The sequence below is a fragment of the Cibotium barometz genome, chromosome 59 (genome assembly GCF_041138505.1).
Source record: "Cibotium barometz isolate CiBa-2024 chromosome 59, ASM4113850v1, whole genome shotgun sequence".
NCBI classification, from domain to species: domain Eukaryota; kingdom Viridiplantae; phylum Streptophyta; class Polypodiopsida; order Cyatheales; family Cibotiaceae; genus Cibotium; species Cibotium barometz.
The window spans coordinates 3,460,689-3,532,777 of NC_141104.1; the positions used below are offsets into that span (position 1 = coordinate 3,460,689).

The following is a 72,089-nucleotide window of genomic DNA, read 5'->3' on the forward strand; positions in this document are numbered from 1 at the left end:
AAACTAGGGAAACCTCTTGGAAATTGCACTACGACATTCCCAAGTAGCTGCCTCCTCATCCCTGTTTGTCCATTTAACAAGTACCTCCTGGTACACTTTATGTCGGGTTTGTCTGTCACGATACTTTAGAATCTTTTCAGGTTCATGTGGTATCTTTGGTGGCTCCATCATGTCCACCAAAATCTCTGGAGAAACTGCGTTCTCTAACCCGTGAACTGATTTCTTCAGTTTACTGACATGGAAGACAGGATGGACTTGAGAACTCTCCGGTAACTCAAGTTTATATGCTACGTCCCCAATCTTCTTAAGGATTTTAAAAGGACCACAATATCTCGGAGAAAGTTTATCACTTTCCCGTTTTCATGGTTTCTGACTGTGCAGGAACCTTAAGGAATACAAAGTCACCTTCTGCAAGGGTAATCTTTCTACGTCCTTTATTCGCATAAGTTTTAGCGCGATCTTGAGCGCTACAAATGCTCTCACGTGCGGCTCTGAGCATATCATTCATATCTTCGAGGAAATCCTTGACAGATTGAATCTTCTCCTTTTCTAGGCCTACAGCCATCCGAGATCTCGACTGGAATCCATACATTAACTTGAATGGTGTAAATCCAGTCGCTAAGTGTTTGGAGCTATTATAGGCAAACTCCAATAAGGGCAAGTACTCTTCCCAAATTAGATTGCTTCTTACTAACATAAGAACGCAACATATCCTCTAGAATTTGGTTCTCTTTCAGTTTGACCATCAGACTCCGAATGATCTGTCGTACTCATACTCAGAGTAGTATCCAACTTTTTGAAGACTTCCCTCCAAAAATAACTGTTGAACTTTCTATCTCTATCCGATACTATATCTACTACGGGCAGGCCATATAGCTTCTAGAGATGTTCAATAAAGAGTTTTGCCAACTCTGGTGTTTTAACAATTTTCTTCATGGTGATAAACTTTGCCATTTTAGTTAACCTGTCCACCACTACCACCCACATTGAGTCATTCCCTCGACTCGTCTCTTGGGTAAACCGGTAATGAAATCCATGGAAATGCTTTCCCATTTCCCCTGAGGAATCTCCAACGGATGGAGTAGTCCTCCAACCTTAAGACATTCGTGTTTATTGACCTAGCACTTATTACATTTCAGCACATAAGTCTGGACGTCCTTAAACAAACTAGGCCAATAAAACTGTCTTTTTACTAGTGCATAGGTCTTCTGAATCCCGGGATGACCCGCACTTGGACTATCATGACTTTCTTTAAGAATTTGGGCCCGAAATTCACCAATAGTTGGTACACATACTCTACCCTTGTAGAGTAAGTAGTCATCACGGATTAATTGGCATATTTCTCCCCCTGACAAAGTTTATCACTCTCCTTTGAAGTCGTGGTAGTCAAAGGTGATGAAGGGCCTACGTCAGAGCTCTCCGGCTCCAAACTATACCCAGAAGACGGCTAGTCTCTTCGGACTAACTCTCGCTTTCCTTCCCGTTGCACCTTCGGCTAGTCTCTTTGGACTAGCAATCCGTGCCAACTAGGGAGGTGGTTGCGTTTGTAAAGAAGTGCGTACGCGTACATTGCGCCAGACCTCTGTAAAAGATGGATCGTGCTCACATAAACCACGTAGTGACTCCAAGAAATCATTCTTGAAGACTGTGAAACTAAGTTTATTAATTTGTGGCATGCGACTAAGTGCATTTGCCACCACGTTATACTTACCTTTCTGGTAACGTATCTGAAGGTCAAACTCCTGTAGAATCTCCGCCCACCGAGGTTTTCTACCCTTCAGTTCATTTTGACTTGAAAGCCATTTCAGACTTTTATGGTCCGTTCGGACCTCAAAAGAAGCACCATATAAATAGTGTTTGCACTTTTTCAATGCATTAACTATCGCTAGTAACTCTTGCTCGTAAGCTGAGTAGTTATGTTACGCTGTCGTGCCATGGCACGTCTATGATGTGAAACCGTGCATGTGAGTTCATCAAATACACATCCAGATGCATGGGGTTAAGTGCCATGACGAGTCATTATATGATGCCTGAGTATATATGTTCATATTGTAGATAAGGTTCAATAAGATGAGCTGAGGCTGAGCCAGGTTTTGAAGCCTTTGACAGTGTGGTGTGAATTGTGGAGGATTTTTTTTTATGCTTATGGAGAATTTCGGAGCTAGCAGATATCTTGTGCCTTGATAGGACTGGATTTTGCTTGTGATATTAGCACTGAGACAGAGAACTTAATGGTACATAATGGTCGGGTTCTTGATCGTATGCTTTAGATGGCAAAATCATATGCACAATAAGGATGCTAAATGGAGCTTCTTTTGATGAGGCGTGAGAAAAACCTTTAGAAAGGTTATGGTGAAAAGGTGAAAAGGAGTTTGATTATATATATATATATATATATGGTCAACGCTCCAAAATAGAGGGAAAAGGTCACACTCCAAAACAAAGGAAAAGGGAAATAGTAGGCGCGCTGAGGAAAATTAAAATGGGTAATACGCGATTTCAGCTGAAAAAGAGTGGGAAGCGCGAGTTCTCCGCGGGAAAAAGGCGAGAAAACCAGAGGCGACGACGGCGAGTGCAGAGTGGAAGGGAAATTTCTGCAGAGAGAGGAACAGTGTCGAAATCTACCAGTGCTTTTAATTCGAGGAATACACACGCTGTTTGTGTCTTGTAGGTGTTAGAATTGGAGGGAATCTTGAGCTCTATTAAGGGAGATACTCTTTGTTTTTTTTCCTTGATGACCTTCATCGAACAGTCGATGGCGAACAGCTCTGATTAGTGAAACAAATGAAGAGTTCCACGCATGTAATTCAACAGCTAAGTGTTTTTTTTGATTCTCTTTAAAATTACTCTCATTCTATACGAATTGAGAGAATCGTTTAACCCATACATCAAAAGAAATTTGGAAATGAATAGAAGGACTTTGGGGAAAAAGTTAAAGAAATTGGAGCTTGGAGATTTGTGAAAAATGCATTGAAGTTGAGGGTAATTGATCTTACTTTCCACTCAAATGGATTTTGGAAATTACGAGTATGTTAAAGCTATGCCAAATGCTATATTTTGCTTGTGAGATGTTAGAATATTAAGGCAGGTTTTCAGGTGATAAAGTGCATCTCGAAATAATGGTTTTGATGGCATTGGATGTTAAGGATGTAACTAGTCACATGTATATTGGAAAAATTGGAAGGACTTGTTATGCCCACATGTGAATGGTTCAAAGGATTTCATGCAATTCTGTGCAAACATCAGGATGAATTCAAGGATGTATTGAGGCAAATATGACACATGCAATTGTCATTGGAAGTAGTGATGTTCAATACTCCTTGGGATATTTTATGCGTGAGTTTCCTTGCTAGATTTGACATTCACTCTCACAGCTAGAAGTCTCGTACTTTCCTGGCTGTACCGCACACTTCACGACAACTTTGGTGAACCCGACGTGAAACTGCTGGGGTGAGAGTGTGGTGAAATATACAGAGAAGCTATGGCTGAGAATTCTGAGGGTCAGGGGGTTCATTTTGACCCCGGAGTTATGCAGATGTTCCAAATGTTTACCATGTACATGCAACAGCAACAAGCTGCTGAGAGGGGACAGATTTCCACGACCAAGGCATTACAATCAATTGTGAAAAAGGTGGATCAATTTGATGGGAAGGACATTACAAAGTACCTGCGCAATTATATAAAGGAGATGGAGCTAAACAGGGTGACTGAGGAGGATATGGTTCGAAGTTTCGAGCTGGTATGCGTTCCTGAAATAAGAGAGCGCATAAAAGGATTGCAGACAGCACAGGGTGGCAGGAATTGGGAAGAGTTCAAGCTTGCTTTAAAGGATGAATATTTCATGGAGGATTCTGAGCGAGTGACCAAACGAACTTTCTTGGAATGGGTCACAAAATCTAAAATGGGAATTTCTGCCACAGGATTGCTAAGAGAATTTGAGAAGCGTTATGCCCAGTTGTCAAGGATAGAGCGTGCAACTTTGGATAGAGAAAAAACAGAGCTCTTCTTGCAAGCAGCTGGGAAAGATCTCCAGGAGAAATTGGAAATCCTCCTTGAGGATAAGAATACAGAGCAGGGATTAAAGAGTGATTGGAATGATGTTGAGGATGCAGTCACTATGTTAGCAAAGCGGCAGCGGAGGAGGGATAAAATGGTGATGGGCTCTGCAACCCCAATAACTGCTGTTACCCCTGAGAATCTATCCAAACCAGCTGCTACAATTCCTAAGATAGATGGGCCGATGGATGAGCTTATCAAGGGTATGCGTGACTTAAAATTGAAGATGTCCAGGATTGAAGAAAAAGGTCTACCATTGGGGCAGGCTTCTATGCAAAGGCCTCAAAGCAAAGAAGGGTTTACATATAGATGCATATGGTGTGATGACCCAGAGCATGCAAAGAAGGATTGTACCAGCTATAAAGAAGCTCTTAAAAATCAACTTGTGTTCTTCAAAGATGGGAAAATCCATCTTACAGAGACTGGTCTTTCATTGAGTACAAACTTTGGGAAAGGAGGGATGAAAAAGCTGGTAGAGGATATGGCTGCTAGTCATGCCATTTCTATGGTTGAGGCAGCAACCTATGGATTAAAGGTTGGTCAATTAAAGCAGGGATTTGAGAATGATGAGGATTATGAGAATGAGGATTTTTGGCCATCAACAATGGAATTAATTGCGTCAAAGAAAGTGTCAAAGCAAGCTTTGCATGAGGCAGGTGATTGTATACGTCTTGAGACTGGCTGGGAGGAGCCTGTGGATTCTTTATCCATTCATGCCTATATTGCCAAATGCCAAAATAATGAGGCACAGGTAGAGGAGAAGCGAAAAAGGGAAAATGAGGAAGGAGGGCCATCAAAAAGAGTTACACGTGGAAGTGAAAAGAAGGATCCTGGGCCATCACATATGCCTCCACAGCATAGCAGACCTCCACATGATGTTTCAATGGAAGAAGTGCCAGCAAAAATGAAGGAGAAGGGTAAAGGGAAAAGTCCACTCTACAAGCTTCAATCTGATATTGAAGTTGCAACAGATCTCAAAAAGGTGCTTGAAGAGAGAATTCTAAACAGCAGGGTGGAATTCACACTAGGGGAAGTCTTGGAGATTGCAAAGAAAGAATTTCATGATGAGATAATTGATATTATACGAAGAAAAAGGCAGTCCATAATTGAATCTATTCCATCACAAGGGGAGGCAAGCACTTCCAAGACTCATGGTGTACAGGTACAGAAAAAGGAAGAGAGAGAAAATGTGGTGGAATGTAATCACTCTGCTGATGGGGCACGACAAGTGCGCTTTGTGGAAGAGGATGATGAAAAAGAAGTTCTTACAAAGAGTCATTACTCCAGGAGTCATTGGGCAAGAGCAACCACTGAAACCCTTGTCAAGATAGGTGATTTGGAAGAGCCATATGTCGCTCTAATTGATCATGGGTCTGAAATAAATCTTATGGCTAAAAATCTCTACAACAAATGTAAGTGGCCAATGGATGTGGATCATGGGTGGATGATTAAAGCAGCTAATAACTCATCTGGAGAGCTTTATGCAGCATGTCCAAATGTAAGGGTAACTATAGGGGATGTGAAGGATGATCAGAATTTCTTTGTTCAGGAAATGTCATCGTATCCCCTTATCCTTGGGCAACCCTACATTACAGCTGTAAGGATGGAAACAAAGGTTTTGGATGATGGCTCAGCATATGCAAGAATAAGGAGTAAAGATGGCAAAAAGGCTGTTCAGTTTTTGACAGTTTGCATTAATCATGAAAGGAATCGTGAGTCTCTTCGGGCACAGTCACTCCCAAAGATAAACAGAGAGTTTATGAATTACAGGGAGATGAGGGATTTTGGCCAGGTGCCATTGTAAAGCGGGATTCCAATGGTACAAGGGGAAATGAGTTCTCGCAGGACTCAATCAATGTAAATAGTTTTTCAGCAAATTTTCAAGGATTCTCCAGCTATGGGTCATTGGTTTTTGTAAAAAGCAAGGATTTGAAGCGTGGCATGCAAAAACATATACAAAATGAACAAAAAAGTTTTGAGCAGTGTGGTCTTTTGGAGAAGAATGAGTTTATTTCAGGGGTGCTTGATGAGGTGTCATTTATAGATACTATGGATGTGCTTTTTGATATGGGAAGAGCATGCTTACAGGGTGGAAATGAAATGATAAAGGTGTCATCTGTGGAGATGTATGATATAATCCAGGAATTTGAGGGGGTGGAATGTAAAAACATGAATTGTGAGATGGATGCTCATGTTGATACAAAGTACAAAACGGTTGCAAAGAAGGTGAAACCAGTTGCCTTGCCCTTGCCACCAGGAAGCAAGGAGAAGATAGATGAAGCTTCTATGCAGCCAAATCTTAGAGATCCGAAGAAAATTGGGCATAAATTTACTCAAGAAACTCTGAAAGAGCTGAAGATTGGTGAGAAGGATTTTCTGTTGCCAGTTGAAAGGGAATGCTTTGAGGAGATGCTTGTAAAACATGGGAAAGCTTTTGCCTTTCAGCCGCATGAGATAGGCTGTGTTGATCCAAGTGTAACAGCACCAATGGTGATCTTTACTGTTCCACATGTGCCCTGGAACCTGCGGCCAATTCCAGTACCAAAGGCTCTCTTGCCAAAGTTGATGGAATTACTAAAGGAAAAGATCAGGATGGGAATCTTGGAGCCTTCATGTGCCCCATATTCCAACAGATGGTTTACTGTACCAAAGAAAAATGGGACATTGCGCTTTATTCAAGACATGCAACCTGTAAACAAAGTCACAATCAGGAATGTGGGAGCAGGTCCAATTGTGGATGAGTTTGCAGAAGCATTTGCAGGGAAAGCTATATACTCTATGGGTGATCTGTATTCGGGATATGATCAGTTCCAGCTGGATATACAAAGCAGGGACTTGACCACAATGAGAACTCCTTTGGGATTAGTAAGGATGTGTACCTTACCACAGGGAGCCACTAACTCAGTGGCACATATGATGAATGGAATGAATAAAGTCTTACGGGACTTCATACCACAAAAAACTATGCCATTTTTGGATGATGTGCCAATAAAGGGCTGTGATGAGAAAGACAAAGATGGGGATTTAGATTCAAAAGGGTGCCGCAAGTTTGTGGCAAATCATATAAAGGATTGTGACATGATTCTATCCAGGCTTGAAGAAGTGAATCTTACTTTATCTGGGCAGAAATCAGTGTTTGGGGTTGGTGAAGTGCTAATAGTGGGACATCTTTGTAGTACTAGTGGACGCCGTCCTTGTCCAGCCAAAATAGATGCAATACAAAGAATGAAAGAGACATGCATTAATGTTACAGAGCTGAGGAGATTTCTTGGAGCATGTGTCTTTTATGTTATTTGGATCCCACATTATGCACATGTAGCAGATCCTCTTTATCAACTTTTGAGGAAAAATCAAAAATTTCTGTGGAGTGCAGTACATATTAAAGCTATGCGGAAGCTGAAATATTTGCTCCAATCATCACCCATTTTGAGAAAGGCAGATTATGAGTGTGGCAGGCCTGTGATTGTTACAGTTGATACTAGTCCTACTGGGATAGGATGGGCAGTAGGGCAAGATGATGAGGATGATCATAGGTATGTAATTAGATTTGGAGCAAAGGTATTAAGCTTTCGGCAACGAAAGTATCCACAGATCAAGAGAGAATTATGGGGGATAGTCACTGCTCTAAAATGTGAAAAAGAATATCTTATTGGGGCATCTGTACTTGTGGAGACTGATTGCTTGCCACTTCTTGGGATGATAGCAAGTTGTACCACTCCAGATATTGCTATGCTTAGGTGGATTGCTTATATCAAGTCACTAAATCCTGAGTTTGAGCATATTGCGGGAAAAGATAATCCAGTTGCAGATATGCTATCAAGAGCCAGGTATGAAGATGAGAAAGAGATGATTAGTGACATTGATGATGTGGGTACAAAGTTCTATACTACAGCATATGCAAAGGGGGATCATATTTGCCTATCAAATGCACTTGAGTCTTTTATTGAGGAAATATATGAAGGAGATTGGTTGCTTATTGGTCAATATTTGAGTACTCTGACAAGGCAAGAAAATTGGTCTGACTTAGAATTTAAGAGGATCCGCAGAAAAGCATATGGTTACTTTCTAAAGGATGGGTATCTCTGGAAGCATCCTAAGCAGAGGAATGCTATGCCACAGAGAGTCATATGTGATAAAGAGACTCAAGGAAAGCTTGTGAAAGAATTCCATGAGAGTCTCTGGGCTGGGCATAGAAGTGTGTGGGCCACTTTTACCAAAATAAAGGAAAAATATTGGTGGAGAGGAATGTACAAGGATATTTCCCAATATGTGGAAACATGCATAGTATGCCAAATGTACTCGAATGTGCGGCATCGTGATGGCTTGCAACCAACCTACCCACCTGCCATGCACTACAAATGGGTAGTGGATCTAGTTACAATGCCTTTGGGAATTTGGCAGATGCGGTATATAGCACTTGCAAGAGAAGATTTGACAAATCAGGTAGAAGGGCGTGCTCTTAGAACAAAGAGTACGGAAACAGTATGCAAATTTCTCTTGGAAGATGTGATCTGCCGATATGGTTGTGTTGGAAAAATAACAGCTGATAGGGGTGAGCTAGATGTTGAAGAAGCAAGGGAATTCTTCTCTAGAATTGGTATCAAACTGTCTCTAACATGTGCTTACAATCCTGAGGGCAATGGGAAAAGTGAGCGAGGACATCCTCCAATCATTAAAGCTTTGGCTAAGGCATGCAGAGAAAGGATGAGAGAGTGGCCAAAGCTGCTACCATATGCCTTGTGGGCTGACCGTACAACTCATAGCTCAGTGACAGGATACATGCCTGCAGAATTAATGTATGGTCAGAAGCCAGTGATGCCAGTTGAAGAAGTAATTCTAACTTGGAATGTATTGCCCTGGGTGGAAGGATTGAGCAGAGATGACCTCCTTGCATTGCGAATAAGACAGTTAGAGAGGAGGCCTGAAGATGTAGAGCTTGCTAAAGCTCGCTTGAAAGATGCAAGGCTGAAAAATAAAGAAAGATTTGATAGTAGACACAGACTCCGGCCAAAACCTATTGAAGAAGGTGATTGGGTTCTAATGTATGATAGTAGCCTTGACAACCAATTCACTGTTCAAAGAAAATTTGCAAAAAGATGGTTTGGCCCTTACATTGTTAAGCATGTGCATGGAAATGCCACGTATACTCTGTGTGAGCTTGATGCAACAGAAATAAAGAATCTTGTGGCTGGCAAAAGAATCAAGATATTTAAAAGAAGGCATGATAGTAATCCTTTTGATTCACAAGAGGTTCAGGATGAGGGGCTTGACAGTGGTAGTATGGATATGGTTGAAGAGGAAGAGGATGATCTTCCTGACAATGCAGAAGATGAAAACGACATCCAGCTATATGTAGATCTTGATGATGATTTGGCACATACCAGAGGATGTGCAGGTTTAGAGGGGGTGGATGTCGTGCCATGGCACGTCTATGATGTGAAACCGTGCATGTGAGTTCATCAAATACACATCCAGATGCATGGGGTTAAGTGCCATGACGAGTCATTATATGATGCCTGAGTATATATGTTCATATTGTAGATAAGGTTCAATAAGATGAGCTGAGGCTGAGCCAGGTTTTGAAGCCTTTGACAGTGTGGTGTGAATTGTGGAGGATTTTTTTTTAATGCTTATGGAGAATTTCGGAGCTAGCAGATATCTTGTGCCTTGATAGGACTGGATTTTGCTTGTGATATTAGCACTGAGACAGAGAACTTAATGGTACATAATGGTCGGGTTCTTGATCGTATGCTTTAGATGGCAAAATCATATGCACAATAAGGATGCTAAATGGAGCTTCTTTTGATGAGGCGTGAGAAAAACCTTTAGAAAGGTTATGGTGAAAAGGTGAAAAGGAGTTTGATTATATATATATATATATATATATGGTCAACGCTCCAAAATAGAGGGAAAAGGTCACACTCCAAAACAAAGGAAAAGGGAAATAGTAGGCGCGCTGAGGAAAATTAAAATGGGTAATACGCGATTTCAGCTGAAAAAGAGTGGGAAGCGCGAGTTCTCCGCGGGAAAAAGGCGAGAAAACCAGAGGCGACGACGGCGAGTGCAGAGTGGAAGGGAAATTTTTGCAGAGAGAGGAACAGTGTCGAAATCTACCAGTGCTTTTAATTCGAGGAATACACACGCTGTTTGTGTCTTGTAGGTGTTAGAATTGGAGGGAATCTTGAGCTCTATTAAGGGAGATACTCTTTGTTTTTTTTCCTTGATGACCTTCATCGAACAGTCGATGGCGAACAGCTCTGATTAGTGAAACAAATGAAGAGTTCCACGCATGTAATTCAACAGCTAAGTGTTTTTTTTTATTCTCTTTAAAATTACTCTCATTCTATACGAATTGAGAGAATCGTTTAACCCATACATCAAAAGAAATTTGGAAATGAATAGAAGGACTTTGGGGAAAAAGTTAAAGAAATTGGAGCTTGGAGATTTGTGAAAAATGCATTGAAGTTGAGGGTAATTGATCTTACTTTCCACTCAAATGGATTTTGGAAATTACGAGTATGTTAAAGCTATGCCAAATGCTATATTTTGCTTGTGAGATGTTAGAATATTAAGGCAGGTTTTCAGGTGATAAAGTGCATCTCGAAATAATGGTTTTGATGGCATTGGATGTTAAGGATGTAACTAGTCACATGTATATTGGAAAAATTGGAAGGACTTGTTATGCCCACATGTGAATGGTTCAAAGGATTTCATGCAATTCTGTGCAAACATCAGGATGAATTCAAGGATGTATTGAGGCAAATATGACACATGCAATTGTCATTGGAAGTAGTGATGTTCAATACTCCTTGGGATATTTTATGCGTGAGTTTCCTTGCTAGATTTGACATTCACTCTCACAGCTAGAAGTCTCGTACTTTCCTGGCTGTACCGCACACTTCACGACAACGCACAATCTAACTTTTTACTCTCAAATGCAATTAGGCATCCCCTTTGCATAAGTACGGTCCCAATGGCCTCATTACTCTTGCTCGTAAGCTGAGTAGTTATGTTACGCACGATCTAACTCTTGCTCGTAAGCTGAGTAGTTATGTTACGCACGATCTAACTTTTTACTCTCAAATGCAATTAGGCATCCCCTTTGCATAAGTACGGCCCCAATGGCCTCATTACTAGCATCTGTTTCCAAGACAAACGGCTCATTTGGATCGACAATAGTCAAAATAGGTGCAGCTACCACGGTCACCTTGAGCTTATCAAAGCTCTTCTGTTAGGCTTCCCCCCAACTAATGTTTTTATTTTTTGACCGTAACTGGTCGATCAACGGGACTGCCATCTTCGCGTAGTCCACATACTATTGGTAGAACCCCGACATGCCAAGAAAAATCTGCAGTTCCTAGAGATTCTTCAGCGTTGGCCATTTAAGAATAGCCTCTACTTTTTCTGGCTCCATCCGCGTACCATCGGCAGATATAATATGGCCAAGGTAGTGAATTTTTGTTTCAAAAAATTCACATTTTCTCTTCTTTGCAAATAGTTTGTGCTCTCGCAACAACTCGAACACTAGACGCAAATGCTCTATGTGTTCTTTTTGTGTCTTACTGTACACAAGAATATCATCTAGGAAAACTACTACGAATTTTCCCAAATATGGACGTAAAATACTATCCACCATTAGCATCGTAAACGTCACTGGAGCATTGGTTAGTCCAAATGGCATAACCAAAAACTCAAAATGCTCGAAACGGGTCCTAAATGTTGTCTTCGCAACATCTTCTGCTTTAATTCTAATCTGATGATACCCTGATCTCAGGTCTACTTTTGTAAAGTATCTCGATCCATAGAGTTGATCAAACAACTCATCCATGCTTGTGTGGCATTGGATACTTGTTCTTAATTGTTATCTGATTAAGAGCCCTATAGTCTATGCACATCCGCATATATCCGTCTTTCTTCTTTACCAGAAGAATAGGCGATACCCACGGACTTGAACTAGGCCAAATAAAGCCTTTGTTCAAATATTTCATCAATTGTTTTTCCACCTCCTGTGCCTCGGAGTGGCTTAATCTATAAGCAAGTTTGATTATAGGTTTTGATCCTGGCATAACTTCGATGCCATGGTCTACTTCTCTAGATGGTGGTAAGCCATTTGGAAAATCATCAGGAAAAACATCCTGAAATTCCTCTAATAAATTCATTAAAGTATCTATGTACTTTTTCTTTAATGTGTCTTTCACCTTGGATTTTTTCTTGTTTGAATCACATGCATGACAAAGAGGGTTTTCAAACAGTGGGTCTCGTAGACTAAGGCTATTTTGTTTTCCTTGTTTGTCTACGTAAACATCACTTACAGTTTCATCTACAGAAACAGAATTTAAAAGAGGGTAACAAGCATATACCTTTGCTATCTGGCCACTGCGGACCGCTGTGCACAGCTCCATGGAGGAAATAAATGGTGTGGCGGGGACAATACAGTCACCTTGCAGGGTAATGACTCTACCTCCATGCTCAAAATGTAGTGTATTATGTAGGTAACTCTGAGCTAGACTAGGGCCCATGCAGCCACTCCCTGCCTAGATATACGTCTGCTCTGGCAGCTAAGTGCATGACCTAAAAGTCAAGCGGAGCCTCGTAGTCCTGCATAGATAATGGGACCCCAATACTATGGTATTCCATACCGTTTTGTCATACCCATTGACTAGGCCAACAGTATAGTCATGATCGCTCTAGGTCTCAGTTAACCCCAACTTCTTGACTAACAAGTAGTTCAAGAAGTTGTGGCTAGCTCCATCATCGATAAAAACTGTGACTCTACGGCCACCTATGGTGCCATACATGCGCACCATGTCATGCAGACCTACAGTAGGCTGCCACATTGCTGGTGTCACCGAACAAGCGTGATGCTCATCACAATGACACACTGTCACCTCTGTGAACTCTACGGAAGTGAGAGGGAGTCTTTGCACTGTATGCAACTGCTTAGAGGATTTACCATCTCTTTTGGGCTCGTTGCCACTCGTGCTGGCTTTAGGCTTTGGACACTCAGCCTTCGTGTGCCCTACCTCATTGCAATTAAAGCAGCGATTTTCCTTTTGCGCTTTAATATACTGCTCTTTCTTTTGGACTTCGTTGTCTCTTTTCTTCTTGGATGGTCGTGGTTTTTTAGACCAATGACCACCCTATCCTTCCTGGTCCATCCTATCCCCCTACTTTTATCACTGCGGAACCCTTTTCTTTTAAGGCCTGACCTCCTCTTCTCACTACCCTCAGCCCTTCTCGAACCACCACATGCACACTACGGTGCTTGATGTCATCAAATATCTACGCATAATTAATTGCCTCTGCTAAGTCTTTAGGCTGTAAGGGCTCTACGTACTCAAGGTAATCATCTTTGAGGCCTCTTTTAAAGCCTCGCAATGTTTGGAATGCATAGATCCCCTTTAGCTTGAGTACTATCTCCCTATAGTCTGAGATGTATTGAGTCAGGGATTTGTTCTCCATTGAGCACTTATCCCATAACTCCCAGCTTCTCTCCACCTCATTAACAGGCAAAAACTCTTTTCGAAACATCGTTTCAAACTCCATCCAAGTGGTAGGACGAGTTGTCAAACTCATCCACCACTTGTACGCTTTGCCGGTTCATGAGAGGCTAGCCTCTATAACGGGCTGCACCCGGCTAGGCTGTTGTCGCAGTGCATGCAAGTCTGACCACTTCGCAAGAAACATGTTGATCGAGTCCTTGTTTCTCTCCTTTTTCTCACCACCAAAACTAGGCAGCTTCAAGTCTTTCAATTAACGACAAAGCTTTCTACGGATGGGCGCATCGGCCTGTACTCCTGCAACCACTGGCGAGGCTATGCTCACCCGTGCTGCAGGAGCTCGTATATCATGAGGAGTCGGAGTACTAGCCGAGGTAGCTGTCAGTGCGTCTAACCATGTGGAGATGCTCTGTAGCATCGTGACTAAGTCAATATTAAAACTACTCACTATTTCCACTAAAAAAAAAAGCCTTCTTTCAACCATACATAAACATAAATCCATAAACATCTTCTTCTTCAATTTAAATTCAAAAAATTTACCAAAATCACCTCTATTTTTGTCTCTTTCACCTCTTTATCTACAAGTATTTGATTGCCTTCAAGAAGATTAAATTAACCCAAAGCTCTAATACCACTGTCATGGGACCCTTTTATACTTCTTGAAGAAATAATTAAAAACTCATAAAATACATCAAAAGTTAAAACAAAGACTTGAATTAAATTGAAATTAAATCACATACACCATCAAGACAAGATTGGGTGCAATCTCCCCCCTCCCCCCCTATGTCGTGTAGCTCCCCTTCCACAACATGAGTATTTAGAGAATTTTCATTCATAAAAATAGCCCAAGGAGCTAAGAATAGATGAGCATACAAACCAGGCTTACTTTTCCCACTTTTGGGGTATAGCTTTACATATTTTTAATCATATCAAAATCTCTATGGTTTGTACATATAAAAATATTTGCCCAAATTTGATTGCTATTGGGCCTTGTTACATAAAATAACTTTGTACACATTTGCACATATATTAACCTTGTGCTCACTTGCACATTCCATTAAGCTGAATCCTGCACAAATTAAATTAAATATATTTTTGTATGATTATTAATTCATAAAAAATATGAAAAAATATATACCTATAACACCATTTTTGGAGGGCCTCCCAACATTCCTCCATTTCAATATCCCTTTCAAGCCATTTAGCTCTATTAGAGTCTAGACTCCTATTAACCTATTCCGAAATCTTGGATTCAACTTGAACCCTTCTATCTGACAGATCTTCCTTGAGGCTGAGAGTTTCACCTAAGTTCTCCACCCATTTCCTGGCTCTATCAATCTCATCCTTTTCACCTACAATCTCTTATTTTTTTTGTTAGCTTAAACAGATACCCATCAGGTCTCCTTTTGTTGGTAAAGGTTTTCCATTTGTAACTAGCCTCCTTCTTCTTGGAACATTTCTCATCTTCACTTTTGAGCCCAGCTTGGCACTTAAAATACCAATTTGTCTCTTCAATAAGTTAGTTTCCCCACCTGCCTCTTCTTTTGAAGAGATTCCAAAAGATCACTCTATCTCTTTCTTTTCATGTCTACCTTCCTCAGCCCTTAGATTTCCAACCCCCCTAATTATGCACTGCATTTCATATTAGTAAACAATCTCTCATACCCATGCACGTAGCCTCTTCCTTTGAGTTTCTCTATGGCTTCCTCAGTTTGATTGATAAGGGGCATATGATAAGATAGAGTAGTGCTAGTCAATGGACATTTTAAAGGTATGAGGCACCAAAGTGGCTTGTTGGTTGAAGAAAACCCTATCAATCCTAGAAGAGGACCCAAAGTATTGTAGGATAAAATAAGTATGTCCCAGGTGTAAGTTCCAATCTCCCATCTCCCAACCATCCCTTAGACCTATATTACCTCTCAACCCTTCCCATTTCATCTTTTCATGGCCCATCAGCACAATGCTCTCCCCACACTTATCTCTTTTTTTCTCTACCATATTGAAGTCCCCCATGAGAATGCAATGCCCTTGGTAGTTTAAGTTAGCTATCCATTCCCACATCCCACTCCTTACCTTGTACTTGTGAGATCCATATAAGTTAATGATCAAAATCTTCTCTCCTTCCAACACAATCTCTACTACCAAAATCCTCCCATTAGGATGATTGGCTATGCTACTAGGGCATAAGCTATTTTTAACAATAGTCTCATGACACCACTAAACCCACCATTCCCCCCCATACAAAACAGTCCAATCCTTCAGCTTGTCTTTTCTCAAAACTTTAGACCCAAAAAGGTTATGTTCCTAAATGGCTAAAATACACATCCCAATCCTTAATCAGACTCCAAAAAATAGCACTCTTCTTTTTATCTTTAATTCCCTTACTATTCCACGAACACCCACTAATTTCAATAGAAGAGAGCAGTCTCAGGAACCATCTCCACCTCTTCTCCACTACTCCCTTGATCCCCTTCTTTTTGAATCCCTTCAAAGCTTCCTCAACCTGTCAATTAAAGCCCAATGATGTACTCTAACCATTTTAACCCATTAGGGGAAGATTATAGTGGAACATCCACTGTTCTTTTCTTATCTATTTACTTCACATGAAAATGACATCCATGGAATCATAGTGCTCCATATTTTCAATACTACATTACATATTTAAAAAATAGCTTTTAAAGAGAGTGTTATTTCAATTATACATCGAGAAAATTAATTATTAAATATGGATGTGTTAGTTTCCTTTATGTACATGCTAGTCATATCCTCTTGTAAATTCTATCTCTTGCAAACTAATGCTTCCACAATCCTCTCTTGCTTTCATTAGAGTTTATTTTAGCCATCCAAGCGCTATATTGTTAGGGAGTTGTGCAAGCTCAAGACAGTATAGAAGTTGTATGTGACTTCTTCTAAATTTTTTCTATGTGGTTGATGTCTCCACTTATGTTACCTCTCAAACTATTCATTCATCCTCTTTATTGTGCCAAAGTCTAGGTATGTTAGGATCAATTTGTCTGAGGAGCTCAGAGATGTACACCAATGATTCTTGTAGTAAAAAACCTTCTACAATGCTCCCTTTTGGCCTTACCATTTGTCGAAAAAAACCCTTCAAGGTTTCATGAATCTCTTTAAGAAAAACATCATGAGCTACTATGAGAAATGTTAGCAATTGCAACCTCCTCAATTACATGTAGGAGCAAGTACATTTGAATGGTGAGAATACTCATTGAAAAGTGCTTCTCAATCAAACACATCACTTCTAAGGAGTTCATTCTTGCATCTTCAATTGTTTGCGAGTTTATCTCCTTCAAGGATATCCATTGAACTAAGGCATTGATCTTGTAAATAACACTCCTAATGTCTTCACTTATGCAATCTTTAATTGCAATAAGAAGCACAATTTTCAATGTGACACGTGTATGCATGTAATTAATATATATATGATAAAGGAGAGAGAAAACGAGTTGTATATACCTAAAAACTTATGCCAGTCTCATGAGACTTTAGGCCACTTATTATTTCAAGTAAATGCGGACCTTAAGAAAATTCATGCATCTTGTTGATGTATGAAAGTATGCACTAATATTATTTACTCTTATATCGCTATCCATACAGCTCTTGTTACACCTGTAGCAACTATGACTATTGAACCACTCGTTGCACAAGTGCTTATGCCTGATGGTAGAACATTAGAAGAAGTGCAGGTAGTAGAGGCACTAATCTAGGCTACTAGAGCAAAGGAAGAAGATATTTTGAAAGTGTAAAACAACAACGATTAGTATCCCAAATAGCTCAGTATGCCCAAATGAGTCACAAGCTAGGACTGCACAAGTACTGCCTCGATGAAAGAGCTAGGCTTGCAAATGTTGAATCAACGTCCTCTCATAGATGATTGGGACAAAGACACTTGTGGATTCTTGCTACAGCCCAAGCTTATGGTTTTAGTTGGAAAGGGATTGTGTCTACCTTGATGAAAGAGCTAGGCTTCCACATCCAATCATATGTATTGTCATCGTCCTTCATTTATTCTAATCCAGTTACATCCATTCACATCTCATCTCATCCATTTACATCTACCCAGATCCACATCACATCACATCCCATCCATTCACATCACATCACATCCATTCACATCTATCCCGATTCACATCACATCACATCACATCCATTCACATCACATCACATCCATTCACATCACATCTATTCACTTCACATCTCATCCATTCACATCTATCCCGATTCACATCACATCGCATTCTTTCACATACACATCCACATCCATTCTTCACATACACATTCACTTCCGTTTTCATCACATACACATCCACATCCATTTACTTCCCATCTCACCCTTTCACATATCCTCTCTTCTCATTTTCATCTCATCATTCACATCCACATCCATTTACTTCACGTCTCATCCACATTCATTTTCATTACACCACATCTTATCACATCCAATTTACATCTTATCACATCCCATTTACATCTTATCACATCTCATTTACATCTCATCACATCCCATTTACATCTCATCACATCTCATTTACATCTTATCACATCCCATTTACATCTCATCACATCTCATCACATCTAATTTACATCTTATCGCATCTATTCACATCCTATCACATCCCATTTACATCTTATCACATCCATTCACATCCTATCGCATCCCATTCGCATCTTATTCTCATTTAGAGCTTTTTCTACTTTGATACCGATAACGGGACTTTTTCTAAATTTTACCAATTGCTTGGCTTAGATAAAAATTCTTTTTCTCGACAAGTATTTTCATATTCTTTCTCAATTCCTCAATTGAACTATATTCAATATTCCCCTTTTGAATAAAAGAATTCATGGGATTAACAAAAATCAATTCTACCCATATTCCCACTTTTGATGAATAGTCATAAATTGAATTATACTAAAAATTCCTCTTCTTTCCATTTTATTTCATGGATCTCAAATACCATGGGAATTCCTCTTTTTGCATTTAATTATTTGCATTCCAATGTCATGGGAATTCCTCTTTCATCATCAAATATTTCTCATAAAATAAATTCATCTAAATTAAAATACCCATTAATTCAATATGCTAGGAATTTCTCTTTTTCCATCTAAATGATTGAATTCCAATTGTCATAGGGATTCCTCTTTTACCATTTAAATATTTCTCATAGATAAAATAAATTTATCCAAAATTCATCTTTAAATTTAAATAAAATATCCAATAATTTCAATATGCTAGGAATTTCTCTTTTCCCATCTAAATGATTGAATTCCAAATGTCATAGGAATTTCTCTTTTACCATTTAAATATTTCTCATAGATTAAAAAAATTTATCTAAAATTTATCCTTGAATTTAAATAGAATATCCATTAATTCCAATATGCTAGGAATTTCACTTTTCCCATTTAAATGATTGAATTTCAAATGTCATAGGAATTTCTCTTTTATAATTTAAATATTTCTCATGCATAAAATAAATTTATCTAAAATTCATCTTTGAATTTAAATAAAATATCCATTAATTTCAATATGCTAGGCATTTTATTTTTCCCATTTAAATGATTGAATTCCATATGTCATAGGAATTCCTCTTTTATAATTTAAATATAATTATCATAATTTTCTCTTTTCTTAATTATTTAATTATACATAAACCTTAAATATTAGCTTTCTATTGAATGTGATGAAAATCATTCTTTTAGCCTAGGATATTCAATCCTGGAATATGGTAGGAAGTCTTCTTTTCACGTTATGCATAAAAATGAATTATGTATCAATTTCTTAAAAAATTTACCATAACTCCGCTCTGCTATTACTGGAAATTTTTAATATTTATGAAAATAATAAGACAGTAATGTAATTATGATAGTATAACTATCTTTTAACCTTAAATCTAATTTATGGATTCATCTCATAATATTACCATAATTTATAAGTATATAAGTATAAAAAACCATTTTCTTAACCTCTAGCTTCACAAGCCTAGAGTTTGATTTGTGAATTAAGAATTTCTCCATGAGGAGCATCATTTGAATAGAGAATTGGTCATAGGAATGACCATTCTCTGGGGGAGAGAGAGATAAACATAAAAGCATTCTAATTTAAGCATAAATTTAAACTTTTCTTAATTATTCATTACAACTCTTAAGAAAAGCTTGATTTGAAATATAACACTTAATTAAGAAACTTCTCAAGCTTGAGAGGGGTTGACAAGTGAGAAACATTGAGAATAGTAGAGAAAAACCATAAAATTACACTTTACCTCTTGTTTTTGCTTGATTCTCTATCATAGAAGAAGCTCCCAATCAATCAATTGGTTTGTGTGTTGAAAGGAAAGCTCCAATGATGGTTGAGGAGAGAGAGAGAGAGGATCCACTCTCTCCAAAAGTAGAGGATTTTAAAGGGATAATAAAAAATATCATTATTTTAGTATAATACTAGCATGGTATAGTTCACCTGGTTTTTTACAAAGGGCTAAGGGTCTATTTATAGGTGAGGGAGGCCTCTAACCAAGTCCAACTAGTTTCTAGAATTTTCCAAGTTCAGTTTGGCTGAATTTGGACAAGATTTGGACCAATTTGGCTCCCTTTTTGATTTGGTTTGATCCAGGAGAGAGGAGAGATAAAAATATCACAATTTTTTTGAGTTAAAAACTCCACCACATGTGTGAAATAGGTGCCTCCTTGAAGTCCCCCCTTCTCCTTACCAAGGTGTCAAAAATGTATCATTATACCAAAATATCTCATTTTTTTAGTAATATCTCCTAGTTTTTAACTAATAAACCTTGTACTAAGTCAACTCTTCATCTTATGTGGGCATTTACTCATTTTTGGGTTTTTTTTAATTCATTGTATTTATATCCTCCCCACACTTGGATTAATCCAATTGGTCCATAGGAACCTTAATTGGATCATAATCCAATTGGTCCATAGGAACCTTAATTGGATCATAATCCAAATTTTTTTGAAAATCTAGACCCGTAGGCTAAGGTCCTTTATACATATTTTCTATTAATTCCAAATGCACATTGGAAAGTTCTTTTTGAATTTCTATTTCAGAGGAAACCATTTTAGACACTAGGAGGATTTTTATATCCAAAAATATCTCAATTTTGGATTATCTCTCTCTAGATATTTTCTCTCTCCAGGCCAAAACAGGGTAAAACACGATCTTTCTTATATTTCAGAGAGGCGAATAATTATAAGATCAGAAGGGGAGGTTCTTACACCTGTACACCTCAAAAGCTAGAGGGATGAATCTTTCATCCTACCCCACTTAAAAAACGCGAGATGTCCTCATTTCGCAGCTGGAGGACAACTCTTTCCCTTAAGATCCAACTGATTTGGAGGTGCCTTATAGTCTGTCAACCCAATAGAATCTTGGGATAAAGATCACTTCATATAGAACTCATTATCAGATAACAATCCATTTAGAACATATCATTCATATCCTTAACACAACAATGGTCCATTAGACCAAAAATTCCATCTCAACATTCCTCCACGGGAATTTCAATTATATAGGTTCTCAATTTGTCATCCCGTAATTTGAGCCATTGGGTCAAAGGTCAAACAGCAGAAATCTGTCAGCACAATCCACTAATCTTGTAGTGATTTGCCGAAGTCATTATCGCTATTCCAATTATTAAGATCATTACTAGGATTCGTCCCATTCATCCTCATTGCGGTTTTGCTGCTCAGCTTATCGCTTTTCAACCAAAATTTAGGAATCATCATTTTTCAATCAGAATCCAAATCAACTCATCAGTTCTCAACCAAAATTTTTAAATCATATCAACCACATTCGAATTCATCATTTGGATAGCGTTTTTACTTATAATTTCAAGGTCTTAGATTTACTCATATATACTGCCAGTAAAGAGCTACACTTATACCCTCAGTATATACGGGTAGTCATCACGATCCTTGGAATTATAAGGTAAATACCATCATGTCTAGGTTGCAAGCAAGTCAGGGATTCCATACGATTGCGGTTTTTCCATCTGAAGACCCAATTACCAATTTATGAATTTCAGTCTGAATATCATTTTGTATGAATTTCATCACACAATTCCAACCTTTTATTGTTACTTCATAAATTTTTGACATTTTTGGCTTCTTAGTTGATCCATTTTTGGCTTCTCAGTGGAAGATTGTAATTCAGATGACAAATTTGTGGAATGATAGGGAAATGCCTGAGTACTTTTTCAGGAACCCTTTCTCCACACTATGGACATTGTGCAATGCCTGCATGCTCGTGCCAATAAAGAACACAATCATTTGGACAAGCGTGGTAGGAATTTTAGTCCATACCAATGGATTGTAATATGGATTTTACACACGTACGGTCCACGGGAATCTCGTTGCCTTCTAGCAATATTTGATCTCTCAAAATGACCTGTCATATTAGCAATGATGATTTAAAAAAGGTAAAAGAAAGAGATTAAAAATGGAAAGAGTGACAAGTACTTACGCAAAAAGTTTTGATACGCTAGTATTGGACCATCCAAATATTGATACAAGTTTAGCATTGTGAGGCATGTACGCAAAATAGATATACGTGCACCATGATACAGAGGCATTTAAGCTAGCCTATGCAATTCTTGCTCTTCTCTTGAGGCCTGCTCCATATGTCGATGATGGGAGACCGCCCATCTCCTTTGTTATTCCTTGCACGATATCCCCAGTGTCATGATGTAGGGCATCTATCACGTCATCCATGTCTTGCTTCAAATATGTCACAATTTCTTCTTCAACATGAGGCTCATTATTAGTACTTGCTTGTGTCCTTATCCATCTAGTACTCTGCTCGAGTTGAAGGTCTAAGTAATCAATTTGTTGCTCATTTTGAGGACACACACTCGCAACACCAAGTAATGCATTTAGATGCTCAACTAGAAATATACCATTTTTCTTTACGTGGTCGTTGAAAATTATTCCTCATCGAGAGATTTGGTACTTGCACCGATTGCAAAGGCACAAGCATTTCTCCTCTACGTTCGGGTGTCCCCCGTGTTTATAGTGTTCACACCATCCATGACTGTAAATTTGTGTTTTTTGGGAGGGGAGGAATTGCCCTTTATATATTAGGCCATAGTCTAGTCAGCCAAAGTTTAAATTCTAATGGGAAAGGTGTCAGGGTGGGAAATTTCAAAGCTTGTATACATTTTCACACTATAATATCTTTCGTCGTCAAAAAATACGTCATAATACTCATCAGAAATAATGTTGGTAAGAATGCCGATAACAGTCTACACATGTATTCCTACCAATATACCAACATTTTAAAAAATGTTTTTACTGACGCTTTTACCAACTCATATTACGACACTGGAAAAAATTATAGAGCTGAAACGTGGACTCTATTTTTCTTATTTTTGGGTTCTCTTCATTTATAGACGGTAAGTTAATCTCCATCCCCCCTATTTGCATGTCCTCTCTCTCTCTCTCTCTCTTCTCTCTCTCTCTCTCTCTCTCTCTCTCTCTCTCTCTCTCTCTCTCTCTCTCTCCTACATCCCTACTTTCTCTTACACTAGCATCTTGCTTCCTTCATAATTTTTTACAGATTCAATATTCTAATCTTTTTTTTTTACAGGTTGCATATCTCCCCCCGATGACCTTTTGGTTGTCCCCTCTCTCTCTCTCTGCTGCATCTCTGCACTCTTCTATGTTTCCATCTTTCTTGCTTTCATGTTTTCTTACACCTACATAGTATTCTTACACCTGCATAAACATATCCATGCACATATGCATATGAAGGACCATACATATAGTATGGAAATCAGTCCCGGCATTACCCCCCAACCAATTGTCCGACCTACTCCACGTGTCATGAGCCCTGACCAATTTTTTACTTTTATTTCACAAGCCATGATCTATGACAACAAGAGTGCAAGAAAGTTGGCATCTCATAATGTTTACTTCTATGATTCCACGTATGTTATGGAGAGACATAGTTTGGAGTACATTCCACTACCACCATTGTCTAGCCACCAGGAATGGTATAAACCTAGCTTAGACATGTCAGAAGCATGTAGGATAAAGATAAAAACTAATGTTCATGCTACCATGAAACCCTCCATAGACTCTAGGGATGTGCATCTAAGTTGGATTGTTCCACTTAGTTTGTTTGCACATTTGTTTGGATCCTGTGAAGTAGTAAAGAAAATTAAGATTATGTATCAATGCAAGTGCCCATCTAAGGATTGGATGACTCAATTACTAGGTGAGTCATGGCATCTCAAGAGAAATCACCATTGATGATATTATTGAGTGCACAATCATTGTGTTAGATGTCACCTTTAGGTAAGATTACACTGCTATTGATTGTTTATAGTTTTTATTCATAAGTACTTCATTGCAAGACACCGATCGTTGATTGTTGTTGTCGTTTTTATGTTTTTATGTTTGTTGTTGATTGTTGATTGTTGCTTTTATGTTTTTGTGTTTTTATGTTTGTTTTTTATGATAGGTACTTCATTGTTGCAAGTCATTGTTGCAAGACAAATTTTGTGCATTCGCTTCAAGTATAGGAGGTGGTGACTTCTACGAGAGGAATGGCTCAGCTTCTTGGACCAAGACATGCGAGATGGCACGCATTTAGCACTCATTGATGTGAATATTCTTTGGGAGGGTCATGACCCTTTTAGCGTTAATGTAGAAAGTCATTGGCCCCTTAGTTTACTGAGGTAGGAAATCCAACTCAAGTCCAATGATCCCGCTTGTTATTTTTATTTCAAGTTGGATGGTAGGAAGGTTGGGAGTTGAAGTGAACATTGCAAAACATGCAAGTAGTGTGTTGCTCCACGCATCCTTGAAATTGTAGAGTCCATGTAATTCTTATTCTTCCAAGTGAATATTAAAAACTGTTTCTCTAAAAGTGTTGTAAATTTAATTTTATTTCATTTTCATAAATTATAATTATTTTTTCAGTCTATTGTGTTTCGAATCCATTAATATGCAAGAAAATAAAGATAAGTATAAGTAAGTACAATTGTAAATATAAGTATAAATATATATTTAAGTGTAAATAATAATATAATTAATTATCTTAGAAATATAAATATGATTTATGATTCCTTATATTTTAATGAATTGTCATTAATTTTAAGTCTATGGATATAAGTATAAAAATAAATATAACTTTAAGTATATATTTAAGTGCAAATAATAATATAAGTAACTTTGTAAATATAATAATAATAATAATAATATGTAACAAGAAATATAAGTATGATTTATTATTTATTATATTTTATTGAAGTGTCCTAAAGTATAAACATAAGGTATTAAAATAAATATAAGTTTATAGATATTTTAATTACAATAATAAACATAAGTATAAACTACATCCATTTAGCCTCACGAAACCCAAAGTAATGACCCAAAGTAATATAAGTTTATAGATATTTTAATTACAATAATAAACAGAAGTATAAACTGCATCCATTCAGCCTCACGAAACCCAAAGTAATGACCCACCACTAGCTTCATTGAGTGTCATCACCACCGAAGGGGTGTTGTACCTCCTCATGCAGGATGTGTTGGAGCTCTTGGAGTTTTAATGAAATAAATATTACTCCATTAAAACTTGAATAAAATATATATTACTTTATTAAAGTTTTAATGAAATAATACATAAATTTATATTTATAAGTATAAGTAGGGGTTATTTTCATTCACTTCTATTGCATTCTCTATCTCTCACTTTCTATCCACCTTGCTTGGTTGCTCCCTTTACGCCTTCACCATGGCTTCTCTTCATGATGGGTTTGCACAGTGGAAGAGTGATACCCATTAACGGTCAGATGGGGGACCGAATTTACCCTAGGTTTTGTTATAGTGTTGAGCTAGAGAATATATTTAGGACTCTAGAGCCTAATAGCTCAGTGTTTGCATATTTTTGCACGGGATGTGATGATATCACATTTTTTATCCCTGACTCCATTGCTTCGTGTGGATACCCCTAGAGTTCCTCTTCTCGACCATGAAGAGTGGTGACAACCATAGAAAGGTTGTGCAAAGAGAACTTGCATATGTTCCCCCCCTTCCGATCTACCTCTGTGCCCCTCACTTTTGAGGAGGCAGACCTGATCGATCTCATCGAGCGGGATATTGCCTTTGCTATTTGTATATTATGCTTTGATTTTTAAGAGAATGATGCGGAGCTAGTGGTGCATCTTCTCACCCATGAAGAGAAGGAGCCAGAGGAGACAATCCTGGACAAGTAAGAGGAGCAAGCATGTAGCTCATCTTTGGACTTGTCGACTATCCACTAGGAGGTAGCCCATCCTATTGAGAATGCAAAACTTACATCATTGAGTGCCATCACTATAGATGGTGTTGAGTACTTGCTCATGCAAGATTTCCTTGAGGTTTTGGAATGTGAGGGAGGAAGAACTGTACTGCCACCTTGTCCGAGATGTTGATGAAGACCTCATTGACTTTGACACTTTGGATGTCCCTCCACAAGTAACTGAGATTGGCCAATATGATGGCACGAGCATGGATGATGTCTCTGCAATCATCCACATCCAAAGAAGTGCTGCAGAAGCTGTCTATGTTGATGAATTTGCATCAAGAGTTGGTGGAACAAGGGGTGGCAGAGGAAGAGTCCAAGATGTAGATTTGAAGGAGTACATTGGCAAGATCTTCCAAGACATCATTGTCTTTCACAAAGTATGCTCCCTTGATGGACAAGTCTCTCTCATGAAGATCAAGGCTTTAACAAAGAGTGATGCATTCAAGTCCATGCCTATGAAATCAAGCTTAGAGAAGGTAGTTCTTGTGAAGCACTACAAGCTCCTATATTTTTTCAAAGCTCAACATGGAGGGAAGATTCATTCACTTGTTGGCCTAGGCCTTGCTACTGGGAAGATTGATCTTCATGCTATCCAACTCGAGCTCGATAGAAATTTTATCGTAATTCCTTCGCTTAAAGCTCCTATTGACTCTGTTGAGCCTAGTACTAAGAGGCGTAGAGTTTAGGGTTTTTGTACTTGCTTCTATGTCATGATGTAACAGTTTCTATATTAGTAAAAAATTATTTTTGAAGTCTTGTTATATTCGTGCGATCAACAATACATTTAATCATTAATTTGAAATTGAAATCACAGTACAATTATGATTGCCAGTTTTATAATCAAGTAGACACTTGGCAAGGATTTAAAAAAAATAAATTTCATTAAGTAAAGCATTTACATCATGATCACATGAGGTTAAATTGTGGCATATACATGAGATTACAAGATCTCCCTAGAACTGTGGCTTATCACCATATTTGGGAACGCCACCATAGAATTTGTGAAAAGATGCAAGGAATGTCAACGATTTGCTATTTTGCAACTCCACTTCCACATGCAAAGAACTAGTCGCATATCTTTTTCAGATGGTGACTCTCTTAGCATGGACTGCTACGTACACTATGTCACTATACATGTCCACCAAAAAATCTTCAGTAACCTCTTGAAGAGCTTCCAAAGCTACTGATGTCCATCGTGTGGGAGCCTCACTATTGCCCGACCCGACAATACCATCGAGATATCTGGCTCTCGTTCAATTCATCCATGATCTCCCTAACGAGGCGATGAAAAGGTTTCCTCGGGATCAGAAGGTCTGTCATCTTCTAATACTTTCTTAAGAGCGAGGTGCCAGGTCTCCACCGACATTTGCGATGTGTGGGTGGTGGTGGAGGCCTGACCTTCACGGCATCAACCCTCTTGGCAGTTTGCTTACTGCGAGCCATGTTCTGGAAGAAGATAAAACAAGAATATAATGAAAATGAAAGACTCTAAACTTATATTTATAACTTCAAAAACTGAAAACATAACTTATATTTATATTTTTATAGAATGAAAATAAATAACTCTTAATTTTTTTAATAATCCTTATTATATTTAGTAATTTCCTTATTTATAAGAGCCCCTCTGATGCAACATCTCACTAATTCCCTAGGGTTTCTAAAACTTCATTGTAGGTTTAAAGTAGTCTAATTTTTAGAGTAAATTTTTCTTATATTTTTTTAGTAAAGATAAAACTTTTAAAATTTCTAAATTCATTGAAATTTTATACACTTATAGTCTTTCATGCATACATCTGTGAAAAATCATGCATACATCTGTGAAAAATCCTAAATCCATATGAGGACTGTGAATAAGAAAATAATGCCTTCGATAAACTTGAAAAACTATACAAGAGAAAAGGATAATAACACCCAAGATATTGAGAAAGAAACATCAAATTGTACCTGTATTAAAAACACTTCTCATAGATTACAAGTACTTGAAACACATGTTTACAATACATCATATGATTTACTCAAATCATATTATCCATGTTCAAACTGATCGCTGTTATTTTATGAGTCCTTTGTACAAGTCTCAAATCCTTGTCCATAAGAGTGATGCGCTTCGCATGAATAGCTGCCAACTGACCATCATGCATGAGGTCCACCTAATATGCCTCACCTACTTCTTGAAGAGCTAGCAATGCTTGGGTTGACCATCATTGCACATTGTTGACTGTAGAACCAAGTCTTACACAGAACCTATTATGAGACATTCACTGGAGATCTTGCAATATCTCTCTCTCACCAGTCTTGCAAATGGCACCCTCGATATGATTAAGTTTGTACTTTTCTAATACTTCCTTATTTCTTGAATATTAGCAATATACAATTGGCCAGGAACCCAATTTTTCATGCTCGCACGAAGCATATAGAGGTCCACTACCATTTTGTCAGAGAGAAGGTTTTGGCAGGAAATGTTGACCATGTTTAGGTCGCTGACATCTTCACCAAAGCATTGGGTAGTACAAAGAAGCTCTGCAGATTCAGGGCTTCGCTTCATGTACATGAGATGGAGTTGAGCTCGAGGGGGAGTGTTGAGATATCGAGCTCATCTATTGAGGCGGTGGACACTGATGACCCGCCTCGGGGTTAGGCCCCACACTTACACTAGTATGGTTGGTGAGATCATGGGTGATATGCGGTGGACACTGATGTCCCACCTGGGGGATAGTCCCCACACTTACACCACTAGCATGGTTGGTGAGATCATGGGTGATATGCGGCCAGTGGGATGACACGTGGCTGTGTGATAGCCATTCTAGAGATTGGCATAGTTATAGCACCAGCTCATTTAGTTGGGTTCACACTATAGAGAACCCTAGTATGTATTTGGTTGAGTACCTTTTCATATTGCGTGTACTCGTATCTTTGTATATGGTGTGTTGAGTGTTGTGTGAAGAAGAAGAAGAAGATTTTCAGCCTCTCACCTTGTGTGTTCTCTTTTAGGGTTTTGTGAGTGTGTGTGTGCTTGCAAGAGCTCAAGCTCTCTTCTCCCCTGCATCTTCTCAGGGCCCAAAGTTTAAACCCTTAAAGATATTATCAAACCTTAGAAACCCCTCTTTTAAAAATATCATACCATGTAAAACCTTTGCAGTTTAATCTAGTGCTATAAAAAACCTTAAACTTACCTATTCTTGTAAGAGATTCACTTTAGGCCTCAAATTATGTTGTTTTTAATAAAAATGTAAATTTAATTTTTACAAGTGAACTCCAAATATTTGTAGTTTCATCGTCACTATTTGCAAGTTTTTGGTGAACACTGAACCAACCTATGGGAGAGTAGGAGGTACAAGGATAGCCTAGCAAGTGGTAAAGGCCTACAGAATGTTGTTGGGAAGAGGATGTTGGGCACGTAGGGTAGAGAGATGCCACATGTGTGGGAAAAAAGCACAGTCCAGACTACACTGTTTTGGCAAGATCAAAATGCAACAATAGCATATGTGAAGAATTTCATGATGTGAGTCGCTTTTCTGATCATCGCCAAAGATAGAGTGAGGGTCGTCATGTGTGTGTGCATGTGTCAGGACCTCACGGTTTGAGAAATTGAAGAGGAAATTATAATTTTGAACAATCTTTTTCTTTATACTTAAATCTAAATATAACTAAAGCTTGAAATTTTTGAGGAGGTGTTTTTCCTTCTTCCCAATTTGAGAAGGATTTTATAGAAATCGAATAATTTCTAGGTTAAGCTGAACCTATCTTTTCCCTCACCCCCAGTTGCCTTCAGATCTACTAGCTATGGCTTCACCCCCAGTTGCCTTCAAATCTACCCAATGCTGGACCAAGCTTAGCTGCTACTCTCCTATTCTTGGATCAAACTGCATAATTGAGGAAGGGTGATTTCCGCCTTTACCCTTGCCAACACTACCTCCCAACGTAAATTACTAACCTTGGGTTGGGTAGACTCCTCACAGATCATTGAAGGTATGGTGGTTGGGGGAATGACCAAGGTAGGGGCCACTTCCTTATCCATGGGTGGTGTTTGAATGAATTCCTCCACGGCCTCCTTATAAGCTTGTTCCACAATCAGTGGGTGGACTGCACCATCAACAGGGGGAGGAGTTGGTGTCTTTGGGGATCCTTGGGATTGGGTAACGACTACCATTATTGGAGTGTCAGCCTTGGGAGATGGCACCACTACTTCCACCATGCTAACCAGTGGGGTCTTAGGACAATCAAGCTTGACGGCTTGCCCACCTTGGAACCGTGGGGTCTGGACCTCCTCAATTTCTTGTTCTTCAAAGAGACTTATGATTCCAATGAGGCTACAGGGAAAGTGCTGGACAACAAGGGCCACCCCCAGACAATCCACCTGAGTCTAGACCTCATTTGGGAGGCGCTCCATCTCTCGTGCATGGAATAACCGTACATCTGCCTCAACAACGTCATGAGCCATGTCTGCAGCAATTTCCAGGAATCCACCACCACACACGAGGTTGAGTGGCAGAATATCTCCCAACAGGTGCTTGTCATGGCCGCTTGCACCCTATCTTTCCTCCTCATCACCCAATCATTTCAATCGATGCTATCTCTCTACCCTCGACCATTTCCAGCAACAAGGAGTGCCAGTGACCATTTCCAGCAACAAGGAGTGCTAGTGAACTGGGTTGAGTATTTACACAAGGATCTCCACGTGGTTTGCACAAACCCACAAGGCAAGCTCACGACAGTTTCACTCCTCACCAAGGTTTTATATCATGCTATAGACTCGATCGCCCTCCCCCGCCCCATCTATTTTGAGGGTGCCAACACTATTCCCACCCCTCTACCTCCACCTCACCCTTCTCCAATCCAAACGTCATCACCCTAACATCCAGACAACAGGAGCCTACTCCCCACCACGCCATTGCTGGAACAAACACGATGGCCCTAGATGTTGATGCTTGCCCGGAAGGCCGTCGGAGAGGAGAAGCCACCATAGCCTTGTTGTGAGGACTTTGCAAGCAGTGATATCTACTACGAAGTGTTCTCCAGCACTAGTGGAGTGGGCCTGCTCTAAAAGGAAGACATATTTGTTCTTGCAGACATGATAACATTTTATGATTTTGTCCTTTCCTTGCTTATAGAGTTATCCCACAATCAATTGGTAGGGGGCATCTTTTTTAATGCGGCGCCTTGCACGATCTTTGTTGAGGTCAATAGTTAGGCTGCTGGCAAGGAAGTGTGAAACCTCCTCTGCCCATTCAAGAATTACGCATAGTTAAACAAGGCGGCATTTAGCAAGTCGTCATCTCCTCACATGTGGTCAACCAAGACATGCTATGAGCCCTTCCACACCGTGATATTGAAGTAAAATTCAAGCAAGATTAGCAACCATCTAGTGATCCTACTAGTGGTACATGGCTTGTTTACAAGATAAAGGAGATTTTAATGGTCTATAAAAGAAGATGAACTTTATCACTAGAAGATAGTGGCACAATGTTTTAACCATGTATACCATTGCTATTCCTTCTGTTTCAGTGTGGTGGTATAGTTGCGTTCTGCCTCATTGAGTTGGGGACTAGCAAAAATAATTGGGAAATCCCTATTGTGTTCCCCGAGTTGAGCCAGTGCACACCCAATTGCAAAGGCATAAGCATCGATCTGGACGAGAAATGTAATGTTCCAATTGAGGGACCTCAAGATGGGCACACTTGCAAAGGATTTCTTCAAGGTGTTATAAGCCTATTGGTAATCCTTTGTCCATTCAAGTATGATTAGAAGTCTATAAAGGAGGCGAGCAATGTTGGTGTACATAAAAATGAAATGTCGATACAAGAACATGTCCCATGAAGCGCAAGACTCCTTTGCAATTAGTTAGTGGTAGCATCGCAAGGAGAGTCGCACTTTACTGTCAATGGAGATTCCATATTTTGAGACAATGTGTCCCAAGATGCCTCTGTGTCAAACCCAAAATTGGCATTTCAAAAGGGTAAGCGAGATTTTGTAGAGTCGACATGTCTGAGTCTAGCACTTTTCGTAAACACTCTAAGTGTGCTTTCCAAGTAGAATTGACACAGAAGTCATACATGAAGATTTCATAGAATTTTGATAGATATTGCTTAGAGGCTATGCACATTAGGCGCGAGAAGGTGCCTGGGCATTGAGTAGCCCAAAGAGCATGACATGGTATGCATACATGCCCCATTTGGTCGCAAAGATTGTCTTATGTTAATCCTTTGGATCAATTAACACTTGGTTATATTCAGAGAATCCATCAAGGAAGCTTTAGGCTTCCTTCCATAACTCTCTTGAGCACATGCTTCGTGAAGGGAATGAGATAGTAATCTCATGTTGTTAAGGTCTACGCACACCCACACTTATCCATTCTTCTTTGGCACTATCACCATGGGTGAGACCTATTCTATGTGCTCTATTTCTTAGGTGAACTTGATATCAATAAGGATCAATTTTCTCTTGGACCATCATAAGCAATTCCTAACTCTCCATCATGAGTTCTTTGGACTAAGTCATATTATATAAATCGATCAGCCATCTTAAAGGTTCCGAAGTGCTTAGGGACTTATTTAGTCTCCTTGGCTTTCGCACTTTCTTCGTCTACCAAATTTTTAGCTTCCTTTTCTACAAGCACTAACTTTTTGTTATGTGCCTTGTGCATAATAGAGCCGCTAAAATTTTTGGTTACGGGGATTAGCAAGTTCCTTTGGTTTGGTGGGGATTGAATGGACCAAGGAGGCATTGGATGAAGTATGCACGTGCACACTACATATTTCAACCCATGCGCTTCTAAGTCAATAGGGAAGACATATGCCTCTTCCTCGGGAAACCCATCGGGTTCACAAATTCTACGTGGATGGTTTTCTCATAATGATTCTTCCTTATCATAATTTCTAGTTTCATGATTAGTAACTTTATGAAAATATAGAGTGCGTAGACAGACATGTTTTCTTACCTATCAACTAGCATCTCGCAAACCAAGATCCTATGCGTCTTTGAAAGATGTCCAAGGTAGCAAGGATATGTATCCAATTTTCAAAATCTTCCATCACTAGAAGGGATGCAAACTCCATGCTATCCCTTTTCTCATCAATTGTTGTCACATGTTTAGTAGCATAAGTGGACAACAATGGACCGGGTTGTTGTTAGCAAATCCTATGCGAACAACAATGGACCGGGTTGTTGTTAGCAAATCCTATGCGAAGTGTTAGCCACTTATGGGATAGATCTTCCAAGTGCACAGGTTAATTTCTGAATGGGTTCAAATTTTTGTCTAGTTTCTATGGTGAGATTGTTTGCTATTTTGGTGCGCTTATTTGTCCTCACAAACCACAATTACAATATTTTCTATTCTTGTGATTATAGTGCATTTTTTTAATATATCTTAATATCTGTACATATTTTAGATTATCATTTGTTTAACAATAGTATTAATATAGCTATAAATATCCATATGAAATAGCACTGATCGTTGTTATTGGAGCAATCATATTTCAGTTCACTTCATTGCCACACCACACCATAGGCACAAATTCTATGATAAATAGGTCATCACAACAAAGTCACATCATAGCCTAGGCATGCACTTTGACAAATTTTCTATCAATGAAAGGAATGCATAGAAAATGTTGTTTTGCAAAATCTTTATATTATCATGAAATATCTACAAAATGACATCATCAACCTAAAACATGTTAGCAAATATGTCAATAACGGATTCCCCTTCCATGGTGGAGGTGAAGACCAACCATCTGCAAAAGAAACTCAATTCATACTTTTAAAAAAAGACTAACATACATAGCATTATAAATTTGCTAACTTACAAACACCAAACATCACTAAACACAACAAGGTCTCTTAAATAGCCACATTACATCACTAGTGCATACTCAAAGTATCATATCCACATCACACCATAACCACAAATTCTATGATAAATTTATCATCGCAACATAGCCACATAGTAGCCAAGCATAGAAAATACTAATAGACAAAACAGTTCTCATATTCTCCCAAATAAGATGGTAAGGTTTTCATTGTATGCTTACTTCTAGGAGAAACAATTGTACATTGATGGTGACCCTTTTGTAGCAATACCTGCTCTGACAAACATGTGGATTTTACCAGGGGCACAGAGAACAACTTTCTCTGAAGTGGATTTTACCAAAGGTACAGAAAACAACTTTAGACGCCCAAGCATCCAGGAGGACATATTCTCATTAACTTTCTCATGAATTGCTGCCCACATCTCATTTGCTATGTCCTCTTTAGCATTAATAACTTCATCATTGCATGGGAAGGCAAGACTCGGTGGCAGAATGCCTTCTTTCAATGGGGTGTCAATTAGTGCAAACTTCTTGCTATGAGCTTGTGAAATCAGCTCACTTTTCATTTCCCAACTTGATGACACTTCTGGTATGGTTTCTAATGTTGGCTTAAGAGAGGTGGGGCCCCGAGGGATAGGTGGAGGTGGACCCTCAAGTATTGATTGAGCTTTCCTAATGAGTTGCTGATGTACAACTAGATTGATCTTCTCCTCACGAGGGTTTGGGTATTCTTGAAGCTTCTTGGGTAGCTCAGATAAAGCTGCAATGCGACTTTTATGAGCATCAATGATGGCATCTAGAGTCTTGTTCACCTTAGAGACTTCTTGAGAGCTAGTGGATGCACTCTTAGTTTACTTGTTGTAGTTCTTTTTCCTCCTAGTGGTCCTTTTTCTATTGTAATGTAGGGTCTTGTCCACTAGATTTGCCTTTGCATCCCTAGGTCGAGGTGTCTCATCAGTCTGCATTTCGGCATTTCGTGTTAAGGCAGTCCGGGGCGAAAAACAAGAAGAGCGGCCTCTAAGCACTCCTCAAGGCTCTCGTGTTGCTCCAAATTCACACACCCAACAAGAAAAGAGACACCACCTAGTTATGTGTGTGAACTAGGACATCAAAAATCTTTCCTTGTAGCAAATCAATACAAGCTAACCATATATATCAATCAAAAGGCAGACACACACTCAATAAACACTCATAACATATGATATTGTGTGTGGAGGAGACTAGCATAACACACATAGATGCACACCAAACTTGGAGAAGAACTTAGAGAGTCAATATAAGCTTGATTTTGTTGCCGGTATACACATGGTCTTAAGGTTACGGGAGCCCTCTCACCATACAACCCTCTTACCATGGAATGAAAGGCAACAAATCAAAAATAGGCTCTCAAGTCGCCAAGCATAAAATCACACCACAAAATACAAGAATCGAATTTATCTCAAATCAAACATCGGACCGCTTTGCTAAATCAACTTTGGAGATGTAGGAGTCCAAGATTTTGTATACAATTGCACCCAAACTACTAATCTTATTTATGCACAAAGGCAAGATACAATTATGATAGGGAGGATGGCATCACCCTCACAATGACATATCTAGCTTCAAGCTTCAAGCTTCTCTATACAATCAAAGGTATTGATGTATAGAGAGAGCTCACAAGTTCACTATCTCCTTACACACTAGAGTTAGGAGTGGTGTACAATGTGTGTAATCTCTCTTTACAAGGAATGGAGAGGGCTCTATTTATAGGTTTAAGAAGTCCCAATTAAGATTAAGCCTAATTTATCTTATTATGAAAAATTATAGATTATGAATTTTTTATTTTGAAATGAGAATGGACCTCTTCTTCTCCCTTGAGTCACATGGATGTGGGCTCAAGGTGAGAGAATTATTGAAGATGAGAGGAGAGTGTGATGTAGAGGTTTGAGCAAATAACTTGTAGTAATGCCTACTCCAAAAGTAGTAGAGTGGGTGCTTATTTACAAATGTTGGTGGTTAGTAGAATCCTTGTCAGGTGAAATCCATTGTCACTATGCATTGAAGATTGCACGCACAAATCTCGACCATGGCCATAAGTGTTTACACTCACTTAAACTGTGGCCGACCGGACACTTTAGGCTCATAAGAGACCTAATGATATTATAATGACTACTCTCATAATATATCCATGAAGTACATCACTTAGAACTTCATCCTAACTTGCTACCACATGCTCTTGAAGCGGGAATCATCATAAATACTCCATCACACCATTACGAGCGCCCATCCAAGTTGTAGCTTTGGACACTATTCCTTGATATCTTGAATGTATGACCCTTTGGTGTATCTACCGTCACTCCTTAATGTAAGATAATGGCGGTAGCTTTTGTTAATCCTAGAATTGGATATGAAAAGAATTATGAATTCTCCAGTGAGAAGGAAGAGAAAGCCTATATACAAGGTTATTAATCTTATGAGTCATTTTGAAAGGACCATAAAAACGAGGAGCTAACTTCGAACCAGCTTTGAAAGTTGCTCTCATCACAAAAAATGGTTGAACAACAAGAGCATCAATAGGTTAGAGTGTGAAGAAAAGGCTTGAAAGCAGGCTTCTTCTTGCAGCCCTACTATAATGTAAACTAAAGATGGGACATAAGCTATAAAACCATCTACATTTTGGGTGGCACTGGTCTACTTATAATGACCTTGTGCACTTCAACATAATGGTCTTAAGCTCTTTCCGTGTGCTTTAATTGGTACTAGAGCCAACCATATCATGTTTTCTTATAACATTGGGAGTTCATCATAAACCTGAATACACCTACTCTAATGCTTTGGTCAAAATGTGTTAATGAAAATCACATGGAAATTGTTAGTTTTCAATTAGAATTGGTCACATGGCTAAATGTTATTTTTTGCATGAGCAGGAAATGATCACTATGCTAGAGTTTCTTCTAGGACATGCAAAAACGGTAGATGTGGGGTGGTTGGATGAAGGCACCCAACGCAATACTAATTAGGATGAACAGAGTGCCATTGAAGCAATTATAGCAGGGATTCAGGATTGTGTTATTAACGTAAGGGCCTAGTTGGGACCTTGTTATAGACTCAGTAAGGGACACTCCATTTTTGGTTATTTGAGAGCTCTACTGCAATAACCATCGCAATTGGCCTTGAAAAAACAAGGTTTACATTGAGGGTATGATATCAAATTGTCCCTGAAAGCAGTTAGCCGTGCAATATATTGTGAAACTTATTGAAAGAGTATTACAAACCGGTAAAAAACTTTTCAACATAGAGGGGATGTGAGATTATTACATAGAGAGGGAAAAAAAACTTTCAACACAACTTTTCTAATTGTCACACCATGCACCTAATATAATGGGCAGCAGACTAGGAGACCGACGGTTTCTCGGGGTACTTGCCGCCCGCGTAGTTCAAGGTGGTCTTGTAGAGCGGGAGTCCTTTGACATAGTAGTTCAGCAGATACTCGCTGAACTCAACTTCTCTGAAGAAGGGTGGATTACCTTCACTGCAGAGAGCGGGGAGAGGGCTCACTTTCACGTCCTCGCAAGGACCGAATAGACCGGCGAGGGAGATTCTGGGCTTGTCTTTGTTAACGACGACTCTGTGTTCTACGCTTTTGTACTTAGCGTTGGTCATGATCTGCACGCACAGAGGATTAGCGCTTCTATTTACGAGCTAGAGCTGGTACAAGAGAGGAGGGGGGTACCTCGATCTGGTCTCCTATATTGATGACGAATGCGTTGGGGATGGGTTTGACGGCCACCCAGAAGTCGCCCTTGCGGACTTGGAGTCCGGGGACGGCGTCAGGGAGGAGGAGGGTGAGGCTGTTGAGGTCGGAGTGGGCGCTCTGTCCGAACACAACGCTAGGATCGGGACACGGAGGGTAGAAGTTGCACACCAGAACCAGGCGCTCCAGCCCCGGCAGCGCTCCGCTTCGCACGTGCTCCTTGCTCAGTCCGAGGCTTTCGAAGATTGCCTGGTAGAGAAGTGCGGCGAGCTTGTCGAGTCCGACTTGATACTCGAGAAGCTCCTCTCTGCAGGTGCAGGTCATGCGTGTGATACGATTAGGGCCTCGCCAGCATAGCTAGAATATACAGCGCAGAAACTCGTACCTCATGACCTCCGGGGCGATGGGGAAACCGTCGCAGACTCCTGGCCGCCGCCTAATGACGAGCGCGTCCTTCCAATCGCGCGTGACGCCCGTGCCAGTTGCAAAGGTGACACCGCAGTGGGCGTCGCTGAAGGGCAACTGGCTTTTCGCCTCCATGGGGAGTTCGTAAAAGCGCCGGACAGCCTGCAGAATCTTGTCTGCATCGATCCCATGATTCACCACCTGACAAGAAGAAAAACGATCGGCAGTCGACGTTGTACTAGGGAAAGAGATTCAACAGCTACCAGTTAATTGATCGTCTCATTACCTGAAAGAAACCCCACTCCTCGGACGCACGACCAATCTGGTCGACGACGTCCGCCCACCTCTCGGGCTTCTCTGCCTCGGATACGTCTATAACCGGGATCTCCAGATCGTTATTGTCAGTACAGCCACGGACTTTGTCGAAGACAGGGCGCTCGTCCGCAGGCCTCACGTAGGATTCGGGTACCTCCGTCAAGCCGGCGTCTAACATTGCTTTCACGCCACTCGCGTGAGCAGCTGGAGCGACGGCAGCGGGAGCCATTGTGGGTGGATGGAGGGAGAGCGACAAGCAGGGAAAGCTACATTGCCCAATTATAATGGAGAGACATTTATGTCGTAACAATCCCACGAGCTCTGTACCGGGTTGCACCGATCGCGTGAGCTTTAGTTAATAATAAGCAGGAATCTCGAAGTACTGATGTTGTGCTTGCCGTCAAAAATAGTAAGGCTGCAGATGCCGGTGAAAAAAAGAAACCAACTTGGCACCTTCTCGACGTCACTGTCCTTCACATGGATAGACATTTGTTGATAGTAGTTTATTGAGAAAGCTGATGAAGCTTTATAGAGCAGAACCATGGTAGATCAAGAAAAACAAACTTTGTAAGCAAAGGGATTGTAATAAGCTAATCTTATAGTGGATCAATGGATATATTGTTACCATTTGGAGGATGGAGTACTTTCTTTAGTGTATCACAAGGTGTATTATCTAGAGTATGCTCCAGAGGAGGTGTCCATAGGTGGTATGAGAATAGTTCCCATAAGTACTAGTTCACCCAAAAGAACGGTGGTTACATTATTGATGTAGGATGTTGTGGTTTTTTGTTTGATTCTGTTAGGATCTTTAAAACTCTTGGAGAAGGAATTCTAATTCTCAACAAAAAAATTAGAGTATAATAGGTCAATGACTTAACAATTTCATTTCATTTGTATATGTTTTATGGAGGAACTTGAAAGATAACCTTTATGTTGGCTCTCTCTTGAAGGGCAAAATGTTTATACTTTCTATGCTCTTCTCCATTCCTCCTCTCTAATCCCTCTCTCTTTACTGATTTATAAATCGCTATACAAGCGCTTGGTCCTTTATCAATGTTTTTTTTTTCAAGAAATATTTAAAAAAAAAACTCCCAGTGGTCCCCGTCCTCATCGGTGTCTGCATCGATATATACATTGGTCATAGTGTCAATATTTGTGTTAGTATGTACCTTAGTAAAACCGATGATATTTGCATCGGTAACTGAAAAAATAAAAACTATTTTGACATCTATTTTTTGAGAAAAAATCATTAACGATGATTGATTTACATAAACTTAATGATCGTTTATCTTCCACAATATCCATTGCTCCGAAGAGATTAATTTCTAATGTTGTCTCTGTATTCCCTACATCTTCGATCGGGGGGGCCAACATATGATTAAAAGGTAATTCATTAGCATCCATAGAGGGATCTAAGGAGATACTATTAGTTGATTTGATGGAAGTTGATGATGCATCATCATCATCATAGTGTTCAACATCATTGTGAATTTCTTCATTATTATCATGGATATGATCTACTTCTTCCCTTGGAGATTCTGTAGTAATAATTTTCTCCTCCAAGTCTCTACCTTTCAAAAATTGTTTGCTGTACGAGGAGCAATTTGAATTACATACCACCATTCCCAATTTGAGGAGTCTGGATAAAAAATTACATGTTATTCTTTTAATAAGTGTTATTCTCTCACTACCTGTGCATGCTACAAAAGATAAAGGAAGTGCTCTTCTCTCACTAAGTGCATGCTACAAAAGATAGACTAATAAGAGGTAAGCTTTAGAGAAAATAATACCTACTCACATTGTTGTGGTAGTATAAATGTATCCCAAAGATTTATCCACAAGTTAGTCGAGTCACTTGCAACGAATCTACTATTATCTTTTTGCATTAATGTTGCAATTGGATCATGAGTGACCTCTTTAAACCATTGCACATCAACAATGAACATGTCAAATTGTCAAAATCCAACTATTAACCAAGCATATAGCTATGTACTAAATGGAAAGAGGTGTTAGAACTCATGGTCTATGATGGATGTGGAAGAGCTTCTAGGAATGCTTAAAAATGTTTAGGGATATGGTGGACTCATAAGTTCAACCCTCATTTAGCCTTACAAGACCCTAGAATAGCCAAAAGACTGAACAATAAGGATTTGAATAGACTTGAGGATTGCTAGGATGAAGCATTAGTGGGATAGAAAGAGCCTGAGCGATTGGAGATGGATTTTGCTTTATCTAACAGAGAAGCACAACTGGTCAGGTATGTGTTGGACGAGGTGTATAAAGGATGGACATCCATTGTAGTGGATGAAACTCGTTAGATCAGGGATTGGTCCTAGTTTAATGGTTACAGAGGCACAACCAAAGTTCTATACAATGCATTGAGAGTAAGTGAAGACAATTTCATCTACTGTAACAGAATATGGAAAGTGAATTGGAGCTCTAGCTAATGGAGAAGGAAGTGGAAGGCGATTTGGGAAATGGAAATACCTACCAAATCTCAAGTTCTTTTTGTGGAGAGTCTATGTGGGAGATCTGCCCATTGGCTCTAAATTGGTTCAAAGGAACTTCACTAGTGGATGCTACCCTAGATGTAGGACTACCTTGGAAGATGGGAAGCATACTTTTTGGGATTGTCCTATTATTAGGGGAGCTTGGGTTAAGATTGGAAAATGGGTTTAGAGATGTTTAGGGATGCATGGTCAATGGGGGGACTGACTTCTTGTTGGCAGATGGACATGTTGATGTGATCTTTAATATTATCAGGTGCTATTGTTTATGGAAAATCTGGAATTCTAGAAACTGCATTGTGTTTTAGAAAGCTAGTGATACAGGAATTGATGTTAGTCTATTGATGCATAATGTATTTGTACATCCTCCTAGTGGGGACCCTGTTATTTTGAGAGGGGCATGAGAGAACACTTTATCTTTCCAGCTTAGACCTTGTTACACTCCATCAAGATAGACAATCGAGCATTCCACCAGCTCCCTTAACATTTTTGACCAGGTTTCCTTCAGATGAAGACATATAGGTAGAAGCACAGCCAACCTAGCAATAGTATGAGATGGGAGGTGAAAAATACCAAGCCCACCTTCAGTTTTAGACATACAAATTTTGTCCCAGGCAAGCCAGGCCATAGTCATTTTATTTTCCACACAAAATCTCTAATAGGTCTTATTATCTTCTGCCAGTGCCCTTTGCCAAAATCCAATAGAGGACAGAGAAACATAATATAGGCATTCAATACCATGTTGCATATAGCCACCTTATCTCATGAAAGGGGACCTTGACACCCTCCCACTTGTTTAGTTTCACAAAAAATCTATCTAATACCCAATCAGTCAACTGCTTATTAGTCACATCCACCCTAAATGGAACCCCTAGGTATCTGACAATTTGACCTCTCCTCACAGCCCCATCTCTGTAGATCAAAGTCATTGTCCTCAGATAAACTAATTAGCTTAGACTTGTGAATATTGCATTTGAAGCCTGAAGCATCAATAAACTCTTGTATAATATCTAAAACCAATCTGACATTATCATTATGAGCTTCCAAGAAGAGTAGGGAGTCATCTGCAAAGCATTGTATAACCAATTGCTCCCCATTGCTCAACTTCAAGCCCTTCACCCTCCCCTCAGAGGAGGCCGTCTCAAGTGCTCTAATAAAAGGACGAGAGGAAATAGCAACAGTAGGGGGACAAGGGGACAATCTTGTCTCACATATCTATGGACCTCAAAACCCCCAACAAGTATTCCATTTAATAGTAAGTTAGACTTGCTCCGCAGGGTGAGGATGAATATGCAAAAGGACATTCTGGAACCATATCCCATTTTATCCATTAATCTGGCCACAAAGGACCAATGCACCCTATCATATGCCTTCTCCAAAACAAGCTGTAGAAGAATACATTTCTACTTAGTCCTTAAAGCCACATCCCTACCTACCATAGTAGCATAAATGTTGTCATTAATGGATCTCCCCTTTGATAAAACCATGATTTTTTTCAGAAATCATCTCCTAAAGAGCAAGGGTTTTTCTAATAGAAATGACTTTGGCCAAGATTTTGTATATGATAGTTAATAAAGTGATAGGCCTGCAATGATTAAACTTGTCACAAGCATTCTGTTTAGGCATAAGTGTCACCAGTCCTTCCTTTTATAAGTCCCTATCCAGGTTGCCTAATTTAAGGGCTTCATTGCACATTCTCCAAACAAACTCCTTAAGTGAGTGCCGAAAGGCAATAAAAAACTCCATAGATAATCCATCCCAGCCAGGATACTTCTCTCTCCCCATTTGTCACAGGACCCTTTTGTCACAGGAGCCTTTTGTACTTCTTGAAGAAATAATTAAAAACTCTTAAAATACATCAAAAGTTAAAACAAAGACTTGAATTAAATTGAAATTAAATCACGTAGCATAGCATAACATAAGGCAAGAGAGATAGAATAACATCACCATCAAGACAAGATTGGGTGCAATCTTTCCCCCCCACCCACCCCCGGTCATGTAGCTCCCCTTCCACGACATGAGTATTTAGAGAATTTTTATTCATAAAAATAGCCCAAGGAGTTAAGAATAGATGAGGGTACAAATTGGGCTTGCTTTTCCCACTTTTGGGATATAGCTTTACATATTTCTAATCATATCAAAATCTCGATGGTTTGTACATATAAAAACCTTTGCCCAAATATAATTGCTATTGGGCCTTGTTACATAAAATAACTTTGTACACATTTGCACACAAATTAACCTTATCCTCACTTGCACATTCCATTAAGTTGAATCTTGCACAAATTAAATTAAACATATTTTTGTATGATTATTAATTCATCAAAAATATGATAAAATATATACATGTAATAGTCCTCTCGTTTGAGGAAGCAACTGTCCTCAGTTGTGTAAGAAAAATGCCAAGAAAATAAGATTGTTGATGTCATAACCTACAAGGTAAACGTAGAGGTCTGAACATGGCTTAGAGGCACAAAGGCATGGCTTAGAGGTTCTTATGGACATGGAATACCAATCAAGAAAACTCGTGCGACACCGAAATTGGTGATCGTCACACTAATTATCAAATAAAAAATAACATGTTCAAAAATTTTAATACAAGAGAAAAATGATCATTATATTCACACCACCTCTCAATCCACCAGCCATACGACACCTCAATCGGTACCCTCAGATAGTGTGACATCTCTATCATTACCCTTGCACATCTCATGTAGTGTGACACCTCATTCGGTACCCTTGCACTTCTTGTTGCTATACTCAGATGCTATCCACATTAGTTAAACAATTAATTGAACACATCAATTAATCTCAACGTCGTCTTGAGATATAGACAACCCATAAATAATCAAATAACAGCCACACACATGTTTGCCAGGCGTAAGTACCCCAGGAATCACCCCTCTATATACACAAACCAACTGAAACAAACAATGGAGGCATCCACACACATGTTTGCCAGGTGTAAGTACCCCGAGAATCAACCCTCCATATGAACCAATTGAAACAAATAGTGAATCAACCCTCCATATAAAACAGACAGTGGAGATCTACACATAATGCATATGCATAATGCATATGCAATGAACGAATCAAATGAATGTATGTAAGATGAGTCTAAGTGTCCCATACCACATAGGCGCATTGCGCATTGTACATACACACATAGGATGGTAGAAAGATAGAAGACATAAATATGTCTAGAGTAAGTATATGAAACCAATTTGATGTCCCATACCACCAGATAAATTCCATATATCACTTCCTTCAGAATAGAAGTTTGAGGTGTGGAGTGGCCAGTTCCATTTGAAATTTAAATTTCGACACATTTTCTCTATCTAGAAATTTTATTTAAGTTACTGGACTTGAACTAATCTTAATTTTGAATCTAAGGTTTATTAATTAGGTTCTTAGGTTGTAAAAATGTTATAAAAACTCATATGAAAAAGTCTTGTAAATAAAAGTGAGTTACATACCTCCATCATTGTGGTGTGATTGAAGTAACACTCCATCATTGTGGTGTGATTGAAGTAATCTACCGAAAAAAATATTAACACTCCAAAGAGATATGAATTATCGTTATTACTTCTATGGATAGGGTATATATAAAGTTATTAATCAGAATCTTATGAGAAACTTATCATCATAAAAATAAAAGTTAAATTGGTTATAGATATAAGGATAGGAAAATGCTATCCTTGAGTTAGAAAGGTTGTTTGAGGGATGTCAGATTATAAATGAAAAATAGATAAATTTAATAAAATGTTAATAACTAGTAATGATTCTAACCATCTTAATTAAGTGAACAAGTCTAGATGATGAAAGATAAATTTACATTTGTAGTTGAAATAGACTTAAATAATAAACATGAATCTATAGTGTAAGAGAGTCGTACCTTTTATATATTCGATTACAATGATTCATAATTAGGGTTATATTAAATTACGGCTTTATAAGAAATAGAACTTATGAATTGAAAGTCTATGCATAATTATTTAAGCATGATTATTTCAAGGATAGAAATGAGAAACTTTCTTGGAAGGTGTTCGAATCAGTGTTTTTGAACATAAAAATTTCATAAAAACATTCTTAAAAAAATATTTAATAAGTTATAGAGAATATAACAACTTACTTGTGCAAGTGTTGTACAACTTTATTGGAAGTGCTAAAATCATTCTAAAAAAGAAATATTATATGGTACTGGAAGCAATTTAAAAGTAGTTCTAGGAGTCATATATCTTGAATATATTAGTGTCAATTTTAAACACACAATGCAATTGACTGATGGGTTGAATACGTACTCATATGACGTTGGGGAAGCACACCTACATGGTAAAGTGTTAGATAAAGAAATGTAGATATGATTGATGGAATTAATATTTACGGATAAGAAAATTTACCTCAAGGTATGATGCGTTGACAATAAAACAATAAAAGTGGTGTTTGAATATCACAACAATAAAACTATGTAAACTCTTGAAATTTTTCACATTGTTGTAGATATCTTGAAAATATTGTATAATCTCTACATCAGAAAAATAATTAGACTGGAATAAAGAATTTAGGGTCTCTTCTAAGCCTTGAAAGAAGGTCTTACTCCTAAAAGTTAAAGCTTTTTAAGGTTTTCTTTAAAAAAAAACTTAAGGTCACATGATAGAAGTTTTTGCTAATTGTTTCTCCGATCTCTTGGTTTATAGAAGGATTTGATTCATGCTTTCGAAGGAATAAGGGTATACCTATACATAAGCTCTCAAAACCCTTGCATACAATTTATGCTCAATGTTTTAGGCCATTATAAAGTTTTACTGCATAAGCTTTAAATTTGAACAAGATTAAAAGATTTTGAAAGCTTTATAACTTAGCTAAAGAAGGTTTTTTTTATTTATATAATTAAAGCTCTTAAGGCTTTATTTTAGCTTTGAGATAAAGCTAATTAAGACTGTAATCTGCTAGCACATAAGAAACATGGAGATCAATTCAAATGCATTCATCATCACAGGCTTAGTTTCTTTTTCCTCAGTGAGTAAGTGTTCTGCGGATCATTGAAGATGACATCATCATCCTCTACAGTAATGTATAAGGTATATATATATTGGGTTTAAGCTTTTTTGAATCTTATAATAATACGCTTTTCCTAGGTTTTAGAAGGACTATTAAAGCTATTAAAAGGTTTAATTTCAACTTTGAGGCAACGCTATTAATAGCTACAAGTAACTAGACATGGAGCCCTCATATTTATAAATAAACATTAAGGTTTAATTAAAGCTTATCTGCAGGCCTTTACCATTGAAACAGCACGCAGCAACCATGGGAAAAGATTTAAAAAAAATCAACAGAATTATCCAACGCGTGGTTTTTTTTATAAGCTCATAAAGCTTAATTAACAAAGCTTTACAAAGCTTTGGTGGTTAATATCAACCTCCTCCCTGGAGTGATCCGCGCAGCACGCAATAGAAAACAAAGAGAAAAAAAAAAGAGAATCGTTGCTGCCCTTCAACTGAAACTGCCGGCAGTTGCTGTGCCTTCGTCGATGGCCAACGCAAGGGAGAAAGGGGAAATGAATGAGGCGCTAATGAATTGGAGGGAGAAAATAGATATATATATATATATATATATATTTCAAGCTTGCCCACAAGCTTGGGTAAAAGAATTTAGCATCCAGCGCTCAACTGAGGAAGAGAAAATAAAAACCCAAAAGTAATTTGAAAAACAACTCTCTGAACAATTCTCATCCCTCCATTATAGGAATTGAACAGAGAGACAGCTCAGCAATCCTGAAATCAAGGTTCTAGGCTCCTCAACTTGCTGATTCTATCTATATGGATGGATTATGAAGCAGATTAGTAAAATTAAAGGTGGTTTTGCAAACCCATTGATGGAAATTGGTTATCCAATGGTTAAAAACAAGCCTTCTTTCTTAGTGTAACTCCAAAATAGCTAGTTTCAACTCCAAAATAGCTAGTTGCTTTCATAGCCTGTAGATATATATGTTTATGGGAGATTTGGTGTTCTAGGAACTCTTTGTTGTATGTCGGTGGTCAATCTCAATCATTGATAGTGAAGGATGTACATCGGCAATCTATTGTTTTCATTTTGGATTATTTACACTCTCAGTCTTCCTTATCCTCTAATTGGCACGTTTTGTAGGTCAGGTTATATTCACTCAGCCACGGTGGTGGCTGTTTCATTTTTTTTTTTACATGTGCAGGAGCTTACTCTGTTGCCTTTCCATGTGGTCAATGTAAAAATACTACATTATATTATCTCCTACTTCTCCGGTATTATTAGGGTATTGTCATGGTGTATGCGTATCTACAATTGGTTTGCTTTAGGGGTTCCACTCCATGCCTATCCTCAGCTTCTACATAGTAACATTGTATATATCATGATCTTGAAGTTGATTATCCTCCCCCTTCTATCTCTTACTCTTTTATTACTTTTAATAATATTAAAGCTACTCACTATTTCCACTATAAAAAAAGCATTCTTTCAACCATACATAAACATAAATCCATAAACATGTTCTTCTTCAATTTAAATTCAAAAAAATTACCAAAATCACCTCTGTTTTTGTCTCTTTCACCTCCTTATCTACAAGTATTTGATTGCCTTCAAGAAGATTAAATTAACCCAAAGCTCTGATACCACCGTCACGGGACCTTTTTGTACTTCTTGAAGAAATAATTAAAAACTCATAAAATACATCAAAAGTTAAAACAAATACTTGAATTAAATTGAAATTAAATCACATAGCATAGCATAACATAAGGTAAGAGAGATAGAATAACATCACCATCAAGACAAGATTGGGTGCAATCTCTCCCCCCCATGTCGTGTAGCTCCCCTTCCACAACATGAGTATTTAGAGAATTTTTATTCATAAAAATAGCCCAAGGAGCTAAGAATAGATGAGCATACAAACTAGGCTTACTTTTTCCACTTTTGGGGTATAGCTTTACATATTTTTAATCATATCAAAATCTCTATGGTTTGTACATATAAAAATATTTGGTCAAATATAATTGCTATTGGGCCTTGTTACATAAAATAACTTTGTACACATTTACACACATATTAACCTTGTGCTCACTTGCACATTCTATTAAGCTAAATCCTGCACAAATTGAATTAAACATATTTTTGTACAATTATTAATTCATCAAAAATATGGAAAAATATATACCTATAACACCATTTTAGGAGGGTCTCCCAACATTCCTCTATTTCAATATCCCTTTCAAGCCATTTAGCTCTATCAGAGTCTAGACTCCTATTAACCTATTCCAAAATCTTGGATTCCGCTGGGATCCTTCTATCTCACAGATCTTCCTTGAGGCTGAGAGTTTCACCTAAGTGCTCCACCCATTTCCTGGCTCTATCAGTCTCATCCTTTTCACCTACAATCTCTTATTTTTTTTGTTAGCTTAAACAGATACCCATCAGGTCTCCTTTTGTTGGTAAAGATTTTCCATTTGTACCTAGCCTCCTTCTTCTTGGAACATTTCTCATCTTCACTTTTGAGCCCGACGTGGCACTTAAAATACCAATTTGTCTCTTCAGTAGTTAGTTTCCCCACCTACCTCTTCTTTTGAAGAGATTCCAAAAGATCACTCTATCTCTTTCTTTCATGTCTACCTTCCTCAGACCTTAGCTTTCCAACCCCCCTAATTATGCACTGCAAACAATCTCTAATACCTAGGAGCCTCCTCCTCCCCTAATGGCTTCCCTTCTAACCCTACCCACCCCGTCGATCTGCTTGACCTCTCTTTACTAGACGGCGTATGCCCCTACCCATACCTCCCCTCATCTCTATCCAGGTGCTGAAGTACCTCCACACTACACGTTGGCATGTCATCTGTGAGGCAGCTCAAGAACACAAGAAGGCCACTATAGCTCGCCGACTCACCAACTTCAGAACACTCACAAGCATAAGGGGCACCACGAGCTTCTCTAGCTGGAAAGAAAATCACTCTCTCACTCTACACCAGCCTGTCGCCTCTTATCCTTGCTGACAGCAGTCCTCTATTTATTGCCCTCGACTCAGCAACTGCGCCCTGCGCACCCTCTCTAGCTAGCTTTCTCTGTTCAATGTTCCCTTCACTCATATAGGTAGCTTCAGTCGTGAGCTCTCCACAATCACCTAGAGGCCTGCCTCTCCACATACGAGACAGCTCCTCATCACCTGCATGCTGCACTCCGGCCACATATGCACTAGCCTTCTGTATCGCGCTCCCCTCACATCTGGGCTGCAACTGCAACAAAACCTTATAGCCGGCCTTCCTTTCTTAACCACCAACCCTTCGCACCAGGCGGATGCTCACACCCTCTCGCCTCTGCACTTGCCTGCACAAAAACCAGCCCTTAGCCTGCTCAGTACTCGTCTTGTTCTCTCTCCGCGGCGGTTCTTCACCAGGGAGGCTCCCCGTGTCCACAAGCAGCCACCTACGACTGCTCCTTGGTGTCACCAGCCAGGCCGACCACCTCTCTTCGTGTGCCTGCGGCTGCGCCTGGGAACCCCTTGTCTTTGTCGCCTCTCATTCACCAAGCTCACCACGCCTTCGCCAGCCCTCTGTCAGCTGCGCTCACTTGGCTGTGCAGCTACGCCCCCAGAGAGCTCCTCTGCAACAACATCTCGGTCGCCAGCAGCTTCACACACTGCTGCTCTCTCACCTCTCTCCCCCTTTAGAATGACGAGGCCCAACTTCCTGCACTTAGCGATCCTCTGCAGCGCCACACACTCCACTTCTGTGCCAGCTCCCTCCCTTTTTTTTTGTTGGTTTCCACCTTCCACACCTCCTTCACGCCGTCGCCTTCCTTCTAGATATCAAGCTGGCGCCCCCTAAAAACTCCCACGTGGCCATTAAAACTATTGGCCATGTGTATGGCATATTTATTATTATTTCTTTTAAAGCTCTAAAATGATGGCTACACTAGCAATAATAAGGCTCCTCCTCTCACACAACGATCCACAATTTTCCAAAACTATATGAGAGCTGCCACCGCAATCATCATCAGCATCATCATTACCAAGACGGCCATTCCAAACCAAAAAAATTCTCAAAACTTAAGCATAAAAGCAATTCATATTTTGCTGGTATCCCTTGTAAATTTCAATAATTACAGTCTGAATTGAGCTCTCTCCACATAAACCAGCATGTCTACATTTATTTTCACCAGAGGCTCATCAAAACCCATCATTGATATCCACATGCTCATCCACCTCTTATTTACACACATCCCAGACACCTTCTTGATGACTAAAAAGCTCATACAAATAAAAACTCCAAGTCTCCAACAGCTGTTCCGAAGAAAATTGCATGCACTAAATCACTCCAAAGCCATTCCGTCTGTACACTTGCCAGGGCATTCAGGGCAAAGTTTTATTGCATACCACGCATCTCATATGTACACGGACTCTAAACACCTTTACAGAAAAAAACCTGACATACTTTGCCCAACCCCCAGCCTGTTGAATCATTCATGATTAGCAGCAAAAAGCATTTCAAGACCTAAATCCATATCTAAAAACTGCCTTTCATCTGGAGTCACATCTTCAAACACTGCATCCTGCACAATCACCATCAAGCGTGCATAATACTTCTTCAGTCTGTATCCATTTACCCTGGAAGCATGTAAAGTCCCATCTAAGTCTGCCAATTTATAGGTACCATTTGCAAATCCTTGCATCACCAAGAAAGGTCCTTCCCACTTAATTTGAAACTTCTTATGAAAGGCATTATCCAGTCTGCTATTATAACGTAATACCAGATCATTCTTCATAATTCCTTTGCTTTTAATCTTCTTGTTGAACTTCTCCAGCGTCCTTGCCTGCATATCTTCATAATGCTTCAAAGCATTATCCCTGCTTAGCTGTGCTTCTTGTAAATATAACAGCCGCTCTTTAAAGACATCTTTAGGCTCTTTCAAAAGCTTTTCCAACATTTTAACAGCTGGTATCTCCACCTCAATAGGCAATAAGGCTTCTTTCCCATAAACCAGATAAAATGGAGTGAAACCCGTACCAGTTTTAATTGCTGTCCTGTATGCCCACAAGGCAGCAGGCAACTCTAGATCCCAATTCTTGCCTTGTTGCTCTGTCACCTTAGATAAAATCTTGATCAATTCACCATTGAACCGCTCATTCAAACCATTACATTGTGGATAGTAAGGTGTGGTAAAACTACGACTGATCTTCATTTTTGTACACAAATAATCCATAAGCTCTGCTCTGAAACCTGGACCCTGATCAGAAAGCAATTCCAATGGTACACCAAACTTACAGCAGATATCCTGATATACAAACTTTGCCACCTCCTTAGCATTAATTTGTTTCACTACCTTTGTTTCCGCCCATCTAGAAAGGTAATCAACTACAGTCAAGATGTAGCACTTCCCTCGACTAGTAATAGGCAATGGTCCCACAGCATCAACTCCCCATTTTTCAAAAACATCATAAGCAAGAATTGTCTTCCTCATCTCAGGCTTTAATATCCGTCTACTGTGAGCTTGGCATTGTTTGCATGACCTGCACCAATGATTAACATCCTTATGTACACTTGGCCATATATAACCTTCCTGCAATACCTTATGCAAGGTAATCTTTGAGGCAAAATGTCCACCGCATGCTCCTTCATGATTTTCCTTAAGAATTTTGTAGATTTCTTCCTTCCAAGGTACCCTTCGCATTATCAAATCAATTCCCTTCAAATACAAAGCATCACCAATCATCACATACCTTGCAGCTTTCCTGATGAAGCCATATTTTTTTGATCTGTCAATACCATTAGGAATCATCCCTGTTAACAAAAACTCCTCAACATCCTGTAAATTCTCCCTGCCACAATAAAATGATGCATGAGATTTACGAACAAAAACTTCACTAATCATTCCCTGGGTTGCTTCATGAGCCTCCTCATTATGGCCTCGATCCACATGCTTTAGACTCCAAGCTTCAAATTCCTTTAGCAGACCCTTAATCTTGAAACACATTTCCTTGAGTAACATATTCTTTGACTTCCAAACTCCCAATACCTGTTTTATCACAAGCAATGCATCTCCTTGAATGCGAATCCTGTGTACACCATGCTTTAAACAAATTTGCAATCCAACTTCCAGAGTCAAATACTCCGCTTCATTGTTGCTATGTGCATCCACTTTAACACCCTTCTTAAAAACAAGGCAACCCTGTGGATCATAAAGCACCAAACCTCCTGAGGCTGCATCATGGCTTTTCCTGTAGGAACCATCAAAATATAATAAGTGTGCATTCACCAACTCAACCGCATCCTCAACTGGCTTCTTGATGGTCTCCTCCTTTATAAGAAGAGGACTCTCCTTATATGTCAGTAGATCAGCTAAGGTAGCCCTGGTACTCTCTTCCACTAAGAATGAGAAAGTAAATTCCTGCAGCTCAATCACCCACTTCATCATAGCTTTAGATAAATTTGTACCATTTATCAACTGAGGCAAAAAAGTGTAGCTCGTCAAAAACACAAAGGGGCGAGGCAACAAGTAATGGCAAAACCGCCTACATGCATAAAGTACACTGACCATAACAAGTTCCACCTCTGATAGCAACCTTTCTCTGGCAAGTTTTACCCTGCTAGCACAGTAGACTGGTTGCATATAATGTGATTCTTTCCCTTTTTGTAACAACATAGCTCCAATAGCATCCTCACCTACTGAAGGATTGACATAAAATACCTGTTCCCAATTAGGCGCCTGCATTGTAGGAATAGCTCCCAACACCTCTTTCACTTTTTGGAAAACTACCTCACACTCCTCCGTCCAATGCAAAGGATCCTGCTTTGCTGCTTGCTGCAAAGGATATAACAACTGTGAAGATAGAGAGATGAATCGAGCCATATACTTCACCTTTTGCACAAAAGTAGCCAGTTGCCTTGTATTCTTTGGTGTAGGAAGAAGAAGAAGAGACTTGACTTTATCAGGATCTGGATCAATACCATTCTCTGAAATAACATGGCCCAAAAGCTTCACCCTCGGTTGAGCTAAAAAACACTTTTTTGGATTTAATTGACCACCCACCACACTTATCATAATGCTGAAAGACTGTAGCCAGCTTATCACAATGCTCTTGCCTGGAGCTGTATATACAAAAATCATCAATAAAATCCTTCACAAACTTGTTCAAAAAAGGAGATAATATCCAATTTGCCCTTCTCTGATAGTAGGCTGGTCCATTCATCAATCCAAAAGGAAGAACTTTGTAGCAGAAACACCCCCACGGTGTAATGAAAGTCGTCTTGCGTTGATCTTCTTCTGCAATCTTTAACTGGAAATAACCTGAATACTTATCACAAACACTATACCTTTCATAACCAGCTACAGTATCCAAGATCTCATCCAAAAAAGATAGGGGGTAAGAATCCTTCTTCGTAGCAGCATTCAAAGGCTTGAAATCCACACATATACGCCACCTGCCACCCTTCTTTGGACTCACCACCGTAGGACTTACCCACTCAGCTGTATCCACTGGTGTAATGAAACCTGCACTCAACAGCTTATCAACTTCCTCTCTCACGGCCTGCATTTGTTCTCGTCCCATCCTGCGAAGCTTTTGCCTAACTGTTTTTACACCTTCTTTCAATTCAATCCTCAAGTCTGGCCCTTTAAATCCTCGAATCTCTCTATAAGAAGTAATGAACAATTCTGGAAAATGAGACAGCATATTAACATATCTAACCTTTTCTCCACTCGAGAGATCCGGACTTAGCATTCCTTCAATCAGCTCCTGTTTCTTCTTCACTTCTATCTTTGGCTGCAGTAATTCCTCGATCACTTCATATGACCCCATAGTATCTTCTCCCTCAGCACCCACTTCATGCACTTCTTTATCTTCATTACTTTCTTGCTCTGATATTAGGAAAGCCACATCTGCCCCTTCTCCACTAGAAGCAGTGGTCGATGAATCCATCTCTGATTCAGTACTGGTGGTAGTTTCCTCTTCACTTGAATCCTGTGGCCTCTCCCACACATCATTCAAAGATCTCCTACTATGCATCTCAAAAGATTTTTTATTACCCTGCTTATTATGCAAAGAAATGGTTCCATACCTCCAGTCCTGTACTGCACCCACCACTCGCAACCAGGGTCGTCCAAGAATAATTGGAAAAGCACCAAGACCCGCAGGCATCACATGAAAATCTACAGTAGCTTTGACATTAAAAGCTTCAATCTCCAATTCCTTTATCATACCAAGACATTTTACCTTTTGATGATTAGCCATCCTGATTCGAAAACCAGAAACCCCAGACACCCTCAAGCCTGATTGCTCCACACATGATTGGGTAATCACACAGATTTGAGCTCCTCCATCAATATAGGCCTGATCAAGGTTCCTACCTTTACTCCATACTTCCACAATAGGGCAAATATCTGGAAGCTCCTCCAAAGATAATACTTTAACTGACCTCTTCCCTGACTCCTTTTCCATTGGATTCACCAGTCTCTTCCATTGCCTTCTCAATTTTGGCACCATCTCCACCAACTGCCCAAAGGTGATGTTGGCCTTCCTGTTTACCAAATCAGATTTCAAGTCATAGCTGGTTTGCCCATCCCCCAGTGGGAAGTCTGACACCTGGAACCTTCTACGAGGCTTCCGTTTCCTTTTGGCTTTCACATCTTCTCCTTCCTGCTGCTTCCCCTTCTTATGGCTGGGTCGAGCCACCCCTTTTCCTTCTCTTTCATCTGTTGTGCGCTTGCCAACAGGCATCACATCCCCTTCCTCTCTCACCTGAACATTCTCTAGAGTAACAACATTCATGACCTTTGCCTTTCCCTTCTCCTTAGCTGTGATTCCACTGGGGCCTGCTTGATCCCTGATATCAATACCATAATCATTTGACCTGTCAGGTAACTGTGAAAGTAGTGGGTACATATCACCACCCATACGCTGAGGCTTATCACAATCTGTACTCAGATGACCAAGCTCACCACAGTTCTAGCATCTAGGGATGAAACGACGGCCCCTACCGCGACCACGTCCATACCCTGCTTGTCCATCTCCCCCCTCATGATTGTTGCCACGGTCTCTACCATGTCCACCACCTGTATTTCCCATTAAATTTAAGCTCATATTCTTCATAAGATCAACCATCTGTTTCATATCCTGCTGCAATCCCTCATCAGAACCTGCAGGAACCATAGGTACTCCTTGACTAGCTTGAGGCACCATCTGCATAGCTTGGGCTTCAGTGGGCTTCATCCTCTCAATCACTGCATTCATGGGTGTAGCCTCCACTCTACGAATCTCTGGCTGTGCTACAACTGGAATCATCCCCAGCTGATTCATTCGTTGTGCAGCTTCCAGTCTTTTGACTTAGCAATTTCTACCGCATCCTCAAAAGACCTGGGCTTCTTCAATTCCACTTTCCAGTGAATACTCCTCTTAAGCCCGGCTACAAACTTGTTCTTCTTCATCATATCAGGCGGCACCTGGTCTTCCCCTAAATCCTTGCATACATCGAAATGATCGTCAGAAATAATTCACTTCTGGCATTTATTGTGACATCTGTTTTGACGCTATTTGGATGATGTTTTCGATGATTATACGACACTTTTTTTGACACGCATATGGACGATTGTAAATTTGGCAAGAAAATATTTTTCATCGGAAGAGATGTCGGTATTTGCTTGTCTTGTAGTAGTGAAAGCCTACCAAAACTCCCATATACTCTATGGTATAAAAGCCCCATGTTCCTATGCCTATACCTACCTTGGTATGCCTGGCACGATCAAGAAAGGGTTTCTTCTACTACTACCATCACGTTAAAAAAAAAATTACATGTTGATTCTAGAATTTTACAAAAATAAACGAAAAAACACCCAAAATACTGTGAAAAATAACATTGAGATGAAGGCATGAATACTTTACCTCAATTTTGTGTACAAAAGAAAAATACAAGCTTAGGTTTATCCCATGCTGAATCAAGGTAGGAGTCCCTTGTATGTTTAACCTCAACGTAGGAGCTTGGTTTATAAAAGAGTGTGCTTTTGTGTGTTTAAAAAAAAATTCTCACTACTTTTAACTAAAACAAGTCTCTTCTCATTTAAAAAACTTTGGGTGCCTTATAAAAAAGCTCTTTTTAGCTTCAAAAGAACACAATTGGGGTTAAAAAACACACAATCTAGGGTTTGGGAAAAGATAGGTTCAGCTTAACCTAGAAATTATTCGATTTCTATAAAATCGTTCTCAAATTGGGAAGAAGGAAAAACACCTCCTCAAAAATTTTAAGCTTTAGTTATATTTAGATTTAAGTATAAAGAAAAAGATTGTTCAAAATTATAATTTCCTGTTCAATTTCTCAAACCGTGAGGTCCTAACACATGCACACACACATGAGACGACCCTCACTCTATCTTTGGCGGTGATCAGAAAAGCGACTCACATCATGAAATTCTTCACATATGCTGTTGTTGCATTCTGATCTTGCCAAAACAGTGTAGTCTGGACTGTGCTTTTTTCCCACACATGTGGCATCTCTCTACCCTACGTGCCCAACATCCTCTTCCCCCAACAACATTTTGTAGGCCTTTACCACCTGCTAGGCTATCCTTGTACCTCCTACTCTGCCATAGCTTGGTTCAGTGTTCACCAAAAAACCTGCAAATAGTGACGATGAAACTACAAATATTTGGAGTTCACTTGTAAAAATTAAATTTACATTTTTATTAAAAACAGCATAATTTGAGGCCTAAAGTGAATCTCTTACAAGAATAGGTAAGTTTAAGGTTTTTTATAGCACTAGATTAAACTGCAAAGGTTTTACATGGTATGATATTTTTAAAAGAGGGGTTTCTAAGGTTTGATAATATCTTTAAGGGTTTAAACTTTAGGCCCTGAAAAGATGCAGGGGAGAAGAGAGCTTGAGCTCTTGTAAGCACACACACACTCACAACACCTAAAAGAGAACACACAAGGTGAGAGGCTGAAAATCTTTTTCTTCTTCACACAACACTCAACACACCATATACAAAGATAAAATATGAAAAGGTACTCAACCGAATACATACTAGGGTTCTCTATAGTGTGAATCCAACTAAATGAGCTGGCGCTATAACTATGCCAGTCTCTAGAATGGCTATCACACAGCCACATGTCATCCCACTGGCCGCATATCACTCATGATCTCACCAACCATGCTAGTGGTGTAAGTGTGGGGCCTATCCCCCAGGTGGGACATCAGTGTCCACCGCATATCACCCATGATCTCACCAACCATGCTAGTGGTGTAAGTGTGGGGCCTAACCCCCAAGCGGGTCATCAGTGTCTACCGCCTCAATAGATGAGCTCGATATCTCAACACTCCCCCTCGAGCTCAACTCCATCTCATGTACATGAAGCGAAGCCCTGAATCTACGGAGCTTCTCTGTACTACCCAATGCTTTGGTGAAGATGTCAGCGACCTAATCCTGTGTGCTGACATAAACATGGTCAACATTTCCTGCCAAAACCTTTTCTCTGACAAAATGGTAGTGGACCTCTATATGCTTCGTGCGAGCATGAAAAACTGGGTTCCTAGCCAACTGTATATTGCTAATATTCAAGAAATAAGGAAGTATTAGAAAATTACAAACTTAATCATACCGAGGGTGCCATTTGCAAGACTGGTGAGAGAGAGATATTGCAAGATCTCTAGTGAATGTCTCGTAATAGGTTCTGTGCAAGACTTGGTTCTACAGTCAACAATGTGCAATGATGGTCAGCCCAAGCATTGCTAGCTCTTCAAGAAGTAGGTGAGGCATATTCGGTGGACCTCATGCATGATGGTCAGTTGGCAGCTATTCATGCGAAGCGCATCACTCTTATGGTCAAGGATTTGAGACTCGTACAAAGGACTCATAAAATAATAGCGATGCCTTCAGTTTGAACATGGATAATATGATTTGAGTAAATCATATGATGCATTATAAACCTATGTTTCAATGTACTTGTAATCTATGAGAAGTGTTTTTAATACAAGTACAATTTGATGTTTCTTTCTCAATATCTTGGGTGTTATTATCTTTTTCTCTTATATAGTTTTTCAAGTTTATCAAAGGCATTATTTTTTATTCACAGTCCTCATATGGATTTAGGATTTTTCACAGATGTATGCATAAAAGAAAGTAAGTGTATAAAATTTCAATGAATTTAGAAATTTTAAAAGTTTTATCTTTACTAAAAAAAATAAGAAAAATTTACTTTAAAAATTAGATTACTTTAAATATACAATGAAGTTTTAGAAACCCTAGGGAATTAGTGAGATGTTGCATTAGAGGGGCTCTTATAAATAAGGAAATTACTAAATATAATAAGGATTATTAAAAAATTTAAGAGTTATTTATTTTCATTCTATAAAAATATAAATATAAGTTATGTTTTCAGTTTTTGAAGTTATAAATATAAGTTTAGAGTCTTTCATTTTCATTATATTCTTGTTTTATCTTCTTCAAGAACATGGCTCGCACTAGGCAGACTGCCAAGAGGGTTGATCCCGTGAAGGTCAAGCCCCCACCACTGCCCACACATCGCAAATGTCGGTGGAAACCTGGCACCATTGCTCTTAAGAAAGTATTAGAAGATGATAGACCTTCTGATCCCGAGGAGACCTTTTCATCACCTCGTTAGGGAGATCATGGATGAATTGAACGAGAGCCAGATATCTTGATGGCATTTTTGGGTCAGGCACTAGTGAGGCTTCCACACAATGGACATCAGTAGCTTTGGAAGCTCTTCAAGAGGTTACTGAAGCTTTTTTGGTGGACATGTATAGTGACATAGTGTACGTAGCAGTCCATGCTAAGAGAGTCACCATCTGAAAAAGATATGTGACTAGTTCTTTGCATGTGGAAGTGGAGGGAAGATTATGGTGATAAGCCACAGTTCTAGGGAGATCTTGTAATCTCATGTATATGCCACAATGTAACCTCATGTGATCATGATGTAAATGCTTTACTTAATGAAATTTATTTTTTTTAAATCCTTGCCAAGTGTCTACTTGACTATAAAACTGGCAATCATAATTGGATTGTGATTTCAATTTTAAATTAATGATTAAATGTATTGTTAATCGCACGAATATAACAAGACTTCAAAAGTATTTTCTTACTAATATAGAAACTGTTACATCATGACATAGAAGCAAGTATAAAAACCCTAAACTCTACTCCTCTTAGTACTAGGCTCAACAGAGTCAATAGGAGCTTTAAGCAAAGGAATAACAACAAAATTTCTATCAAGCTCCAGTTGGATAGCATGAAGATCAATCTTCCCAGTAGCAAGGCCTAGGCCAACAAGTGAATGAATCTTCCCTCCATGTTGAGCTTTGGAAAAATATAGGAGCTTGTAGCGCTTCACAAGAACCACCTTCTCTAAGCTTGATTTCACAGGCATGGACTTGAATGCATCACTCTTTGTTAAAGCCTTGATCTTCATGAGAGAGACTTGTCCATCAAGGGAGCATACTTTGTGAAAGACAATGATGTCTTGGAAGATCTTGCCAATGTACTCCTTCAAATCTGCACTCTTCCTCTGCCACTCCTTGTTCCACCAACTCTTGATGCAAATTCATTGACATAGATAGCTTCTGCAGCACTTCTTTGGATGTGGATGATTGTAGAGACATCATCCATGCTCGTGCCATCGTATTGGCCAATCTCAGTTACTTGTGGGACATCCAAAGTGTCAAAGTCAATGAGGTCTTCATCAACATCTCGGACAAGGTGGCAGTACAGCTCTTCCTCCCTCACATTCCAAGACCTCAAGGACATCTTGCATGAGCAAGTACTCAACACCATCTATAGTGATGGCACTCAATGATGTAAGTTTTGCATTCTCAATAGGATGGGCTACCTCCTAGTGGATAGTCGACAAGTCCAAAGATAAGCTACGTGCTTGCTCCTCTTGCTTGTCCAGGATTGTCTCCTCTGGCTCCTTCTCTTCATAGGTGAGAAGATGCACCACTAGCTCCGCATCATTCTCTTAAAAATCAAAGCATAATATACAAATAGCAAAGGCAATATCCCGCTCGATGAGATCGATCGGGTCTGCCGCCTCAAAAGTGAGGGGCACAGAGGTAGATCAGAAGGGGGGGAACATGTGCAAGTTCTCTTTGCACAACCTTTCTATGGTTGTCACCACTCTTCATGGTGGAGAAGAGGAACTCTAGGGGTATCCACCAAGCAATGGAGTCAGGGATAAAAAATGTGATATCATCACATCCCGTGCAAAAATATGCAAACACTGAGCTATCAGGCTCTAGAGTCCTAAATATATTCTCTAGCTCAACACTATAACAAAACCTAGGGTAAATCCGATCCCCCATCTGACCGTTAACAGGTATCACTCTTCCACTGTGCAAACCCATCATGAAGAGAAGCCATGGTGAAGGCGTAAAGGGAGCAACCAAGCCAGGTGGATAGAAAGTGAGAGATAGAGAATGCAATAGAAGTGAATGAAAATAACCCCTACTTATACTTATAAATATAAATTTATGTATTATTTCATTAAAACTTTAATAAAGTAATATATATTTTATTCAAGTTTTAATGGAGTAATATTTATTTCATTAAAACTCCAAGAGCTCCAACACATCCTGCATGAGGAGCTACTCCACCCCTTCAATGGTGATGACACTCAATGAGGCTAGTGGTGGGTCATTACTTTGGGTTTCGTGAGGCTGAATGGATACACTTTATACTTATGTTTATTATTGTAATTAAAATTTCTATAAGTTTATATTTATTTTAATACCTTATGTTTATACTTTAGGACACTTCAATAAAATATAATAAATAATAAATCATACTTATATTTCTTGTTACATATTATTATTATTATTATATTATTTACAAAGTTACTTATATTATTATTTGCACTTAAATATATACTTAAAGTTATATTTATTTTTATACTTATATCTATAGACTTAAAATTAATGACACTTCATTAAAATATAAGAAATCATAAATCATATTTATATTTCTAGGATAATTAATTATATTATTATTTACACTTAAATATATATTTATACTTATATTTACAATTGTACTTACTTATACTTATCTTTATTTTCTTACATATTAATGGATTCGAAACACAATAGACTTAAAAAAACCATTACAATTTATGAAAATGAAATAAAATTAAATTTACAACACTTTTAGAGAAACAGTTTTTAATATTCACTTGGAAGAATAAGAATTACATGGCTCTACAATTTCAAGGATGCGTGGAGTAACACACTACTTGCATGTTTTGCAATGTTCACTTCAACTCCCAACCTTCCTACCATCCAACTTGAAATAAAAATAACAAGCGGGATCATTGGACTTGAGTTGGATTTCCTGCCTCAGTAAACTAAGGAGCCAATGACTTTCTACATTAACACTAAAAGGGTCATGACCCTCCCAAAGAATATTCACATCAATGAGTGCTAAATGCATGTCATCTCACATATCTTGGTCCAAGTTAATCCATTCCTCTCGTAGAAGTCACCACCTTCTATACTTGAAGCGAATGCACAAAATTTTTCTTGCAGCAATGAAGTACCTATCATAAAAAACAAACATAAAAACACAAAAACATAAAAGCAACAATCAACAATCAACAACAAACATAAAAACATAAAAATGACAACAACAATCAACGATCGGTGTCTTGTAATGAAGTACTTATGAATAAAAACTATAAACAATCAATAGCAGTGTAATCTTACCTAAAGGTAACATCTAACAATGATTGTGCACTCAATGATATCATCAATGGTGATTTCTCTTGGGATGCCATGACTCACCTAGTAATTGAGTCATCCAATCCTTAGATGGGCACTTGCATTGATACATAATCTTACTTTTCTTTACTACTTCACAGGATCCAAACAAATGTGTAAACAAACTAACTGGAACAATCCAACTTAGATGCACATCCCTAGAGTCTATGGAGGGTTTCATGGTAGCATGAACATCAGTTTTTATCTTTATCCTACATGCTTTTGACATGTCTAAGCTAGGATTATACCATTCCTGGTGGCTAGACAATGGTGGTAGTGGAATGTACTCCAAACTATGTCTCTCCATAACATATGTGGAATCATAGAAGTAAACATTATGAGATCCCAACTTGCTTGCACTCTTGTTGTCATAGATCAAGGCACCTATCTTTGCATGTAAAACATTTAGCTTTCCACTTAAGCACTCTACATTTTTCCATTCATGCAGAGTTGGTGGATATAAAGCTGCAAGCAACAAACATACTTGTAATGAAACTCTATCTAATAACCATGGACTCAAAGCACAAGAACACAAAGCATAGAGATATAAACTTATTGTTAGGCTTATGTATCACACTCAAGTTGTCATGATGCACTCGAATCTCTTTGTGCATATAAACATGCTGAATGAAAGACTCTATTGTACCATTGGTGCATCTCCTGAACTTTAAAGTTATGGGCTCTATTATTTTATTGTCCTACGAGATTTGGGCAATGAAATGACAAACAGATCCATGTTACATGGATCTACAATCCTAGCTCTCTCACTGGTCAGGCCAATCTTTTTTTATTCACTCCTTAAGGGGCAAAATAGAAAGTCCATGTTTCTCCTAATGCTTGCCTCTTTTTCTTCTTGCCACCTTGAGTGCCCATATGTGAGACATACATACATATATATGTATGTATGTATGTGTATACTATTGAAAGAACGGTAGAGGGGGAGGAGACACACACACAGGAGCAAACCCTAATGTATATTGCAAACCCTAACCATAGAGGGAAGCCATGTCCACTCTCACACAAAGTATAATGCACTAATCCATAATCCACACAACACACTATGAGTTTTGTCCACACTCTACTAACCCTAGCTAATGTCCACACACTATGACCAGCTGGACACGCGGTCATTTATGTCTCACACGTGTTCCTACCTAATCTGCCAGCACATAGCATAGCTGGCTCACACTGACATCGAGCTTGAATCTCAACAGCCCCTCTCAAGCTCATGATGTACTGCCGATGAAGATGTAGATGTACTGCCGATGAAGATGTAGATGAAGATGGGATATCAAGACTCTCAACACTCCCCCTCAAGCTCATCCCATGTACTCCCAACATAGTCCGGAAGTACTCAAACTTCTCCCTGCTAAGTGGCTTCGTAAAGATGTCTACCACCTGCTCATCAATCTTCACATACTGAAGATCAACTATACCATCGAGCACCTTCTCTCTGACAAAGTGATAATGGACCTCTATGTGTTTGGTCCTCGCATGAAACACTAGATTCTTTGCCAACTGTATACTGCTCATGTTGTCACAATGAATGACAACTTTGCCTTCAATAGGCTCACACAAATCTGTCAAGAGACTCTTTAACCAAACTGCCTCACAAGTAGCAATGGGCTGCACCCCTGTACTCAGCCTCTGTAGTACTAGATAAAGCAACTGTAGGTTGCTTCTTGCTACTCCAACTCACCACGGCACTTCCAAGTGTAAAAGCATATCCACTAGTAGACCTCCTGTCATATGCGCTACCTGCCCAATCAGCATCAGTGTAGCCATGTATGTCCAAGCTTTTACCACTCTCATAAAATAAACCATAATGTGCTGTGGTCTTCACATATCTCATGATGCGTCTCACTGCATCCAAATGTAGTTTCTTAGGGCTCTGCATAAACTGGCTGACTAGCCCCACAGCATAACTCAAATCCGGGCGTGTGATAGTCATGTATATGAGACTACCAACCATCTTCCTATACATAGAAGGATCATCCAATTCCTCGCCATAATTAGCCCGCAACTTCACATTTTGCTCCAAAGGTGTACTCATAGGCTTACACCCTGTCATGCCATACTTTGCCAACATATCCAATGCATATTGGCGCTGTACTAACCATGTACCTGCATGATCTTTCACCACTTCAATTCCAAGGAAGTATCTCAACTCACCAAGATCTTTCATGTCAAATCGCCCACTCAAATCTTTCTTGACATGCATCACATCTGCACCATGATCACCTGTGATAATCAAGTCATCCACATAGATGACTAGTAAAACAATCCCATGCTCTGTCTTCTTCACATAGAGTGAAGAATCTGCTGTAGAAATCTGAAAACCAAGTGAGATAAGATATCTGCTCATCTTATCACTCCAAGCACGAGGTGCTTGCTTTAGACCATACAATGCCTTTTTCAATCTGCATACGTGAGTGGGATATCTAGGGTGTACATACCCTTCTGGCTGTGCCATGTACACTTCCTCTTGTAGATCTCCATTTAGAAATGCATTCTTGACATCCATCTGATGCATTTCCCATCCATTAGCTGCAGCCATAGCAATGACTGCTCTCACTGTGCCCATCTTAGCCACTGGACTAAACGTCTCATCATAGTCCAATCCTTGGGTCTGTGCATAACCCTTTGCTACCAATCTTGCTTTATGTCTTTCAATAGAACCATCAGATTTGCACTTCACTTTGTAAACCCATTTACATCCAATAACATTCTTGTCCTTTGGTAATGCAACCAAGTCCCATGTATCATTACGGACCAATGCATCCATCTCAACATCCATTGCTTTCTCCCATACATGCTCTCCAATAGCCTCTGTATAGCATGTAGGTTCCACATGCTTCACCATAGATGTCATATATGCATAGTGCATAGCAAAATATCGATATGTCAATCTGTCAACAGGATATCTGACTCTCTGGGATCTCTGCAATGCATGCGGGTCACTCTGTACACCTGCAACTCTAGCATGTGGTGGCACATATCTATCCTGTCTAGCACCAGGTGTGTGTAAAACAGGTATGCCAAGCTCCTCATCCAAACTCTCTGAACTAGATGACTCATAATCTGTGATTCCAATTCCTTTGACTTTCTTCTTGCCTTTATCCATAGCACTACTCCCAGTGCTCACACTCTCATGCCTCAAACGTCCTGACCATGGACGTACACTGCTACTCTCAGCTTCTGCTGGCCCAGACATAGTAGTAGAACTAGAACTTGCTTGTGGTGGCAAGTTCACATGTACATCAGCCTCAAATGACTCAATGACACCTTCATCTTTTGCTTTGTACCAACTAGCAAGCTCATCAAACACCACATCACGTGAGATGACCACTTGTCTAGTTTGTGGATTATAACATTTGTATGCCTTTCGATCCTGTGCATATCCAACAAATACACATTTCTCTGCTTTAGGATCCAACTTCCTTCTTCTTTCATCAAGCACATGTACATAAGCTATGCATCCAAAAACTTTAAGATGTCCAATGTCTGGCCTGTAACCTGTGAGCTGCATCTCTGGCGTGCTTCCATGAATGGCTGCTGTAGGTGTTTTGTTCAATATATACACTGCAGTAGCACATGCTTCTGCCCAATAGTAATCTGGCATGCTCTTTTCATTGAGCATCGCCCTTGCCACTTCACATATGACTCTATTCTTTCTCTCAGTCACACCATTCTGCTGAGGTGTATACCTGCAAGTCAATTGTCTTCTTATTCCATGCTTCCTCAAGAAATGCTCAAAAGCTTTTGAGGTGTATTCACCACCTCCATCTGTCCTCAGACATTTAATCCAACAGCCATATTGCTTTTCTGCAAAAGCTTTGAAATCCATGAACTTTTCCAACACTTCACTCTTCTCTCTCAGAAAGTATATCCATGTCATCCTGCTGAAATCATCTATGAATGTAACATAGTATAAACTGCCTTTGATAGATGGGTTTTGTGCAGGACCCCATACATCACTGTGTACTATCTCAAGTGGCCTGTTACTCATATTTCCTTCTCTAGGAAACCTCAACCTTGCCTGCTTTCCAAACTGACAGGCTTCACAAACATGCATATGTCCATCATATTTGAACCTAGGCAATCCATTGACAATGCCTCTTGTTTGCATGTTCTTTAATCTCTGTATATTGACATGTCCAATCCTCTTATGCGACACAATCTGCCTTCTTTCTTGCCTTTAGCAATCACTCTACATCCATGTTTGAAATCTTCAACGAAGCATCCATGCTCGTTGAAACGAACCTGTAATCCCTGTTCTACCATTTGACCAACTGAGGCCAAGCTTTTAGTGATCGAAGGTACATACAACACATCTGACATAGACTTTGTTTGACCATTGTGCATGACCAATGGTACACTTCCAACATGTGTAATGACATGCTGGGTATCATCACCTATTTCCACATAGCCTTTCACTTCCATAGGCTTCATATGCTCAAACCATTCACCATGACATGTCATATGGTTTGATGCTCCTGAGTCCATATACCATGTGTCATCATTCTCAGCATTTGTCGTCATAGAACCCACAACATGCTTCATGGCAAACAAATGATTTGCTGTGCCATCATTGCTGCTTGATGCATAGTTTCCACCATGTTGTGCATAATTTCCACCATAATGACCACCACGTTGTGCTCTACCCCCTCTCAAATCATTCTGTTTGCGGAAACAATCTCTCGCCATATGACCATATTTGCCACAATAATGGCATTCCACATCTTGCATAGAATTTTGTTGGCCTTGCCAACGTCCTCGACCACGGGGGTTACCTCTGCCTCTCTGAGGTGCATATCCACGACCACCTCGAGCATCGTATGAAGGCTGAAAATTCTGTTGTGGAGGCCTGTCCTGCCATCCACGACCATTACCACCACGTCCACGTGATGCGAATCTCCCCCTGCCTCTAAAGCCTCTCTGCGAGTAGAAAGCCTCATTTCTGCCATCATCATGGCTAGTAGATGCATCCAGAAATGAATCACTGAGCTTGATTTCCTCAACCAACAAGAGTGAAACCAACTCATCAAAGTCGGGTAGACCTGTACTCCTCACTGAGATAGATGTATCAAAAGATTTGTATTCCTTGCCAAGACCACGCAAGGTAATATCCACCAAATCATCATCAGGCATGGGGGCATTTATTGTGGCCAATGCATCTGCAAACTTCTTGATTTCTTGCACATAATCATGTATGCTCCTTTTATTCCTTTTGACATTATGTATCTGCTATCGCAATTGAGACTTGCGAGCACTCGTATTTGTATCAAACATCTTGACCAAAGTATCCCATGCATCTTTGGGATTCTCAGCATCCTGTATGTGTATGAGCATAGCATCAGAAATACATATAGACAAATAATGCAGCACTTTGAATGCTCTCTCTGACCATTGCTTATGAGCAATAAGCTGCTGCTGTGTAGGTTGTCGAGGTAGCTCAGGCTCAGGCTCAGCACCTGTAATGAGATTCCAAAATCCTTTCCCTTTCAAGAAACTCTTTATCCTGTACTTCCATGCCTGGAAGTTCTTCCTATCCAGCTTTTCACCAACAATCTGAACTGGATTGTCCGACATGTTTGCTCAATGCATACACCTTCCGCACACTTCAAATCTGTAAATGAGCCTTCCTTAGCTCAACCACACTCCAATGAATGTTCTAGATACTCCAAGGTAGCCAACAAACTCCAAATTTGATGTAGAAAATCAACCTGTAATCATCCAAGATGAACTGACTCACGCAGTCCGCCGAGATATCCTGCTTTGATGCGCTTCCACGGCTCCAAATCACAATGTAGTGGTGCAATAAAGTATGGGAAACTTGCATTGACACCTAAACAACCTCAATGTAGAGTATCAACACCATCTGACATGTGTACATATCAATTTTTGAAAACCCCTTTCTCTGTTTTTGGAAAAACCAGAAAAACCAGTAGAAAATTTGCTCTAATTCCTTCAATATTTGTCCAAATTGAGCAACCAGGCATTCATTAGCTTAGCATTAGTGTCCATCAACTCCATGTAAGAGGAATTTGTCCAATTGTATAAGACCAAGGATTAATTGCTCAATTAAAATGCTCTGTTTCTCTGCAACCAGTGGTCAGCCTGTTTTAATCAGCTCATTCCCAGCTCAATTAGGCATAATTGACCAAACAAATCACATAGCCCTCTTCTCCAAAGTGTATAGAATCCAATTGCTAAAGCAATTGTGGAAGGGACCAAGCAACCAATGAGAATTTGATCTCCTCGTAGGCAAAAAATTAGAAAACTGCTCTGTTTCCTCTGTTCTGGTTACGCCGCCTGCAAATGAGGCCTTTGGGAGTGATTAGATTGCTAATTGATGAGCTAAACAAGTCCCCAACACACTTGGGTATGTGTGCAATCCACCAATGGTTGAATTTTTACCAAAAACACACTCCAAATGCTTCAATTTTTGACTCCTTTTTCTCTGTTTCGTGAGAGCTCAAAAACCAGAGTTTTTCACACTTTGAAATGCATTCAAATTGCTCCAAAATTTGTTCAAGGCTTGCACATGGGTTGCCAATACATCTCTCTTTGTCAAATACATATGTCTTTTGCCAGATTTACATGTATTTCCACCATACATCAATGTTCCCAAGCTTTAATGGAAAGCTTCAAAAACCAGAATTTCTCTTTGCTTTGATTTGCTCTATTTTGCTTTGTTTTTGCCTGTATCACCTGCAATCCGCTCAAGGATGTTTAGAAGACCTTACCCGGTAGGCCAAGCTCTCAGATCTGATAGTATTTGGTGTGCTCCAAGCTTCACAGCTCCAATGGCAAGCTTCACAGCTTCTCTTCAAAACAGCTTCTTCTCCCTCTTCACTCACTCACTCATAAACCCTAATAAACAGCACAAGGCTCTGATACCATGTTGAAAGAAGGGTAGAGGGGGAGGAGACACACACACAGGAGTAAACCCTAATGTATATTCCAAACCCTAACCATAGAGGGAATCCATGTCCACTCTCACACAAAGCATAATGCACTAATCCATAATACACACAACACACTATGAGTTTTGTCCACACTCTACTAACCCTAGCTAATGTCCACACACGATGACCAGCTGGACACGCGATCATTTGTGTCTCACACATGTTCCTACCTAATCTGCCAGCACATAGCATAGCTGGCTCACATTGACATCGAGCTTGAATCTCAACATATACATACATACATAGATACATACATGTGTGTGTGTGTGTTTGGCTTACACGCAAGGCAAGAGAAAACGCATGTTTACCTGATATCACACATATACACACACTATATATGTTTATATGTAAATATACATATATACATACATATGTGTGTGTGTGTGTGTGTATGTATAACCCAAAATATTATCTCCAGGGGTTCACTATAAGTAAACCCTTTGTATCACGTGCAATCAAGGCCTATTTTTAAAATCCCCTATTTGTAAAATTTTCATGAATAAAACATACCCTTTTCTATTTAACCCGTGAATAGCTTCTTTAAACGGTACCCTTCTGTATGTAAAACATGTGTTGAAAAGAGATTTTAAATATCCCTTCCATTGAACCCACGTTCTACGCTTACATATTTATGAGTGACCCCCCAAGAAAATTATATTATTAAAGGAGGAACTTCTTTTAAATATACATGTTTTTTATGTATTATTTCTTTTTAATTTCCATGTTTTGTAATTACATGTGTTTATATACATATCACATCTACATACATGTCATCCATCTACTTATTTATGTTAACATCTTACTATATATGTATGTATGTATGATTGACAGAGATGGAAGAGGTGACTTGGATTTTTTTGAGCACATGAGGAGCACTCTTTCCTTTTAGGAAAGAGTGAATTTGGCTACAAAGTTGGAGCATCGCTTTTTTTTATAGTGGATGGGTTGGGGCATGGTGAGTTGAAGTTGCTGGATGGGATGATGTTTAATTATTATATGTTCAAATCCAAAAAAAGTAGATGAAAATATTATGGTAATGTATATTAAAGAAAGTCTAGGCTTGATAGATTTTAATGAAATAGACTATAATGTCTTTAGTGAAAGAGGTTAAGTACAATAAGTATTTGATAAAGTTATTAAATGTATTCCAAATCATACGTTCGTTAGAAAATAAATATGGGTGTGTTCTTCTTTTGTGACCATTGGTGCTAGAAGGTCTCTTTTAGAATTTTTTATATATTTATATATTATCTTTGTCTCTCTCATTCTTTCCTTCTATTCTCTATGTTGCTCACTATAAAAAAAGATCATGATTGTTATTTAATACGCAAACACACACACACACACACACACACACATGTAATATGCAAATAGTTACTCTTGCCTTTTTCTGTGTATTTTGTGTGAAATGTAGCTAGGAAAGTGTGAGAAAAATAGAGATAGTTCTTTATTCCCAAGATAACATTCATACCAACTATGCTTTAATTGCCTTTTGACATGAGAAGGAGACAATTTCCAGTGAGGCTAGCTTTGGGTATGTCAATAAATAAGTCCAAAGGACAAATATTGAGTGTGTTGGGACTTTATTTGGCCACACAAGTATTCACACAATCTGTAATCAAGTGCGGATTGTGCACCCTATGCCCCTGATACAAACTATGACGTACCCAAATTCTGTTCCATGATATATGTAGAAAATTTCTCAAATTTATATAAAAATCACATCACACTTCAAAGAAAGAAGAGATTTTCAATAAACCATAATCATTTTTTTTTCTAATTTTGACAATCCAAAATCACATAATAAATAAAAATACTCAAAATCAAAGAGAGAATAACCAACAAAAAGATCTAGCTGATCTAGGGCTTTTCCTCCGACGCCCGTCCACCCAACCTCCATGCTAGATGTCACAGCTATCTCGGGTATGCCTCTTTCTGAATTTTGTCCTCTCTAGGTTCTACCACATGGCTCCCATAGGACATAAATCTTGTTATTTGGGCCCAATGTTCCCTATCTAAGGACAGCCAGACCGAGTCTCAAAATATGTCTCTCTTTCTCTTTCCTGCACAAAAATCGCCTCAAGGTTCTCGAATAGTAGCCCCAAAAAAACAACCCACGAGAATTAGTAGATTATCATGTACAAAAATGATAAAGAATCCTTTCTAAAAACATGATTTTTAACCAAAATAGAGATGATATGTTTTTTTGTTTCCATTGGAAAGTGGTATCGGATTCCTTTTGTGAATACCGGGCCAAACTGTGAGAAATCAAAAAATGGTCCAAACATGGACTTTGTTTCTCTTGTGATGATCTACCCCCTCAATGATTAGGTTTCTAGGCCCTGTTTCAGGGTGCCAATAAACCCCCATATGAGTTTTCTTTAGTCTAAACTCCTCACTATGATCCTCTTATACATTATCTAACATGGTTAAGTATGGAATAAAAATCACTTACAAATGACATCATAAAATATGTAAGATTCCTCCCTCCAGCTTTTGAGGCATAAAGGTATATGAACCTCCCCTTCTGTTCTTGAAATTATTCCCCTCTCTAAAATAGAAGAAAGATCTTGTTTTACCCTGTTTTGGCCTAGAGAGAGATAATCCAAAATTGAGATATCTTTGGATATAAAAATCCTCCTAGTGTCTAAAATGGATTCCCCTGAAACGGAAGTTTAAAATGAACTTTCCAAGGTGCATTAGGAATTAATTGAAAATGTGTACAAGGGACCTTAGCCTAAGGGTCTACTTTTTCAGAAATTTTTAGATTATGGTCCAATTAAGGTTCCAATGGGCCAATTGGATTAATCCAAGTGTTGGGATGAGATAAATCCAAAAGAATAAAAGAAAATACCCAAAATGATTAAATTCTCACATATAATGAAGAGTTGACTAAGTACAAGGTTTATTAGTTAAAAATTATGAGATATTACTAAAAAAATGAGATATTTTGAAATAATGATGCATTTTTGACACATTGGTAAGGAAAGGGGGACTCTTGAGGTAGGCGCCTCTTTCACATGTATGGAATGGTTTTTAACTCAAAAAAATTGTGATATTTTTATCTCTCCTCTCTCCTGGATCAAACCAAATAAAAAAGGGAACCAAACTGGTCCAAATCTTGTCCAAATTGAGTCAAACTGAACCTCAAAAATTCTAGAACGCAGTTGGACTTGGTTAGTGGCATCCCTCACCTATAAACCCTGAGTCAATTGTAATGGGATATTGGAGCTATACTATGCCAGTATTATATTAAAATAATCATATTTTCTATTATCCCTTAAAGTTTCCTCTCTCTTGGGAGCTTGGAGCTCTCTCTCTCTTCAAAAACTCTTGGAGTTTCTCTTCTCTTCTTGGTGGACCAATTGATTGGTCGGGGGCTTCACTGCTAATAGAGAATCAAGCCAAACTTGGAGGTAAAATCAATTTTTATGGTTTTTCCAAATTTATCTCAATGACTTTCTTCTTCTCAACCCCTCTCAAGCTTGAGAAGATTTCTAAATAATTGTTTTAATTCAAATCAAGCTTTCCCTTAAAGTCTTAATGCTTAATTAAGAGAAAGTTAATCTTTATGCTTATTTTTTGTAATGCTTTAAGTAAATCTCTCTCTCTCTCTCTAAAAGAATAGCCATATTTATGGTTAAATCCCTTGAAAAAAGGATGCTTCTCAATGATAGTCTCTTAATTCAAAGCTAAACTCTACGCTTGAT

General features: G+C 39.0%; 1 protein-coding gene across 1 annotated transcript; it reads right to left on the reverse strand.

The window, feature by feature from the left end:
* Nucleotides 1-36,890: 36,890 nt before the first annotated feature.
* On the reverse strand, nt 36,891-38,400 carry LOC147605388 (jasmonate-induced oxygenase 4-like). Its single transcript, XM_086793505.1, has 4 exons — nt 38,102-38,400; nt 37,796-38,016; nt 37,390-37,717; nt 36,891-37,322 (listed from the first exon to the last, which is right to left on the reverse strand). The coding sequence occupies exons 1-4, from the start codon at nt 38,357-38,359 to the stop codon at nt 37,050-37,052; spliced, it is 1,080 nt and encodes a 359-aa protein (XP_086649631.1). The 5' UTR covers nt 38,360-38,400; the 3' UTR covers nt 36,891-37,049.
* Between the last annotated feature and the right edge of the window lie 33,689 nt (nt 38,401-72,089).

Coding starts and splice junctions, on each gene's coding strand:
- LOC147605388 (XM_086793505.1), bottom strand. CDS start 38,359: ATGGCTCCCGCTGCCGTCGCTCCAGCTGCTCACGCGAGTGGCGTGAAA. Junction 38,017..38,101: donor AGGAGTGGGGTTTCTTTCAG/GTAATGAGACGA, acceptor TCTTCTTGTCAG/GTGGTGAATCATGGGATCGA. Junction 37,718..37,795: donor ATCGCCCCGGAGGTCATGAG/GTACGAGTTTCT, acceptor CTGCACCTGCAG/AGAGGAGCTTCTCGAGTATC.